Source organism: Contarinia nasturtii, unplaced genomic scaffold, assembly GCF_009176525.2.
Source record: "Contarinia nasturtii isolate CC-2019 unplaced genomic scaffold, AAFC_CNas_1.1 Cnas_scaffold_533, whole genome shotgun sequence".
Lineage (NCBI taxonomy): Eukaryota > Metazoa > Arthropoda > Insecta > Diptera > Cecidomyiidae > Contarinia > Contarinia nasturtii.
In genome coordinates, this window is record NW_022197885.1 from 3,617,172 (window position 1) to 3,689,260 (window position 72,089).

At 34.4% G+C, this 72,089-nt stretch overlaps 4 protein-coding genes across 6 annotated transcripts in view; 1 reads left to right on the forward strand and 3 right to left on the reverse strand.

Annotated features, from left to right (window-relative positions):
* Positions 1-1,266, forward strand: part of LOC116339786 (dimethylaniline monooxygenase [N-oxide-forming] 3-like) — a 1,951-nt gene extending 685 nt beyond the window's left edge. Inside the window, exons 2-5 of one of the 2 annotated variants that reach the window (XM_031765832.1) lie at positions 1-204; positions 285-536; positions 635-798; positions 886-1,266. The exon at positions 1-204 is cut by the window's left edge and continues 158 nt beyond it. In XM_031765832.1, the coding sequence (XP_031621692.1) occupies positions 1-204; positions 285-536; positions 635-798; positions 886-1,203 (938 nt within the window). In that variant the 3' untranslated portion in view covers positions 1,204-1,266. Of the gene's footprint in view, positions 205-275; positions 537-634; positions 799-885 lie in introns of both variants that reach the window. The other variant, XM_031765831.1, reaches the window with a different exon arrangement.
* A 6,515-nt stretch (positions 1,267-7,781) lies between these two features.
* LOC116339446 (SPRY domain-containing protein 7) lies at positions 7,782-9,405 on the reverse strand. Its single transcript, XM_031765322.1, has 4 exons — positions 9,004-9,405; positions 8,713-8,905; positions 8,374-8,633; positions 7,782-8,293 (listed from the first exon to the last, which is right to left on the reverse strand). Exons 1-4 carry the CDS (start codon positions 9,104-9,106, stop codon positions 8,196-8,198), a joined length of 654 nt encoding a protein of 217 aa, XP_031621182.1. The 5' UTR covers positions 9,107-9,405; the 3' UTR covers positions 7,782-8,195.
* Positions 9,406-9,604: 199 nt separating this feature from the next.
* Positions 9,605-10,868, reverse strand: LOC116339715 (odorant receptor 33a-like). Its single transcript, XM_031765747.1, has 4 exons — positions 10,339-10,868; positions 10,176-10,275; positions 9,828-10,091; positions 9,605-9,717 (listed from the first exon to the last, which is right to left on the reverse strand). Exons 1-4 carry the CDS (start codon positions 10,866-10,868, stop codon positions 9,670-9,672), a joined length of 942 nt encoding a protein of 313 aa, XP_031621607.1. The 3' UTR covers positions 9,605-9,669.
* Positions 10,869-13,118: 2,250 nt separating this feature from the next.
* On the reverse strand, positions 13,119-54,248 carry LOC116339811 (protein kinase 4). Of its 2 annotated transcripts, none has more exons than XM_031765867.1 (6): positions 50,536-54,248; positions 15,862-16,330; positions 15,070-15,708; positions 14,682-14,831; positions 13,876-14,464; positions 13,119-13,758 (listed from the first exon to the last, which is right to left on the reverse strand). In XM_031765867.1, the coding sequence occupies exons 2-6, from the start codon at positions 16,066-16,068 to the stop codon at positions 13,544-13,546; spliced, it is 1,800 nt and encodes a 599-aa protein (XP_031621727.1). In that variant the 5' UTR covers positions 16,069-16,330; positions 50,536-54,248; the 3' UTR covers positions 13,119-13,543. The 2 variants fall into 2 exon arrangements, with proteins under 2 accessions (XP_031621727.1, XP_031621728.1); XM_031765868.1 differs by lacking the exon at positions 50,536-54,248 and adding an exon at positions 48,493-48,511.
* Positions 54,249-72,089: the final 17,841 nt, after the last annotated feature.

The window sequence follows — 72,089 nt, forward strand, 5'->3', positions numbered from 1 at the left end:
AAGTTGAGTCAATCAAGGGGGATAAGTGGAAAATCACAGTTACAGATAAGATCAAGAATTATACAAAAACAGATGAATTTGATGCTATTTGTGTTTGCAGCGGTGTTTTTGCCCTACCAATCTATCCTAATATAAGAGATATTGATAGATTCAAGGGAGAAGCTATTCACAGTCGGCACTATCGCAATGCTAAAGCATATGAAGGTAACATTTTACGTAGTTTTTTTTTGGAAAATTATGAATTTTTTTTGTATTTATGTCCAAAATTTGTATAGATAGAATAGATAAAGACGTCCTAATTGTTGGTGCTGGACCAAGTGGGAAAGACATAACAATTCATGTTGCAACATATGCTAATCGAGTTACGTTGAGTCGACACATACCAGATGATGAAAATGAACAAGATTTTCAAAAACTACAAGTAGGTTTCGGGCCAAAAGTCACACTAAGAGGTGAAGTACAGCGTTTAACTGAAAATGGAGCCGAATTTAAAGACGGGACATACCAAACCTTTGACTCAATCATTTTTGCAACGGGTAATTTATTGCTACTTTTTTATGTTCCATATTAACAACGGAAAACGATGCAATGAAATAAAACTGAAGTACATTTTAATCAAACGCTGTTTTTTCAGGCTTTGATTATTCGTATCCATTTTTGGATGAAAGCACTGGCATTCATGTTAAGGACAATTACATTGAACCACTTTATAAGCATATTATTAACATTGAACATCCTACTATGGCCTTTATCGGTGGAGTTGTTAGTGTCGCAGCCATGCCCATCTATGATTTGCAGGTGAATTGGCAAACAGCTTTGGAAGCCACGCTTTTTAATAAATACTTTTCAATAAATGTTTAAATATATTGATTGAAAAAAAAACAGGCACGCTTTGCTCTGCAATTCATCACGAAAGCCAAGAAACTACCACCATATGAAGATATGAAATTAGATATGCAAACTCGAAACGAAGCTCAATGGAATAAAGGAATTCCCAATAGTAAAACTCATAGCATTGGATCTAATATCCAAGACTATGCTAACCAACTTGCAGAAACTGCCGGCATTCCAAATATCCCAACTGTTATCTCAGACATCTTTATTGATTCACGAAAAATATACAAAATAACCGACCCATTTGGTTTTCGCTCAAATGTGTACACGATAAAAAGTGATGCTGAATTTAAGAGAGAAAGACTTTGATAAATCAACTATTAACTTAAATTTTAATGTTGTTGACTTTATTTATTATATTCATTTTTTCAAATATAAAAATGCAAATTGAAAAAAATTGCATTTTCATCTTATTTGTTTTGACTGATTTGGCCTTTTTTTTATAATCGAATAGTTCTTTGACCCAAGCGTTCGGCCGAATGGTTTGGCGAGCATTTTTAGTCAGAAGGACTGCACTGTCAACTTCAACAAGAACTGCTACATAATAGTTTGTAGCATTTTTCCGAGAAAATAATTCAAGAGGATTGTTAACCTTATCTCTTTTTCATTGTTCATCATGCAAAATATTCTTCACATGTTTTTGATTAAAATGAAACTTGAGTTTCATACTTTTATTCTAAAAATAAGTAGATTTGCCTTGAAGAGACAACAAAAAATCTTATATCATCAAAAGTGATACCAAGAAAACAAGGAATTGTTTTTATTTTTTTACGGCGCTTCAGTATGGTTTGTTCCTCACTCAATTATTTTAGTAGAAAAAATCAATTATTGCGGAAATGAATGAACAACATGGCATAAAATTAAATTTAAATAACTTAATTGTTTATTCAGGATTTCTGTTTTGTATGCCATTTAACGTAGGCAATTTTCACGTTTGTGAAAATGAATGGTGACACGCTTTGTTTTTGATTGTACACCTTTGCCCTTTTGATCTTTATGTTGGCAAACATTTACCTCATCGTATGTCACTGTGCCATATGCTTCACGTGTCGTATGTATTAAGCATGTATGTTCAACGAATGTGAATTCGGTTTTCCGATTTTATTCAAAGGCGCCTTCTTGATTTTGAAAGATTTATGATAGATTATATCGAAATTCGTGCGTAAATTGTCTCGTGTTATTTATCGTTCTATGTTATTTTATTTGTTTATTTCAACGGCACACCTCGATGTTGATTTTGTCTTAGCCAATCAAGTCCAATTTTGCTCACGTATCTTTATGCATTGGGAATTCCATATTTCCAATCGGAGTGATTTATCTGTTGCGGTTCGAAAATGAAAGTCTTTTATGTTTATTGTTTTCTTGCCTATACAAATGATACCGCCAAAATTAAGCACCGTCTGTTCGATTCATTCAGTGGGAAATTCATTCATTTCTATTCAAACAAGTTTAAATAACGCTGCTGAATCCGTTTTTTGTGTTGTTCCTCAAAATAAAGTACAATGAATGGTATATTAAGACTGAGACTATCGATTCAGAAGTCGATTTGTCTGCGGATTAATTCGGGAGTGTCGATTATAGAACCATTCACATTATAAAATATACCAAAAGTTATCGATTTACCGCCGTTTAAATCTCGAATACTTTTAATTTTCAGTCATTGACTTTTTCTTTGCTTTGCAAACTACAAATATTCTTTACCTTTTAAAATATTTTCTTCTTTTTCAACTTGTTCACATAATTGAATTTGAAAAAGCCCACACGTGTCTTTCGTTGCTCTTGGGTTTCTTTTCAGCAATCGTTACCGTAATTTAAATGTGGTTTTGAAAAGTTTCAACTCTCGTTAAATATTGCTAAACAACAGCTGCAGCTTTATTTTCAGGAGTATTTTGATGACGGAGGGGTTGTAGTTAATTGTGTTATTTTGTACATGCGCAAATGCGAAACATATCATTTTGAGCCAACGCCGCCAATTCATTCCAATATTTCCAAGTGGGGAATGAAAGTAAAAGCCTCATAGATAAGCTTTCACACTCGAAACACGAAAAGGGGAAATTTATAAGAGATTATTTTGTTTTGACTTAAAATTGTGTCTCCTCACACTTTGAAGACATTTCAAACAGTATTATTATTACGCACAATCGTTGAAAGACTGTGGACAAATAAAAGATAAAAAATATCACGGAGGACGGAAGTCCCCAAGTGACGCAATACCAACATACATATGAAATATGTAAGGGAAGACCGTGTAAAGTGGGCACCCGTGTAAAGTGAGCACTCACATTTTTTTCTGTATATTGCGTTGGAATAACAAGCGCTTATACGTGAAATGTTTGTCTCATCCATGCCTCACTTTTCATAAAATACCGAAGCGAAAACATGAATTTCTCGTTTCTCTACCAAACATCACGTTGAGAAATTATGGAGAAAAAAAATCTTGATTTTTTGAAATCTGCATAAAGTCATCAATTTTCAACGCATTTTCAAGCTTAATATATTCAATGAATTGTATTTTTCATGAATTTTGATATGCAGACTGAATCCGAACATTTTACATGAAATGTGAAAAACTAGATCTAAACCAAAAAAATGGTGTCATCCGTGTAAAGTGAGCAGCTCGATACCGTGTAAAGTGAGCAATTCATAATTTTGTTTCACAATATTTTATAACATTCTATGGACTCATTTGGATGGTTATTCGCTCAAAATCTAATGATTTCTATTCCTCGAGACCCCCAATCGTCCCGTGAAGTCAGATTTTAAATAACTTTTTTGAGGGTTGATATAATCAACGTACAACGTACGACGTGGAACAGACCACCAACAACCATGCTTATAACGTCCTGATTCGGGTTCTCTGACCTCAGAAACGTCCAGAAAACATGTTTTTGAGATGTCGTAAATTTTGACCCATTGCAATACTTCCCCGTTACACACTAGGTGTGTGCGGAAAAACTCAAAAAAAATCATCAAATCCCAAAATGTTCCATAATTTTCTTAAATATTCAAAATTATTCATCTAAATGAATCTATAGAAAAATATAGAAAGTTCTAGAATATTCTGGAACAAATCAAAATTTCTAGAACAATTCTATAGAAATTCATGGAACATTCTGAAATATTCTGGAATTTGCCATAGTAACAGAAATACATTAAACTGGAACATTATAAAAATGTCTAGAAATATTTGTCGAAACCTTACAGAATGTTCTCTCCCCACCACTTGCACCCGTGGGTGGGTATAATCGGCGAATTTTGTGCACTTGACTCAGTCTGATTTTGAATAAGTTCAAGTTTACATCAAAACTAGTAGAACACAGAAAAGTTTAAACTGACAAGCAGACAATATATTTAGCTGCCGTCATCTGGATATTTCAGCTCATCTGGATGCCGTCAGCAGATGATACGAATTGAAAACAATAGAAGTGATTGTTATGGTAATACCAGTATATAACAAGCTTATATACCTATAACAATTACTTCTATTGTTTTCACTTCGTATCATCTGCTGACGATATCCAGATAAGCTGTAATATCCAGATGACTATTCATATTCTTCAATATTTTTATATTTGAAAATTTTTTGGCCAAAAAACAAAACTATGCCCACTTTACACGGTCTTCCCTTATATTTTGCGTCACTCTATATATACGTTACAGAAATGAAAATCGATACCGCTGATTTTTGAATAGGGGTTTTTGCATATTTTTGTAGTGCTCGGGTATCAAATTAGGAGTCCGCAATTTTACTTTTCCGCACACACTTAGTGTGTAAGGGGAAAGTATTGCAATGGGTCAAAATTTACGAAACCTCAAAAACATGTTTTCTGGACGTTTCTGAGGTCAGAGAACCCGAATCTGGCCGTTTTGAGCATGGTTGTTGTGGGTCGCTTCCACGTCGTACGTTGTCCGCCGTACGCAAAATTTGTTCATCGATTATCTCACCCCCCAGAAAAGTTATTTAAAATCTGACTTCACGGGATGATTGGGGGTCCCGAGGAATAAAAATCATTAGCTTTTGAGCGACTTTGGTTGATGGAAAAAAAAATTCATGCCTGGAGTGATACCTTTGAAAAAGACTCCAATTTTCGTCCAAAAGTCATACTTAATATAGACTTAAACACTCAAAAATATGTATTGGAGGGTTTTTTGGCACTAGAAAACCGAATCCGAGGTTAAGTTTGAGATACAATCAATTTTTGATACAGTTTCCTTGAAAAAATCACAAAAAATTGAATTTATGTATGGGAGCCATGCCTGTATGCTAAATATTCAATCAAAATTAGGGGTACCTCCCATACAAAATTTTCAATTTTTGGCTCAAAAACGAATATTTTGTATGGGAGGTACTCTTAATTTTGTTTGAAATTTCTCCAAACCCTCTGAATGTTATTTTTTTGTGAAAAAATAACCTGTGCAAAGTTTGACGCCATTAATATAGCATACAGACATGGCTCCCATACAAAGATCCAAATTTTTTGTGACTTTAGTTATGGAAAGTGTTTCAAAAATAATTTTTATGGCAAAATTAACGTCAGACATATTTTTTATAGTATTTTGTTAGAAAATAGAATACTTTCAAATGTCGTACAAATGGGTTCATCATGAAAGTGTGAAAAACCTTTTCTCGGGTACTTCTGCTATTAAATTAAAGAATATTTTGTTGCCAAAGTTGAAACATATTTTTTGGCCTCAAACTTTACGCCGCTTGAAAGGCTTGAAAAATCGAAAAAATATTATTTTGAACTTTCTGGAACTTTCTTAATAAAATACGCAACTACCACCGTGCGGAAAAGTTCGTCTTACTCCCGTAAGACTCTTTATTTTTTTCAGGATTATTATTCAAAAATAAAAATCTCGATTCTCGATTCTGATTTTTCCGCATGGAACCGACATTTTTGGAATAAACTGAAATTATGGTCTATTTATGGTTGCAGTAACTTAAATCACCGTGAAAACTTGTGAATAATATTATCCTAATCACACCAAGTTTAACGAAATTTCAATAAAAAAAATAGCCTGTTCAAAGTTTCACATCATTACGGTACCACAAGGGCATGTCTTTCATACAAAAATGAAAATTTTTGTGGATTTTTGAATGAAAAGTCTGTTAAAAATTGATTGCATCTTAAAACTAACATCAGATTCGGGTTTCTCGTGCCAAAAAACCCTCCACTAGACATTCTTTCAGCGTTCAAATTGAAAGAATATCATTTTAAGGCATTTTTCTCATAAGTGCCTCTTCAGAGTCTAAGTTTTACACCGATCAATCAATGACGTTGAAAATTTGACCAGATCTATTCCTCGTAGTGCCCAATCATCCCGTAAAGTCAGATTTTGAATTTCATGTCTGAGCATGAAACCATCGTGTCACCAAAATGGTTGAAAAATGATCAAAAAATGTATGGATATGGGAACTCGAATGGATCCTAGGGGCTTAATTCAAAATTTTCAACAAATGAATTCTACACACAAATCATAACTAACCTCAATATGAACAAAAATTGACATAAAACTGAATTTATCCGAAGTCTCAACCGTTTTTGGGATAAATTTTAGTTCAGATTTTTTCCGCTCAAATATTTAAGTGCTTAACATATATCCCTTTGGCATTTGAGCGGAAAAAATGCATACTAAAATTTATCCCAAAACGGTTGAGACTTCGGATAAATTGAGTTTTATGTCAATTTTTGTTCATATTGAGGTTAGTTATCATTTGTGTGTATAATAATATCCAAATTAACTGAATTTTTCAGCAAACGAATAAATTCCGGTGAATTCTACGGCGAGTTCATTCAAATATGTGAGATAGTGGTGAATAGTTTCTGTTGGCAATTACTGCCATATTTATATTTTGTGTAACAAAATTGCAAATGTTTTTTATATTCTTTTAAATGAAAATTAATTTTATTTTCAATTTTGAGCGATTTTCTATCGAAAACAATCGGAAATATTGAAAAAATAATAAATTAAAAAATATTGCGGTTATCATAACCTCACTTTATTACTTTGACACATTTCATTCTATTCACACGAATTCACCGAACTCATCAATAACCACTCGATTCAAAAGTGTGAATTTACGTGAATTCCTGTGAATTTTTTTGCCGTATTAAGCCCCTAGAGTGGATCCATTCGGACCAAAAAAAATTACACCGGTCAACGGATATTGCTCAAAAACTAATCAGCACGTCTCCTAGTAGTCCCAAATCATCCTGCAAAAACAGAATTTGAATTGAGTTTTTGGAAGAAGACTTATCGCGGTAACAAAAAAAGGAGCCACAGGACACAGGACACATCACACACAGCGACGCATGAATTATGCATAGAAAACATGTTTTGGGGTGACTTTAATTTTTTGGCCTAATACAATACCTTTCCTACACTAGGTGTCCGGAAAAGTAAAATTGGGCAAACGTGGCTTAATTTTAAATCTCATCGCGAAAATAATAGGATTACAAATTATTACTTACTAGATTTAGCATCCGTAAATAGTATGCAAGTAAATTACAAAAAAAGTCCAGGTTGTGTTGGGTGAGCCAATCTTCGAATCGACTCTGTCTTGGAAAACAAAATACTATTTTGAAAATAATCAAAATATTAGGTAAAATTCATTTTTTTGCCTTTTTATCACCTTCTTAGGAGACTAGAGCCTTGATTAAGTGGAAAAGTGATGAAAAATAAACAAAATGCAAATAAATGACAATGCCCGCAGGTTCAATGTATCACATTTATTAGACGTTTAAATGATTGTAAAATGCTCCATTGTTTCCAGAGATATTTCAATATTTTCGAATTACAATAATTAGATTTTTTTTTTTTTTATGTTGTAATATTATTATGTTAAATAGTTTGTTTATTTAAAAAAAAAAACCACGTGAGCTTGATCTGCTTAGATAGATGTTTTTTTATTGAAAAAAGCGTTCAAAATGTCAAAGATTTGAGATTAAGGAAAGAATAACGAAGATCAATTTCTTTACACATTAAAATAAATATTTTTCATTTACATTTTATACATATATGCTAGATTTGCGAAAAAATATAGATAATTAACCATTCAATAAAACTTCATGATTCTTCATATTTGTTTGTTTGTTTGTATACACGAGTTTGGTTTGAGTAAGACATCTGGTAGTGTTCATGTAAATTTTAGTTCATAGACACTTAAAAACATTTATTATCCTATAAATACGGAATGAATGCAATGATATATAATAGCCAGATTGCAATAGCATTCAGTCGGGTTATTTGTTCATGTTTGTTCGTTAAATTGTTTTGAGATTTAATCTACAAATAAGTAATCATAGTAGTGATTGTTCAAGCATAATTTTATCGAATCCAGGCGGTGGTCCGTAGTTGAAATCGTCCAGAATGATATCCAATATGGCACCATCGTCAACTATTAATCAAAATATAAATCATCGAATCATTCCAATCAAATAAATTCACAGTTGAGTGTCGTGTCAATATTTTTCTTACCAAATAGCGCAGGATAAACCGTTCCTTTGATATTCAACACAGGAATATCGAGTTTTTTTCCATTTAGATAGAAATTCATTTCGACATGGTCGTATGCAACTCCGATTGTGTCACCTTCAGCTGGAATTCCCGTTTCGTTATTTGTACCCGGTAAAACGTCGTTAATATTATCTAATGAGCTATTTATATCGGCAGGTTGAAGTGAAAGTTTATGGATTTCAATATTGTTATGTATTACAATATTATCGGAATTTAAGCACCTGAAACGTAAAATAAACAATTGATTTAATTAACAAATGTCTTTTTTTATATGAGAAATGGAATTGAATGTAATTTTACCATGATTCTGTGTCGGTGCCACCTTTTGTTTTATTCAGATCTGTTTTACGTGTTGCAAGCCCGATTGACCATTGTCCAGTTTGTTGAAGTTTCACTTCGAAATACGATTTTGATTGGACTAATGGCGCTGTACTCAAAACCCCACCCGAACCACAAATGCGTGTGCCATTCTTAAGAATAACCACTTCATGACCTGTTGACAAGCAAATCATTCATTCATTAATCATTCACACATTCTACACTCAAATACAATTGCATTCTCAAGTTCCATATTGTAATTTAATGCGTTACCCATATTCGTTGTATCCAGCTGTATATTGTTTTGGTGCATTTTCATGGCAACATTCGCACTGGTACTCGTTCCACCATACAGAAATTTTAAACAACACAACATCTTTCACGCAAAATCAACCTTTGAATAATCGATAATTTTACAATTTCTCTACGAAATATCGGCTGCAACTCGTTTATTTTCAGTTATTGATAAAACAAATCACGAATTCGGTGTAATAAATATAATTATCAGACTATTGGTTCTGTGTATAATCTCTTCAGGTTTTGTTTGACATTTAGGAGTTTCACTTCACTTCTTTTTCCAACATATGTTTGTGTCCAATAAACACCACCTTTTGCATGTGTTGGTAAACAGATGTCAAAATTATGGTAGTGCCAGAGAAAGGATTCGTTTGCGCTGAACAAATATTCGATCTTTTTTTAATGATTTCAACTGGGTAAATGACAAATTTAAATTGATAAAAACATACCAAAACGGGTCATTTTATTCATTAGGGAAATAATTTTATTTGATTTTGCATTGAAAACATTCACAACGGTATACGTGAATATACTCACGCGAACGAATTTAAAACTTTGACAAGAAACGTCAAATGTTGCCATAATAGACAGATTCAATGTTGACAAAAGTGCGTCCAATTGATTGTTTTGAACCGATAAACTTTAAACATTTTTCAATAGAGCAAACAATGAATATGCAGTTTTTAAAATCTGAAATGGAAAACGATCTCAATTTTATTTTGACGAAAATAATTTAGAATCGGTGAAATAAATATGTTCAAGAGTCTCTCTCTTAAAAAATAAACGATGACATAAATCACCCTTAAAAATGTGGTCAAATCCAAATACAGCACTTTGTACACAGTTAGATGAATTGGCTTGATAGTTCTACTGGTAAATATAAGAAAAGCCTGCTTATACTTTTGATTCTGATCAATCCAATTTGAACTATATATTTTCCAACGAATTTGTTGACTCTTTTCTAAAGCAACGGAACCAAAGAAACAAGGCACAAATATTTCGGTCATCATACACATGAAGTACATAACTATGAAAGAGAGCTTGGATATTTCGTCGGATGAAATCTTGATTTCAAAAGAAAGTAGGAATGTTTTTAATTTTAAATTTAAAAAATTCAATGTGAAAATTAAAAATTCTCTTTATTTTACCATGGTCAGTTGATAAGCACTTGTGCAAAGAACAACACCGCTCACACAGAATTGAGCGAATAAAGCCAGTCCCAAAATTGATTCCAATAATTGTTCACAACTTGTAGAAATAAATATTTGATTATTATTTTCAATACTTATCAGTAAAAAATGGTCTTCAAACCTTAAAATGTTTTCGTATATCTTGCAGCAATAGATCAACTTATTGAAATTCTTTTCATGTCTGAGTGTCCCCAATATTTCCAATCGTTCGTGTAAAATCTTAATATGTGTTGATAAAATTTGAATCAAAATCACGCCATAAGTATCTGCCGCAACTGCAAAGATTACGCTGCAAGTGTTTGCGAATCCTTGAATAAATAGACCGCTTGTATAGATTTGATGTTGTTGAGCCCATTCGAATGGAAAGGAATAGGTGCTTTGCCACATTCTGTTCACTGGTGATGAGAATATGGTTTGAAACACTAATAGCACACAGGTCGATACATATGGACCTAGGTACCAGAAATACAACTGATGGCCCAATTTAATGGTGGCGTTCATTTTGAAGATATGCGACTCATCGTGGATTTCAGCGTCCAGTCCTTTGATAACCATTAAAAATTCATTCAACCCACTTCGAGTTGCATATAAATTCAATGCTTTCACAACATTGGTTATAATCGAACTCGTTATAACTGAGCGATCTACCATTTCCATGATTGATTCAGCGAAAAATATATTTAAAATTTGGCTCAACGAAAATAAAATGCCAAAAATGAAAAACACAAAAATTGTCCAAATATGATAAAAATACGATGATGAAATGCTCGGCAAAAATCCAGCCAATCGAAATGTTTTTAAATGAAACTTCAATGCCTTCGATGAATCCATGGTCAAGACTTTTATGAACGAAATCGAAAACTAAAACTGTCTTTTATACAATTTTTCATTTTTTTTGGAATATAATTAAAATAAGTTTAGATGACGATCGACTCGATTGTAGTAATTAAAAAATATTTTATTTTCACGGCATAGTCAATCAGACGACTTAATAATACCTTACCGAAAACGGTTCATTTTTATTAATTACAGTTGCGGAGAATAGATTTTTCTACTGCTACTTGATTTTCGATACTTACTTTGAGAAAAATGGATAAAGTTCAAAGTTGAGTACTGTCTCTCTCACCGTACCTACCATTTAAGCATCAAATTAAAATATCAAAAAAAAAAAAAATTCATCCTGAAAAAAGGTTTAAATGAAACATATAAACAATATCGATTTTTATTCAAATGAGTTGTTGCTCTTTAATAAATGTTCGTTTTCTGAATTCAACTTACATCAGAAAGAAAAAAAAATTGAAACATTACATAAAATATAAATTCATTCGATAACTCTATTGATATGGAAATATTCTTGAATGCTTACAATCTAAGTAATCATTGTTTTTCTTTTCAAAAAAACGTTAAATTATAGAAAATTATGTATGCGTTATAAAAACTGTATAATAGTAATAAAAGTAAAAAAAAAGAAGTTGTAGTGAACGGAGAGAAAAAAAGTTACGCACATGAATCTTAGTTTGAAATCGAACTTACAATATGAATATAAATAAATCAATAAATATGTTGATTTTGCTTATGTATAAATTGTATAAAAAAAATTGTGAAAAATTCAACTAAGTAGCGTGAGGACTTGCTTTTACGCTGATATGAGCGAAAGCAGAATGAATGTGTCCCGCATGCTTGAAATTAGAAGAAACATTTTCACTGCACGAAATAAAAATGATTTAATAAAAAAAGAGAGATATCGTGTAAATGCGTATGGTGATTCTTTTCATTTAAAAGGTAAGTGTTTGTGATGAAATCGGTTAAAGAGACTATCTTCTAAATGTTTAATATTAACGTACATAATATAAATCATTTTTAAGTGATTCAACGGAATTGGCAACTGTACCATGAATTAACGAATTTTTCGTATGCTCTTTTTTCTTGCTATGCAAAACTGAATTCAAGTGGCGTGATGTGTTTTGAAGTGTGTGAATTCCTATGCACGACGACAAGATATTAAAGAGTATTTTGCACAAATAAGATTGATTTTTGTTTTTGTTATCCGATTCCGATCCATTCAATATGATCGATATACCTTATCAAAATCGCCGAAAAAAACTCATCCATTTCACATTCTTTTTTATCTCATTTTGAGGAAAGTCTCAAAATTCTGAAAATGGCAAGAAATAGTTTGAGATTGATTTAAAAAAAGATGCGATTCATTTATATTTTCCATCAGCAATCGCACTTCGCATTCATTTTAGTTCGCTATTCGACCTTGTAATCGTGTAATGAGTAAGTGTGTATTGATCACAGCATGTTACCGTTCCATTTGTATGATTTTGTGTGTGTGTGTGTTCAAAACAAAGTTAATTTCTAAATTTTAAAAGATAAATTTATACACAAGAAAAATAAAATGAAATTCCACCAAAAAAAAATGTGTTTTCATAAATCTCTTTTTAGATCAAAAATATGAAAATGTTCCTGTTTCACTCCAATTGCAAGCAATTTCTCTTTGAGTTGCTTCCTATTTACAACATTAACAAAAGTGTTACATACAATCTAAACACGGACATAGACGAAAGAAAAACAAACAAACGAATTAACATGACATCTAATCAAATGGTAGAACTTCTCCATCTGGTCATATATGAATAGCATTCAACGATATTTGTTCGTTTTATATATAGTTATGAGCATTACGAAAAACAAACAAATGAAAGTATAAAATGAATTATAGTTTGTTTAATTACAATTACAATGCTTAAAATCTAATATGTTTAGCATGGAATATTGCCAAAAAAAATTATCGAGTTTATAACTCAAGTACAACACATTGAAATTGTATTTAAAAAAAGATTCATAAATGGTAACTAAGGAACCTATTCTTTTTTTTAGAAAAAAAGGAGTAATAATCTACAACTACATTTCGATACATCTGAACGCTTTTTCTCTCACACATGCATACAAATCTAATCAAATTGAGTATTTCATTTCATGAGGCCTGGTTCGATAACGTTACGGTAATCTCAAAGAAGAAAATATATGTATATAAACAAAACAAACAAAAATAACCATTTTTAAATGTAAATAAATTAATTTAAACGAGACACACAAAAAATAAAGGTTTTCTTTTTTCCTCTCTCTCTATAAAAACATGATGAAAATCAAACGAAAAAAAAAAGTAAGAAAAAAAACGAATCTTATACAAAAATTTAGTCTTTTATCACTCAGGCAAAATCAAAAAAGGAATTTTTTTAAAAAGAAAACTGTAAATAAATTCTTAAAACAAATAGTAGGCAAATGAGCGATACGAATATATAAAATGGAAGGCAATTGATTTATCTGATAATGTTGGTGCCGTTTGTGAGTACGGCTGTCGGCACAGTTGTTTGAGCTGGATGCGGCTGTTGATGTTGTTGTTGTTGTTGTTGCGCTTTCGATCCTTTTGTGGTGATTGCGCTTTTTTGTGCCAAATGCGTTTGGTAATGCTTGGCCAAGTGAGCTTTTTGCCGAAAACTCTTTCCGCATAACGAACACGAAAATGGTTTCTCTCCTAAAATTGAATTGTAATTGAAATAAATTATTATTTGAAATATTGAATATCGTAAGATTTGAGTTTTGTTCAAAAATTGAATTAAAAAAAAAAAACAGAAAAAAACAAGTGATGTACCTGTGTGGGTCCTGTGATGTACATTCACTGAGTATTTATCCTTAAAACCTTTTGAGCAAATGGAACAATAGTGCAAAGAGCGTTCTTTGCGTTGTCCATTGATGGCTGTATTGAGATTCATATTACCGTTGCTGTTTGTCAAATTGTTGTTGTTCACATTGATGTTGTTGTTGTTATGGTTCGGTGATCGTTTATATTTTTTTGTCGCTTTATTTTGTTTGGCTGTAGTTGTGCTGGGCCTGCTATTAATCAATGCACTATTCGATGTGGTGACAATGTCCTGTTGCGACATAGCCGTTGTGCTTACAATTGATGCGGCATTTGATGGAATGGCAACTTCAGTTATCATCTCTGAAAAATCATCGGTAATACAAAATTGTTGAACATCGGATGCGATACGTTTGATTTTCTCAAAATCGTCGGTAAACGATGAGTCCAATGTTAAAAACATGTCATCGACCATAACACCATTTTCGGTGCCATCCGATTGATTCGATGTTGGCAGTGAAGAATTTGTCGATTGCACACCCGAATGATTCTCATCGAATAGCGGGTTATTTAGCGTTGAATCAGCAAATGTTAAAGTTGTCTATATAAAAACAACAACAAAAATAAAAAAACACAAAATTTTAATTACTCAATTAGCATTTTCGGATAGATGTTCACATTTATTCTCGTTTTGCATGATTATTTTCATTGATGTGATTTTCATAAATTTACATAATTTTATAGACATGAATGCGATGTATTTAATGTGTGTTGATGAGAAGAGAAGCGAAAAAGATAAAAAAGAGAAATAGTCTTACTTGAGCATCATTGGAGAAGATGGCTCGCCTCAGAGTGGCATCAGTTTTGATGCTATTTATGGATGGAATGACAGTTAGCGTATTTTGTTGCATGCCTTTTGAATAGCCTTTACCCTGAAGTGCACTGCGCAACAGTGATTCTGGTGTTTCCTATTGTGCGTAATGAGAAATTGACACGAAAATTAAAAACATTCTCATTAAAATTCAATTAAACGCAATGTATCCAAAGTTCGGTCGGTAAGCATCAATGCAAAATTCATTTCAAGGCGAATTATGCAAAAAAAAACTTTATTACACAGCACAAATGTTGAATCTTTTGTGTGTGGATGTGTATATTTTGGCAAAAGTTGTTCAGTCAGTGTGAATAAGCAGAAAAAGAAACACTTACATTGCCATCCTCGACGATGATATTATGATCAGCCATTTGCCAATCATTGTTGTTATTATTGTGAAATGCGGCATTTAGTGTGCTATTTAAATTCGTGCTATTGGTAACCGGAATCTGCTGCTGTTGATTATGTTGATTTTGCTGAAGTGCCGATTGATGTGTTTGCTGCTGTTGTTGCTGCTGCTGCTGAGGCTGTTGTTGTGGCGGTTGCTGTTGCTGTTGTTGTTGTTGCTGCTGCTGAACATTTGATATAGACGATGCATTTGACACGGACGAAGACGATGAATGAATGAGAATATCGTCTTTGTTGTCAGTTGAAAAGCCACTGTCATCATAGGAGTACTCGGTTTTAATGTAACCGGGAAATGTATTTAACAAACTGTCAAAATCAAGTGCTGGTGCTGGCGTCTCTTCGGCTGTATCACAAACTTTGCGCTGTACCATGATCGGTTCTTGTTGTTGACTCAACAGCCATGGCTCGTTTCCATTTAATACTGTCAACGTATAAATTTGACCATCTGTGTTACACACCTGACTACCCAACTCACCAGAGTTATTTTGTTGTGTCCAACAATAGCGATTTAAATCTTCGAATATCGTTGATTCAAAGCGGTTTACATCCTTTTCAGCACCCCAAAACTGTTTATTGCAAAATAAATTAAAATGTTTAGACATTCGTGTTTGATGAGATTTGATTAAGCGTAGATTATATTTATAAATCAGAAGAAAAAAAATTCCGTAATAAAGAGAAGCAAACAGATAGATGTAGCACAATAGTTGTGAATAGTTTACCTGATCGAAACCCTGTAGCGGTGCATCTAAATTGTTGCCATTTGTATCAGATGTGACGCGATCGTTGATGCCAATACCGATCGTATCGGGTGCGGTAACAAAGTCAAAGAAATCGGTTTTTGTAATATCGTCAGTGCGAAATGTCTCGGTGATATCCATGCTGCCAGCCGACATAGTTTCTTGTAAAGCCTTCAACTGAATAACCATAGAGCTAATTAAGTTGTAAATTTTATGTTTACGATCTGATTTATATGTGTATCTCTCGTTGTTGTTGTCTTTGCCAAATCAACACTTTTTGATCGGCCGTTGATTTGTGTAAAACGTTTGAAAATCTAGATCTTGGTTTGTATGTTACGTCTTATATGTTTTTATTTTACTTAGCCCAGTTTATCAAAGGTAAAACAAGTGAATATTATTTTGTAATAATATCTGGCATCAATTCCATACACAAATTGTTCGAATTGTAAATCTGTAATGATATCGAAAGAAAAAGAAAAGAGAAAATTATTTCCTAATTATTATTGCCGTTACAAAATGTAATGTTTCGAATTTTATGCTTCTTAATTAAATTTTATGATCGCGAAAAACTTCGATTCAATGAGAGAGAGAAAAAAAAAGAGTCGTACATTAAATGTGTGTATTTAAGTTGCAGTCATTTTTTTTTTCTCTACTTTATTGCAATGTTGTAAAGTGAGACTTGTGGAAATCACGATTTCATGTCCATTTCGAATTTTCGAGATATTTTCGCAAAACTCTTTTCCACCGTAAAGCGCTGAAGGAATGTCAAACCAAAGCAGCGCGAGCAGAAGAACAACGGCAAAAAGACAAAATATAACGAACTACCCGCGATCTGAACCATTTACAATGGGAACATAAATATTAGCGACAATTTTAATTCGATGAAATAAATCTGCTGCAATTGGTATCATAAAACATTTGCAAGCACACTAAATCGACGACTCGTTATATGCACCGGAATAAATTCACAAAGGAGCTACCACTGCGTGAGTGCACACACACACACACATTGCTGATAACGCACATGAGCAAAACCAAAGAAAAAAAAAATTAACCAAAAATATTTTAAATGAGGGAAAAGTATTTTTTGGATGTTTTATTTGCGTTGTTTTCCTCTTTCTTCTCGTGCGTGATTTTAACTGTTAATAAGGAATCGATTTCGTTTTATTGTTGTAATACGACTGAATTCGAGCGGAGAAGAGTTTGCACATTGACGAAACGAAAAAGAAAATAAGTACGAATAAAAATATGTCAACTTGAATAAAAGTCCACATGTAAGGTCCGCCTCGGAATGAGGGATATACTTGAAAAGAAAATAACAGCAACCGAAATGAGCAGCAACAGTAATGGCAAAAAAAAATTGTCAAGATGAAAAATATGCGATCGAGTGAGAGAATTACCAGAACAAAGCAAAAGTAGCCAATTTATATAGCATTACAATTTGGCAAAAGCCGAATCGCATTTTTTCGTGTTGTTTTTTTTTCTTCTTTAAATGCTGCTGTCGTCAGTCGCATACATATAACAATAATCACCATTATTATTCGCTTATATGGTATTAATTATTTTTATATAAAAATGTTCATTCAAGAGCCAATTAGGCTACGCGCAATGTATATCGAATGGAGCCGGGGTTGGACAATAGTTGTAGTGTTTTTGTTTTTGTTGCTGAATTTCATTTATTTGTGTGAATTCTTTGATGAAATTAATGTGTTTTCAGTGCAAAGTGTATCTCCAAAACAGTGGACAAAAAAAATTGTCACCGCGAAACATGAAAAAGACGAAGAAAAAAACGACTACAAGTAACAAAAACAACAAAGGAACACAATTTGCATTGACCAATAACGTTGTCGATTGCAAACCAAAAGCATAATCGATTCAGATACATATTTTTCATTCTTTCTTTCTGTCCCTTTTTTTCTCATACGTTCGCCACGTCGTTTGCTACTGTTTGCGTACGTCCGCATATTTTGCAATAACTCATTGTCATTCGAGAGCCGACATGATCAATGCTCGGTGTCGATTTGTATGTTGAAAGATGTTGAACAACATAAATAAGCATTAATTAATTATATATATTTTTGTTTGTTTCACTCAAGTTATTCCTTTTGGTGACGATGAATCACAAGTAGCTCAATTTCAGATGTTCAGCTTAACGTACCGCAAAGAATTCCATTGTTTCTCGGTGTGTTTTTTTTCTCTCGTTAGCTTTCGTCGTTATTGCGTTTGTGTCGTCGTTTTCAACATTTTTTTTTTGCAATAATAATAATGTGTTCGAATTGAGCATTTTATGTTATGTTTTGTTGAAATCAATGTGCGACCTCCAATCACAAAACGACCATTACAATTCACATTAAATTATTTATTTTATAATAAAATTGTCGCCTGATTTTCTTTTCATTCTTTTCACTGTTCGGTCGGTCATCATGTTGAATTTATTATCTGATTTCATTCGGTCGTTTTTCTGAATCTGAATTCAGACCGATGCTGTTGCAATTTGGCGTCGCTTTCAATGCATCGCTTCATACATATTATTGCTCCACATATATGTGACTAAGTCAAGTTTACTTACATACAACAAACCAAGAAATATGGTAATATAATGACAATTATTATCCGCCTAATTAATAAATTCCTGGAGCTTTGTTTGTATATATGTTCATGCGTTGTTGCTTGATGTCTGCACGAGATACGTCATTGCAACATTTTGTTTTTGAACATGCGTTTTCTGCGTATCTGAACTGATTTAATAACAAACAAACAAAAAAATACAATTGTGCCATGTTTATGTTTAATTTTGTCTTATGTTTGTGTTTTTGTTCCTTTGTCGATCTAAAAAAAAAGAAGAAACGAAAAAAAAACGGTTCGTGCCTTGTTTCAGTAAAAACAAACCTGATGTTACTTTTTTAACATTGGTATTGTGTTACTTGGTTTGTGTATTGTTTTGGTCATAATATGCGCGCTCGCATCCATAATCGATGGCGTTGAATCACATGTGACTCCAAATTTGGTGGCGTAAATTCAGCAACGCGCATGCAGAGTGAAATTGCTTCTATCGCACGAGAAAAATTCACGTGCACACACTCATCGAAAATGCGAACATTTAATGAAATTATCCGGATCACTTTCACACATAATATTCACCTCTGTTTTTTTCATCGTCCTCATTCTTATCCGTTGATCTAAAAAGCTATAACTCAATTATGTATTCGAATCGCAAATTTGATAAATTTCATTTCGATTTGCTTGGTTGTCCGGTTATGGAAAAGGCCACGCATATTTTCATGCCATTTAAATTTTTTCGGCCGAATGCCGATTTTTCGAATATAATAGCATTTTTCTCAATTGTGCATATAAATCTTTCAATAAGAATTATTATTATGGTCAGATAATGTGTGCAAAATGTGTTCGCTTCGTTTTGTGTGACTTTTTGGGGAATTGTGCTTTGTGAAATCGATTTTCATACAAACGAAAATAAAATAAAACAACATTTACGCCCCCTTTGATTCGCGCGCACATTTGTGAACGGTTTTTCATTCTTTATATAATGACGATCGTAACACGTTTTCGGTGGAATATTTGCCGTTGGTTGCCAACGTCAGGAAGATTTTGTTTTACCATTCATTTGTCTTTCGAATGAAAACAAAATACCCGGTTTTTATTTGGATATCTTCATTTGTAAAGCGTTTTTTTTTTCTGTAAAAACCTTATAATTTCTTCATTTCGGGAGATTGTTATTAATGAACACGATTTTCTCTTTTGGAGCATAAAGTTCGCTGGTGAGATTGGCAATTGACGTTCATTTTTCGAATGTGGTCACACAAACGCATCAATCATGAGACGATAAAATTACATCCTTCAATTCGGTTTTGTGTGTACGAGTCACGCGAAAGGTGTGATAACAGATCAATGGCTTCAAAGGCATACATGGTAACGAGGCAATCAACCGCTTTCCGCATACACCTTGTAATAAAGCTGTTTGCACACAAAAAAAAATATGATTAAACGATTAAATGTTCTTTTCAGGCAAAACATCGAATCAGAGGGAAAAAATTAAGAGATCAACGATCGTTCGAAGTCGACGAAAAAAAGCCATTATATTACGTCTTTTTATCTCTTTTCGTATGTTTTAACTAGTATTTCCATAAAACATCCAAAAATGCTCAAACACAATTAATTACATCGTTGATTAAGATAGCCAAGCGAAGTGTGTGCCTGTTCGATGGTGTCGATGTTACTCATGTTCGAAACATGAACGACCAAAAAATATATGAAATTAATCAATTTCGGTGCTGGGTATGATATTTTTTTCCTCTCATCTTATGCTGTTTCATTTTCTTTCCCTGTTGCAACCAATATGAATTGGCGATCAGGTTGCACACTTCGTACGTGCATATTCAAAATCCTTGTTGCGTTTGCAATTATTAACACATTATAAATGTGAATACGATCATTTGTTCAATCTTCGTCCCATGTAATCAAATAATTTATTTTAACGGACAAGCGGATGGCATTAAAATATTGCTGTTGGCCAACAAATTCAATGTTATTTTGCATCGTTTTATTCGATCGCTCTGTGTTATGATCGATGTTATTCTGGTTCGAAAAATTGCATTTCGGCGTACAAGAGCGGACACAACAGATGATAAATCGGTTTTAAATTGCCTTGACCCGATTCCGTGCCGTATTTTCTCCGGTGGTTGTGCGCACGACGAGGACGTCACACAATCACACTATGTTGACAATGGTTTTTCTGTTAGCGTGAGAACAGCCTATACAGTAGCCAAACCGATCAATGATTTTGTGCAATTCTAACGCGGTGTAAATGATACAGCCATCTCATTGCTTGAATTTAGTCACCGAATAGATCCCATGCATCTTGACCCATATTCACAATTTTTTTACGTAATTGACACAATGACATCGACGACGATTCCAAAAAAAATTGAACGAGTAACAATCCTTAAATGAAGTGCACACAAGAAAATGTATGATCATCGAAGAGCGAGAAAAAAAGTGCCGCCGTTGAAGAAAAACCAAAGTAAAACAATACAACGATGGTATATGGCATTGATCAAAAACTGCACAACAATTACGCAGACGAAACAATTTCCGTTTGTCATCGCATTTCGCGACGCTCTTTACGTGTCGTCTTTTTTTCGGCTCTTCTTATTCAATAAGTGACGTTAATTTTCTTTTTTCCGTTTTGTTTGTTCATCGTTATTTGTTTCTTTTGTCTTGAGGTACTTGTGCGCGTGAGCGCGCTGACTCGCATGAATGTCATTTTCAAATTGAAGCAAATACAAAACAAGCCGATATATATATAATGTTTGAAGAAAAAAAATCGCGATTCAAAACGCGTTCAAAGGTGGAATGAGCTATAATGCCAATTACAGTTTTCGGTATGTGTGTGTGTGTGTGTCTGTATCGAAAGAATTAAAAAAACGACTTGGAATTGAAACCACACTCGCGTTTCACACACATATCGAAATAAGAAGAGGGAAAAAAGCAACTGTACTCTGTGAGTCAGATTAAGATCAAGCAGTGGGCCAAATTAAAGCGGTAGCAAAGCATCACGAAAACGTCGAATGAAACGCAACCAACAAAACAAACCATGTGAAAGTTAAACAAAACGAGAGTAAAAAGAACAACACAAAACATAAAACGATCATTAAAAAAATAAATCGTATACTTAACAAAAGCTAAGAATCGAAACGGAGACGGAGATGGCGAGAGAAGATGAAAACGGGGAAGAAAGAGAGAGAATACGAAACACTATATGCACATGACTCTTATTTTGAGATGGGCTTTTGGCTGTTGGCTCTCTGAGACACTTAGAGCACTTAAGACTTTATCTTTGTGCCGTGATTCAGCTGCAAATGACTCAAAGACGAATATAATAAACAGTAAAACAAAGCGGATTTTATTCTCTTTCTCTCTTTTCTTCGGTAACTGTATCTGTATTCTTGTGGGGGACCGATATTATAGATTTTGTATTTCAGTTGCTGTGCAGCAAACCACAAACGGTGTCGGTTGCGCGGCGAGTGGGTTTGTGTGTTTCATCGTCCGGCCCAGAAAAAAAAAACAACTGTTTCGCCGATACAGAGGAGATACAGAAAAAAAATCGAACCGATATCCTGATTGTGTCCTATATTTTATGCAAAAACAATACAAATTTTCTTTTCTTTCTTATTCGTCATCCCCGGTGAAACTGAGATCTTTAACAAGAGCACTTGTTACATTTGGCTTCATAGCCTCGACCAACGACGTCATCGCGGTTACAAGCTTAAAAAACTCTGACCAAGCAAACTAATTTAAAACCAAAATTCCGTCCAACAATGAATGAAACATTAACATAAGCGCATACGATTGTTTCTGCTCTGCTTATTTTGTGGCATTTTTTTTTTATTTCATTTAAAAATAAAAGTTTCATATTAAGTGATTTCATCGTTAGCCATCGTTGTGGTTTTGTTCATCTGTGCGATAATATTATTTGACTGCTCATTAAGATGCAATTTAATTCTTTGTCTAGAAAACTGATGGAAGCATAGTTTCGCACACTTTTTGACCGAAACAAAAACAAAATGAATTTCCGCAAGCGCACCAAAGATAGATAAGCTAAAATACGTTGGGTTTTTTGTCTTCATCGACTGTAGCAAATTAAATCATCAAACTTATGAAGGAAAGAAAGAAAAAAATGAATGGAATTCATGTTTTGTTTGTTTGGTTCATTGCATTTTTAAATTGTTAGACATACACACACACAAAAAATCGAAACACATGCTGAAATTGCTTCCGACAGATTAAATGGGAACGAGCATTGCCCATAATTTACGTTCGCACATTTCAATGAAATTAAGCACGACGGTTGTTGAGTCATTAAAAATAGCCATAGATCGTAAATATTTTTCCAATATTTAGAATAGGCAATAAAAGCGATTCATTTAATTTTTGCAAATTATGATATGCGATCTCTAATGGACATGTTATTAAAAGTTCAATTGAACCGCAGCGCCTTCCCGTTGCCATCACAATACAGATAGATATGTTTATCGTTTGTTTCGATTTGGTTCCACATGTATATGCAAGCCTTTGTCTCTTTCTCTCCGTCTCTTATTCACTAGGTTCGGGAGTGGTAATTAATTACTGTTTAATTGTGATTTTATGCGCATGCAAGCAGCATGAGTATCAGCAAAATCATACGCTACAGCTTTTATTCAGTCAATTGCAAGGAACAAAAACCAGTTTACAAAAAATAAAGAGAAAAAAACACGAAACACCTTTTTACAATTTTTGTGCGCTAGTAAATTGTAATTATGATTTTATATGAATTTGGATTTTTTTTGAGCAATAAATTAACAATTGCAAATGAAAAAAAGCCTGGCCATAGCAATTTCGGCCGATTCATGTGCACCAAAAATGCGTTTACAAAGGAATTTTATATTGAATTTTGCACCTCCAATAAATCCATCTAACCAATAATAATAATTTTTCTTTTTTCTTTTGTAATGTACACATACACACACACTGGCTATGCCAAAGAATTGCATTTCAATTGAAATATTTGTGCATCATAAAAAACATGAACAAAAAAACAACGAAATATTCACGGTGCACAAAAAACATGGTGCAGTGAGTGCGCTGCGATTTTTCGATTTATTGCCGGTACTTGTTGGTTGGTTTCTAATTATTTTCGTCACGATTTGTTGACACTGCAAAGCAATTGGCATCGCCAATACGATTGCGCTGAGTCTTGAGTGATTTTTGTGTGGCCTCCCCAATAGAGGCAAATGGAAACGAAATATTTCTTCTTTTTTTCGTTTGTTTATGTGTTTTCAACGCAAAAATACACATCCCATTATCGCACAAAACTATGTATTATGGGAAATGTAGTCAACTTTGAGCATTGCCATGGCAAAAATAATGAAACCGAACACAAGGCACGGCCAAGAAGAATTGACGACCGAATAAAAACAAAAACACAAAAACAAAATATAGACACTGAAATATGCAAAAGAAGCGAAGGTAATTTTGTTATGTGCACACTGTGTACACGCCGATTTTAAGTAGCTCTATAATTTGCTATCGTGTCATTTAAACATAACATTTTCGTTGTCGAGCAATTTCCATTTTGTTTTAAACACGTTTGTTCATTGTGTTCTTTCTTCTCTGAGTGCTTCTGGTTTGCACGGCATAATCAAGAAGTGAGAAAACAACAGCCTAGCCAGTCAGTCAGTCATCAGCACAAATTTTAAACAAAAGACGATGCCAACTGCAAAATTACAGAATAAAAGAAGAAGAAGAAAAACCACAACAACAACAAGTCAACCAATTTAGAGGCGATGTAGTTGAAAATGACATTAATTGCATACTTTGCGTATTATTTTGTACCGTTTTTTTCACCACTTTTTCTCCGACAACAACAACGATGATGACGACGACAACGATCAACAGTTCATTTGTGTGTAATTTTCGTTAATTTTATGTCACAATTGTAAATTAAATATCGACAATACGACATATTTTTGATACGTGTGTAAATTCATCGTCCCATGTTTTTGTTTTCTTGCCACCACTTTCGCGTTAGCCGCGAATTTGACGGATAGCAGAAAATGTTGTTGTTTCAATAAATCGTCATTGCACACCACATTTTTGCTGTGAAGAACATGATGGCGTGACGTAAAGCCCACTCACAGCAGCACATCTCTCACAGGAGCTCTATGGCTTAGCAAATTTTATGTTCGAATCGAAAGGCATCAAATGCAAAAATGCAGAAGTAGAAAAAGCGTTTTTATGATTCCAACAAAAAAAGCATTTAAAAAAAACATTTTTACATTTCAGACAGATCGCCGTCTGCTCGTTCACCGAAGACGTCCACACAAATCTTAAACAAGCAATTTCGCATGGATGAATTAAAAAAACATGCTCTTGCACACAGAGAGATGGAGATGAAGAAAAACGTTCGTTTCGATGGGAAGAGCAGAAATGGTTGGAACAATTTATGAGAAGTGTTTCTTTTTGTGGTGTTTGCATTTGGTAAAATTGCATGCTGTGACTTGAATTGATTCGTAAATTTGTGTGCGCTCACATGCACACAAATATTGAATTCCAACATTGTTCCACTTGTCGTTGGTTTTTTTCTTTTTTTTCTCTCTCTTTATCGCTCCCTCACTCACTCTATGTTCAGCAATTCAATTCCTGCAAATGTCTTGATTGTATTTGTTATTGCGTTTTTACATTGAAATAATAACGTTTAACCGAATTGATAGATAAATAAATTTTATTTGCTGTAGCAATCGAAGTGTGTGGAATTGTCGATTAGATCCATAAAATTCGACTATACAACGTTGTATTGCAATCTATGCAAGTGGTTCTTTTTCAATGTGTCTTTCTTGCTCGCTCACTCGCTTGCACTCATTCACTCACTCGGTTGTTGTTGTTATTCTATGATGGCCATTAAGCGTGCTATAAATGCATTTTTAATGCCAACAACACATGCACACATGTGCCGTAATGCGCAGCCTGATCACTTCATATAAACCGCGAATAAATGTGCGAATGAAAACGTGTTAACATTTTTACAAAATGCAGTGCACGTCAATGAATGAACAAAAAGAAAATTACATGCACGGTGCACGGAGATAGAGAGAGAGCGAGAAAAAACGCCATAGAAACAACAAATAAAATCCAAATGCACACCATACCGTATATTTCGCGGCTTGAAGAGCAACAAAATTCATTTGAACGAAATAAAAAAACCACCGAAATAAAAACAAATACAGAAGAAAAAAGTAACAACAACAGAAGCTGGCTCAGAAATCGCAGGTAAAATACGATTTTTATTATTATAGTTGGTATTGCGCAAACTGATAAATCGTTTTAGTATTCGGTTCGGCTGGTATTTTCATTATTATGATTACCGTGTAGTGCATTTCTTTCGGCTTCGTGGAGAAGAAGAAAAAAAACAAACGTTAAAACTGTCTTTATTTAATAACGAATGGTTCGTTTGCAATGAAAACGACAATAAAATCAAATAAATTAACAAACCGCATCTGACTGCTGCACGTTGTTAAGCGATTGACAACTGGCGACGTGCATAAACCTGCACGCGTACACACTCACACACTCACACACTCACACTCACAGTACGGTTCAACAAATTCTATGGTTTCTGGCTACTGTTTGTTATTTTTCTTCTTTTTTTTGCAATTGCACTTTTTGAGCGAGTTTTTCATGCAGAAAACAACAATGAAAACGAATCGAAATGAAACGAAAAAAAAATCAAAAGTTTCCATTTTGATTAAATTAAGTAAATCGCCGACCAAAAGTTGATCGCAAATAAATCGTCCGATTCTTTTTTACTGTTCACTTCGGTCGCTATCTCTATCGCCCCGAAAAAAAAATTGCTAAGAGAGAGCTTGAAAATGTCCAGATTATCAAATTAGAACATCGATCAATCAACCAATTCATGTCGTATAAGTTGATTTATTTAAGGCCCGTATTTAATTCTAATCGAAATGGTAAGCACGCGCATGTCGTGCACTTTCCGTTCGGAAATTGCAAGGCGAACAAAATGAGCCATTTCAACGAGGAAGATAGAGATGGAGAGAGCAAAATCAACGAGCATCGAAGACAACAAAACAACCGTTAGACAAAGAAATGTTAGTCGAAAAATGGCAAAAAACCCACACGTCTCTCTATATATATGTGTGTGTGTGTTGCCAGAAGAGCTCTCAAACACACATATTCGATGCGATCGGCAATGAAAAAAAAAACACTACCGCGATGGAATTCATCGGTTCTGGTTGAAAGCAACCATCATGTCTATAAATGAAATTTCATCGGATACAAATAGCACAGAGCTAAGAGAGCACCAGCACCAAATTTCCATATATGAATCGAATAAACAATGATTATTATTTTCGATAGATATAATACGCAGGTAGGCGGATTGGATCTTTTTCTTCTATTTCATTTTGTTTTCTATCTTTCTCTCTTGCTCGCTTCTTCAATTCCATTGAGCCGAAAGAAAGAAAGAAAATAAACAAAAATCTAATATATTATAAATGTACACACAAATCAAGTGCATTGTAATGCTTATAATGGTATATTTATCGACTCGATTCTGGGTTTTTAAAGCGATTTTTCTTGGATTTTGCCTTTGTCAGGGTCTTTATTTCATGTTTTTTAGCAAATTCATTTCGAATTGTAGCTGTTGTTTGGTTTTATGTGCGATCGCGTTTTTTTTTTGTTGGTTTCGAGCCATTTTTCAATTTAATTCATGGATTTGTACTATTTGATTCAGGCGGATGGACGAGAAGAAAGCTTTTCTAATAAGACAGATTGAACAACCTGAACCTTACACAAAGAGCACCAACCGCTGTAAAAGGTGAAAAAATAATATACAACCAAATAAACAAACGAGCTACATGAAGAGTTGTAGAGAGAGAGAGAGAGAGAAAAAAACAACTCGAATGATTTAGTTTCTCAGCTAATGTCTATTTTGGTTTTCTGTTTTCATTTCTCGGTTCGCTCTTTTTCATGTGCAATATTTCAATCGGGTGTACACAAAACTTTGTGGTTGGCAATGAATTAGCGTTTTTTTTCAACGATTTATTGAATAAAAATGTTTTGCGATGTTAGTTAAAACAGAAATCGCGTATATGCATACTAAAATTGCGTGTGTGATCTCACTCGCTCACACAAATGCTATTTTCTGAGTTTGGTGCAAGTGCCTTGATTTACTATTTCTCCAATTGTCAATGGCATGGATATTTTTTTAGTTAAATGCGTGCAGTTCCCTCTCTTCGTGTCTTTCTTTCTTATTCACCTGATTTAGAGGGTATTTGATCTTTGTATGCGATGATTTATGCAAATGAAACAGTTTTACAACAAATCAAAATGGCCATAAATTAAGATGCACAAGATTCATGCGATTTCCGATCTGATTGCTTTTTTATTGGTTGGACGAAACAGCATTGAAGGATGAAACTCTAAGCATAGCAACACCAACACCGATCATCATTGTCTTTATCGTCGATAGCCATTTCGGTGCTATAGATAAGCTGAACTAGAAACAAAAAAGTTGTTACAACGTCAAAAACCAGTTTGTGGTTTTAAAGCATAACATTTATGAGCATTTGCCTATTGATATACACACACTTTGCGGTTCTGTTTCTATATATTATATGCTCAAAACGAGCATTTGATGTTGCAAATTGATTTGGATAAAGGTTTGCTCCATTGACGCATATATCGAAATAAATAAACGTTAGAAGAAAATAACCATACTCGTTTACTGATTTGTTTATTGAATATCAAATGTTTGTGGACGAGTATGCAAATGTTATTGCTTTCTTACAAACCGGCCGCTGTCCACTCGCACCCAATTTTCGCTGAACATATTGAATTATTCAAATTGAATAGCTGCATATGCGACACCGAAATATGTGTCAGATGTGATGGTATCACATATGGCCGGCTAAACAGGAAGACATAAAGATTACCAAGTTCAAAACGAAGTTGAACAGAATCTAAAAGTCAATTATGCGCACGGCTTTGCATCGAAATTATTTTGCATTTATTTTTGAAATCAGATTATCCATGATGATGGTTGCCTCACACTCATGGTGCCATGACATCTGTCAATAAATAATTTATTCAAATTCAGGCTAACGATTCCGAACGATTTCATCGGATAAAAGAGCATTTTGGTGACGTTGTAAGTGTATTTGTTATACCGTTTCATTTGATTTCATCGTTCAGTTGATAATCATGCTAATGAATCTCCAACATACCATCGATTCGATCCGATTGAATTGAAAGACGTTTCAAAAAAAGACCTTTTGACAACTGCAAGCAACCTTTTGTGAACACATTTAAAGATGAATAAGAAAGAAAAGAAACACCGGGGCAAATGAGAAATCATGAATTGATTACTCATGAATAGATAGAGAGAAAGAATAATGTAACATGTTTGCGGTCATCAGCGCAAATTGAGATTTGTGAAAGAAAGAATGATAGAGAGATGGAAAAATCAAAGAAATTGATGACGACCCAACACAGAACACACAGCACATCGAGATCATCAACAACAATAACAAGCTATCTTGATGTCGTCGACGTCTTTTTTTATATTTTGGCCGTCTTGACATTAATGAGGCGAACTCAGTGACACAAAATAGTAATTTTTCTTTTGTCATTTTTTATTGCTACTTAAAATGTAAAACCGTCTTCATTCTATGCCAATATAAATGGATATATTTTTTTGCATGTTTCCAATTTTTCTTCATCGATCTCGATTTATTCGTATTACTTATATTTATGGGATGTAACTAAAAATAAAATTAAATATGCTTGACTCATTAAAGCATGTTTCTAGTGAATGATCTACGATCTACGTTGATATTGTGATTTTTCTACCACGTTTCTTTGGCTTTTTTTAATCATATATTCACTCACAAATAGTACTTTATGTTCATCGATTTCAAGAATTGTGTCGTTTGTTGAAATACTATGGAATCGATAGACACAAAGAATAATCGTAATCACAATAGCAGCAGCAGCAGCAACGAAAAAAAATAATAGACAAAAAATGCAAATTATATTATAATTTGAACGAAATATGCTTGAATTTTGTCGTTTCTTTGGAAATGCGAAGCACATACCAGAGACATGAGAAAGAGAGAAAAAAAGAACATACTGTGGCTTTTTTTGCATGTAATCGTGTTAGTCAAATCACAGGGGGACACGTTGAGACCTTTTTCATTTGCAACATAGAAATAGCAACAACAAAAAAAACCTACATCGATTCCATGGTGAACATATCATCTGCTGCTATATTGCAGCAAGAACCAGCTTTGCGATCGAATGATGTGAATAAATTGAGTGAGCGAAAAGAAGAAAAAAAAACATCGATACGCGATTAAACTCATGTACGTGTCATATTTTTCTATGTAAAATTGTGCATAATTTTTTCGTTTCGTTCATTTGAATGTTTTTTTTTGTTGTGAATGATATTTCCTCTGATATGCATGGGAGTTTGAGCTGGCACGCTCATACAAACACAAGTGCATATTTATGTTTTAGATATTATTGAAACATATATCGACAGAAAGGCGCACATGTGATTTTTCATCATTATGCTGCTTGCTGCTGCTGCTGCTGATGGCATAGAAATTACTCATACAATGATGTTCATTATCTTCGGCCAACCGAAGTTGATCGTCGCTCGGAGAGTACTAAGTAGACCAACTGTGTCACTGTGTGTGCGCGCACCATCGAGTGCACCTCGTAATGAAATTTATCGGTTTTATAGTCGATACAAGTCACGATTTTCTTGAACGAGTATGCGCTGGTGCGCGCGGGCCTTTGTCTAACTCACCAGCTCAAAATCAATGACGAACAATCGAGACACACTAACGAAATTTATTTGGAATGTTTTGTATCGCGGTTTCCTTTTGCCTCTATTGCTTCGGCAACACACAATATATATATGTAATTCTTAATTCCGATGCGATATGTGGCAATAGGTAAAATACTTGAGCTGCATGGCTGCAGCTATATACCGATAGATTTTCAATGGACGATTTCGAATGATTGTTAGTTTAATATTGTCGTTGTCGTCGTTTGACTTGTGCAAACTCATATTTTTGCCGGATTCCAAGATTTGCATCAGAATATCACACTGACAAAATACTTGTTTCACTTTGCACACAATATCATGTGCATTGCAATGTGATTTTTTTTTTTTTTAATGTTTTGACTCTATCTCGGTTTCGCGTGCGCTCATTTGTTATGTTTTCCTGTTCGCATCCATTTGGCTATTTTATTTCGTTTGTAGTTCATAAAGTATTTTTTAAGCGAGCAATTTTTAGCGTGCGCTTGGGCGCACACCAATGCACTGCAGATAGATACCAAACTGTGAGCCAACTGAACAAAACATCGATGATCGCGCTTAGGTGATCACGTAACACACAATATGGAAAACCATTAGATGCCTGTGACTGTGGCATTCGATGTTGCTCGTTTATCACGAGAAGTGAGGAAAAAAAGCACACGTCAACTTCGGTTTTTGTTGTTGCGCGTTTTTTTTTTGTTTGTGCTCTCAGGTGTCGCACTTTTCGTATTTAACTTCTTCGGCTTATTGCTTGGGCTTCCACGGTGTGCCCGTTGGAAAACAAATGAGCAAAGGTACACACACACACACTCACATAATAAAATAAAGCAACAAAAGTACAGGAATTTTGTCGTAAAGATCAGATAAAACAACAGCCAAAGTCATAAAATGCCCTGTACACAATCGCATTCAATGCTGAACCATAAACAAAAGAAATATATATCCAAATAACACATACGAAACGACACACGAAAAAAAAATTGGGTTCTCATAACTAAGTGCACTGTTTAGGCCAAGTCATATATCAAATTATTTTATAGATACAACTGAAAATTTGCAAACGAAACGACATGACTGAAACACAAAAAAAACGATTTTTTTCCTTGCAAAAACGCCGCACATTATCACATTACAAGCGCGCAGGCGAACACACGCAGCCTCAAAAAGCGCTGAAATTTTAGCCTTAGATGTAATGCGGCCCGGTGTTGTTGGTTTTTTTTTCGCTCTGACTCTGTGTTTTTTTTCGTGATCATGATTTTACACTGGGTCTCACCGTACATTTTATGCATTATATTATCGACTGATCTCATATTGCCTGGCTAATTTAAATTTTATTATTACTATTATTATGAGCATTATTGTTTCACATTATTATTGTTGCGATCATTACCATTGCACACATTTCTTGCTCTCTTCAAAAAATGGTGCTGTTTCGCTTTTTCTTCCTCTTCACAACGCTACAAACAGCCAATTTTCATATAATTATTTATCCCATTGTCATTAAAATTTGGCTTGAAATCGAATCTCATTTTGTTGTGTATTTGACATTCGGGGTCGGCAATGTGCCATATATTTTCTTTGAATAAAACGCGTAATTTTTTCTCTCTCTCTCTTCTCCTCAACGTTTACATTGTGCAACAAAATCGAATTTAAAATATTTGTGTGTATCTGTTTGCGATATTATCAGCGACCGTTGTCGTTTCACAAGACAATAAAATAATTTGGCCAACAAAATGAATCAAACTAAATCATAGATTTTAAATCGATAATAGCGTACGGTAAAATTGCCGTAAGATCTTTTTGGCGGTTCTTTTGTTAATGAAAAACTGCGAATTCGATCGCTATGATCCGATAGCATTAGTTGATCATATATATATTTTTATGTGATTCATTGCCTTTTGAATTTTTACGTATAAAAAGAAAGATATATGATCTATGGATTATCGATAGAGAAACAAAGCTTAAATTTTCAAATTAGATTGCGTCTATAAATGTATTTTATATGTAGATTGGAATCTATTTATGGAACATGCCCTTTCAATGCAATGCGCCGAATAAAAAGATGAAGGAGACATGAAAAAAAAAACGTTACATTTTATTTAATTAACTGTTTGAGAAAGCGGAACTTTTGGCAATGATCACAATTTGAATAAATTTTTTAATGAAGTAATAAAAAACCATTTAAAAAAAAAAAACAGATATGAGATTTTTTGCAGCAGAAGAACATGGAAAAAACTAGCCGAATATATAGTTCATTCGCTTTATGAAAGAGAAACTGAGTTTCTCTAATTCGATGGAAACTGTATGCGAGTGTAAATGTTGCTGTTTTAATCGTGGTAGGTCTTGTTGCCTTTTTGTGTTGTCAATGCGTTTTATAATTTACAGTGTTTGCGGTTTGGTCACTTGTTAGCAAATTCAAAGAATGAAGACAAGCGTGAAACAGAGACGAAACAAAGAAAAAGAAAAAAAAAACAACGCGACCAGTGTAACTGTCAGATGGTTGCTACTGGCATCGTTTGCAAGATAATTGAAAAGACAGAGAGAAAGAGAGAGGCAGTTGTTGCATCCGAAAAATGTCATTGTTTCTTGCACGATTCAAGGGAAAACTGGTTCAATGCAAACAACATAATGCAACGAAAAACCTTAGTTCAGTGGTTGTCGATGTGAAGACTCGACTTTTTTGTTACATTTTACGTTTTAGTTGGTGCATGAGCTCGTATGAACATTTGCATTTCGCAACCAAATCAAATCAACCGAAAGAATAACTGTGGAAAAGAAAATAGCTCGATAATACGGCAAGCACTGCACTTGACTCTCTATCTAGCGTTCGTGCATTTCAATTCACTCTCTTTGGCTTGTACTTTTCTTGGCGGTGATAAATCACACTCACACACTCCCATCGAATGCCGATCATAGACAAAGGAGCAGAGCGGCGAAGAAGAGGAAGACGACAGGAAATTGAATCAGTTGAATGGTACAGCATTTGCGAAATTGGGTCAAATGACGATGGAACGTGTTGTAACGAGGATCTGATCGAGGCTCATTCAAACCCCGCGATTTTATTTCTCTTTTCTCTCTCTCTTATTTTCAATTCTTTATTTTTGCACTTCAATCATGCTTTTTATTTATGTTTCATCGATTTAAACGGAGAAATAGAAAAAAATACATATAAAAGAGTAAAACGGTTTATAATTTATAACATTGTTAATGTAGCCAAAGTGATCTGAGTCTTTCGCTTGGGTTTGGTGAGGTGGCTTTCTGTTTCTTTTTTTTCTCTCTCTCTATCCCTTCCGCTCATTGGTATTATTTCCTTTATTTAATGCCATCTTTCTTTGTTGCGCCCCGCAAAATAAATTCCACGAACATATAAATCGTCGCACACAAAACTCGCATTGAATCGAACGAGTTGATTCTTCTTGTCTTTTTGTTGTTATTGTTGTTATTGCATGGTTTGGTTTTTTGTTTGCAGGCCATTTTTCTTTCTATCGCTCATTTCATGTGTAACAAATATGACGTACACGATTTGTTTTTCCATCCAAGTGCATAATTATCATTTAAATTCAACGTTTTTGTGAATATAACTATGCACATAAGTACCACAGATTTGACTTGAAACGAAAAGGAAACGAACGAGTTAAACATTTCGAGCGAATCCACTAAAAAAAAGACGAAGAAGAAGAAGAAAAAAGAGAGGAAACATGTAGATGTTGCCTACATTATTGAAACCGGGGTATTGCGATAATCACGAATTATCATCGAACAAAAACGATATAGTCAATGGATTTGTGTGTGTTTGATCATCGTTTAGGTTTGGTTTTTTGTTTGTTATTCTCATATCTGTTGTCGCTTTTGCTCATAATAATTGTTTTTGCATCAATGGAACTTTATCCATTGTACACCGTGCAGAGCGCGCGCGCGCATGTTTGTTCAATAGACAAAATCTTCAAGCGACATTAATATTGAATGCACGAAATATGCATTATTCCCATTGCCAATATTGTATCGGGTGATGGTTGATCATCATATATACTTCATCGATTTATTACACGATGATTTCTAATTGGATTTTATGGGACGGCGTTCGTAAATTGTGGTTCATTTGAAAATTCAATTTTCTCATTGCCGTCAGGTAGTTCGCAGACATTATAGGCGCGCGCATGGTGATTGGATTGCATAAAATCGTCGGCAAAGAAGGAAGCAGCAACAACACCAAAAACCATTTAAATTAAACGAATCGATTTCGCGAAATCTATAACTGTATGTTTGTGAATTCACTGGAATCGTGTCAGATCTCTCAACATCGCGATGAATATGCCATTTGAAGTGCCGAAATAAATAGACAAAAAATTCGGCCCAAATTGAATTCCAATTTTTTTTTGTGGTTGATGATCTCTTGAAATGATTGTCGACCTTCTCTTGCATCTGAATTAACTAGTCAGTATTTTGTGTTTCTTCTCAATATCGTGCATGATCTAGACTTCAAATCGCGAATCAAATAATAATGAATGATCATTACAGTAAAAATTCAATTTATGCTTGTTATAATCCTTTTTGCGGCAGCCATCAGCCCAACACACAAAATGTATACTACTTTAACAGATCTTGAAATCGAGATATTGAGCAACCGATCGCAAAATCGAATCAAAATTGATGTTTGCATTGCACTCATGATTCCAAATCGAAAAATTTACATTGTAAACACAATATTTGTTTGGGTAAGACTTTGGAAAACACTAGCTGTACACGTTTTGTGTATTTCAGCTCTTTTTTTGCTAATCCGTGCTCAATGCGCACCGAGAGAAGAATGATAGAGAGAAAAAAAAGAGCGCCCGAATCAATTGGTAACGGTATATTTTCTTGATATTTTGCGCAAATAAAGCCAAGTAATGATAATCATAATCTTTTATATTCTAACAAATACGCGAACTCGTAACATGTCTAGATATAATAATATCTAAAATATGCTCGGTGGGTACACTTGAACGCGTGCAAAAAAAATTATATTAAAAATATTTTCTGCCGTATTTTTTCCCGCTCTATCCGAATGCTCTTTTTCATTTTGACTCGTTTTCAAGTGGAAAATGTGAATAAAAGAGCGGCAGCGCAATATGTATGAAATGATCATTAATTAACAATGGTGAGCGCGCGCACGCTCATGAAGAACAAGGGTTTCCATTCAATGAATGCGGTAAGATTGTGTTGAAGTCAAAATGCCTATATATACACATTTTTCAATCGAATTCCATTGATTGAGTAGACAATTTCTGCGATGAATTTCATAAATTTCTAAATGTGAAGAATTTTTATTTTCATTTCAGTAAACCTCATAATTGCTTATAAAGCCGTATTTCTTTTTAATATCCATTTGATGGAAAGAAAAATTACACACATTGAAAAGCATACGTGTTGAAATATATGATGAAAAGCAACCCGAAAATAGAGCCAACCACAACAATTATCGATATATTATAGAGTAAGATGACAAAGAAACCAAACAATTTCGGTGTCTAATGAAAACGTGGATAATTTTGCATTGACTCACATGCATACATATTCCGACCGAACTGTAAACCAGCGCTGTGCTGCGATGGAGTGTGAATACAAAGCACTTGTACTTGTGCGCGTGCGCTCATACAGACCAGAGTATTTGCGCGAGCACGTTTTATGCTTCGTTTTGATTTGCCTTTGTTCGAGTCTAATGAAAAGAATTTGATTGCTGATTGTATGTTGTGTTTGGTAACGATTTGGCTGTGCCCAAGAAAATTGCCGAGACCACATGATTTTATTTTTCTTCGGTTGTGTTTGGCAGCTCTTGAAGCTCTTGGAACTCGTTGGAAACGCGATATCCATGCAAACGACGCATGTTAATAACACTCAACTAAATTGGTATTTTCGTTTCACCTATTATGATTCTGAAGCTCTTCGCATTGTATCGATCCACACTTTTTTTTCCCAATCGGAACACCGCAACCATGAATAATAAGAAGAAGTACTTGTGCGCTTAACGAAATACAACCAACTTTATTAGAATTCGTAAATGTTATTATCTAATACCAAAGCAAAACTATAACTCGTTCAGCCAGTTTCTTTTTCTTCTTCTTCTTTGGTTTTTGCATTGATGTTTTCCAATTCGAGACGCGTGTTACAATTTGATGCATTCAATTTTGAAGAGCATACCACATTTTATAGTTTGAGGCTTTTATCGTAGTTTATTCTTTGTTCCCGTTTATTTTTCGCTTGGGCTAATTCCAAATTGACGGGAAATTCTCTGCTCATCGAATACATTAAAGATTTTATTACAATATAATTACAAAACACGTGCACATTTGTCAATGATTTTTGATTTTTGCTGAAGAAACATTTGCATGCATTCTTTTATTCCGATTTTATTTGATTTGCTCAAGTACACTCAGACCTTCGTCCGCACGCTCGTGGTGACCATTGCTTAAGATTTTTAATCGAAAATTTTACCTTACTACCGAAAATATTCTTTCTTTTTCGAATTAATTTGATTTATTTCGTTTAGTTTTTTATTGATATTCACCATATTTATTTCTGTTTATTGGCGTCGAAATTGGAACTGTGGCATTGAAAAAGCCGATGTATATTTTTCATATCATCGTATTGAATACACGCCAAAATGTGATCGCAAAGACCTTTTGCATTTTGGTTCACATGATTCTGAAGATGATTTAAAATGTTATTGGTATAAGGGCACACGATCAGATTTAGAACTGCCGATAATAAAACAGAACAACAACAACAACAATAACAAAATGAATCAGAAATGAAGACGAACCGAAAAAAATAATATACAAAAGAACAAATGCGAAAAAGTAGTCGACGAAGAAGAAGAAGAGGACGCTCACTGATTTAAATATTTTAAAGGTCAGTTGTCAGAACGGTTTTATGCTCGGTGTGATGCGCTGCGAGTGTTCTTCGAGAGAGCCACGCGAGCGTGAACCGTTTTACGTGCAAAAAATATGTGTGTGTGATTCTGTATAAATGCAAAGTTTGTAAAATGCGCATTATAACTGGCATGCAAATGAATATTTTTGCCAATTTTTTTCTGGTTTGTTTGTTTGTTCGTTCGCGTTTTTTTTTTGTTGTTGTTCTATTTCTGTGTGTGGCGCAAGGCACGCGAATGAGAAATCGTCTTGCGCTTTGGCAGAATGTGGCTCGGCCAGCGAAATGGATTAGATCGAAGAAATGAAACAAAGGCCAATTCGCTATGGTGGATAATTTTCATCTATTGCAAAATAATAATTGAAAGCGGATTGTGTGTATGCTATTCAGCAGATGCGATTGTTCACATTCCATTGAAGCCGTGCTATGGGTCGATGCCGAAGAAAATAAACAAAAAGTAATTATTTGCTCGTTTTTTTCGTTGTTGTTGTTTTCGCAGTCTTTTGTGCAAAATAAATGTGGAAAACAATGCAAAGGTTGAACTGTTACAAATAATAATTACACCTACTCAATTGAAAGATGGTCGTTTTCTCATTTGTATGGCATGCCGCATGCCACATCGAGTAAAATACCAAAGAGATCAACGACGATGATGATGATGAAGAAGAAGAAGAAGAAGTAGATGATGATGATCTAGCGAGAATCCCATGCAAAATGACAACTTATTAATTTATGCTTATCGAGAAAAGATGTGTTTGTTTATTATAGATCGGAGCGCGATAGAAATGAATGAATAAGAGATAAAAAATTATATACTATAAATGGATGCACAAAAAGTGACTAAACTTTGCAAACAATTGTAATGTGATCTACGAATAAACGAAATAAAAATATGCGCTTATTTTTTTTCCTTATAAACTAAAGCCATGTAAGTCGGGTTTTTTTTTTCTCTCGCAAAGCCGTATGTGGAATGCGTGCACGGTTATGGCACAGTGTGGCTGCATCGATTTTTCTATGGTTTCGATTCAAATATCAATGTTGAATGGTTCACGCGCATCAAGCGACCGATGAAAACTTATGTGCTGTTTTCAAAGATATTCGATATTGTGTCTTTTACCATCCAAGAGAAAAAAATCGATACAATGCTGGGTCGGTATATTGGGTCGGCGGCATGGATGCGAATGGCATGCCGTTTTCTGAAACTGAAGACTATACCAACAATGGAATCAAAAGTACACGATAGGTACGGAGAGAGACGAAGTATGAAGGAATGAGATAGAGAAAGAGCGTGAGCCAAATGAGTAACACGACTTCAAAATTTCAAACGGTACCCGCTGCTTGATACCTGTGAAATCTATGCATCGTGATGATCTCTTGTGCGACGAAGAAAGATGGTTGTGTGTATGCATTGCGTAGACTGAAGTGTGTTTTAACACATTTCGTAGTCAAACTATTTCCATTGTTGATGTGCGCTCCAATGTGGAATTCATTGCTGCTGCTGCGCATCTTTTTATTCTCAGCTCGTCTTGTGTTTTAGAGATATGTATCTCTCGTTGACTTGACTTTTGTGGAATATTTTTTTTTCTCATTTAAGTTCTTTTTCTTTTATTTTGGTTATTTTCTTAATTTCTTCTTTCTTATTTTGCTTCTTTCTGATTGTAATTTGTGTGTTCGATTTGCGTCTTTCTCCGTTTGCGTTTGTATATCGTTCGACGAATTAGGTATTTTTTTCGTCGTTTTCTTCTTCATTTTATGAGTCTATTTCATCGCATCCATTGTAATTTTGCACACCGAGCCCATCGAAAAGAGTTAGTATAGCGAAAAGTAGAGCACAATTTCATTTGGTTTCGGTGGTTTTTCTCTTTCATTCTCACCATCCATTTCTCTCTCTCTCTCTCTCCCTCATTTTCTCTTTCGATTATTTTCGTTTCATCTGCGAACCACGGAATTCCAGTTTAACCATTTTATATTGTTAGTTCTTATGGTATTTTTCTTCTTTAACATCACTGTCATTCACAATAGACGGCGATTTGGTCATTGTGCGATAGTAATGCTCTATTGCTCTGGCAATATACATAAAACCCACGAAAGAAATGAAATAAGAAGAGAGCGAAAAAAAAAAAGAAATAATTAGCGATTTCGAATTTTTTTTTTCTTTCAAAAAATGAGTGTATGTGTTCAAGCTCTGATTTCGTCTATTTCGCTACTCTGCTACATCTGAATCGAAATTTTTCCATTGCATAGTGGTTCACGTTTTACTTTTGTTTGGGTCAGTTTTTAGTTTTTTTTCTGTTTTCTTTGCCATGCATGTCCGAAGAGAGAAAAAAAGTGAAACAAAAACTTATAGATATAGTTATATTTATACACACATTAAATGAATTCACTGAGCTGTGGCGCCTTGGGGTTATAAAATAATTACGACATTTCTTGTTGTATTAGATTACTGTCTATCTCTCTTTCATTCTCTCCCTCTCAGTACGTGTTCATTTCAATTGCGTTTAAGAACATATTTTGAAATTTATTACACATTTACAAAAATATAAATCCAGAGCGCGCAACTTTTTGGGGGGGCATACAAACAATTTTTTTTTTTTGATCCAAATATAACATTAATGCACATTAGACAAGACATCGCCATCAATGTAACAGCAGTTGGCCGAATTTCGCCACCGGCAAAATCGGCAATTAAGAAATTTTCTGCTTTGTATTTTATTAATTGCATGCCCAAACGCCCGCAACATATGCTTGTAAATCGCCTAAAAATGTGGACACAGCACATGACATTCGGACAAACGCTTTCGGAACTACGTCAAACGACCGGCACGACTGCATGTCAGCCACATGTCTATTTTGTTGGTTTTTAAACTTGTACACCGATTTTAGATATACATTTTTTTTGTTCACCTGAAGCTACACAATCAAAATCAACTATTTCTCGTCCGTGCCAATGCCAATTCTATACATTTTTGCTAGATGGTTATCAATTGTTGATGATTTGTGTTGTTTTTAAGTTGGCTTCTTGATTATGTGAAACTACTGAAAAATCAAACACAATGATCGCATGCAAATTGGCAATATTCCTTGTGGTCACTTTTGCGATCGATGGTAGCTCATTCGATTCAATAAATTACCTGTTGAAATGGCAAAAAATTAATAACATCTGGTGTGAGCGCAAACAATTCACAAGCCAGCCTATTCAAACTCTCTGATTAAAATATAAATATTGACCAAGCAATTTTTCATCGGCCGTTGTCATTGTTTATTTACACCTCATTGGTGTTGATGTGTTGATTTTCACGCAATTACCGACAAATGAATAAATAAAAGAGAGAAAAAAAAAACATGACAAGAAGACAAATATTTGTGAACGAACAACAATGCATGCAACAGCAACAATAAACAAATAAAAAAAAATTAATAATTATGATGATGAATAAATAGTGGTGCATCGATTGGCTGAACAGCAAAGCTTGTAAGGAAGCAAAGAACGTCGGTCTGGGAAAAGATGTAAAAGGCCATCGCGAGAGAAAAATTAACAGGTAAAAACGAGGCGTTAAAGGTAAATATTGAAAACAAATAGCTGCCGCGACAAGAGATTGAGATGAACCAAAACTAAAAGGAAGCAACGAAAAAAAAATTCCGCGCATTTTCGAACCAAAGGCTCAACTGTGCAGTGGAATGGGCAAACGAACCAGAAACAAACACACAAAAAATATGATTATTATTTATGAAAGTCCATTCGTTGTGCTCACAGATGACAGATACCACTTAAATGGTTAAATTTATTGAATCGTCTTCTTTGGTGTTCACAGATTGCAGATAATGTTTTGTGCCTTTTTATATGTGCGCTGTGGATTTTTTTTTTGTTGTTGTTGTTGCCACTTGTCTTCTTTATGAATGCTAAGCGATAAAGATGCAAACAAATTGCGGATCCAGTAGATTTGCTAGTGGATTTAAAGACGTAAAAATGGTTTGTTGTTGAATGTTTTGACTTGTTGAGGGAAAAGTAAGAAGCACACTGGAAACCAAACAAATTCAATGCTTTGATAAAAATCATGTTGGTTTTTTCTTTCGCTGCATTTATGTGCAATATGTGATTTTTCAAGCGACCATTTTTTTCCTTCTTCGGACCAATGATAAAAAGCGAAGGCTGTTAATTTAGCATTCCATAAATTTAATTAAAAAGAAATCGTCTTGTGCAACTTTTTTTTTCGTGGTTGCAACAAATGAGCGAAATGTAGTTTTCACCTGTGCATCACATGAAAAGAACTCGTTTGCAATTCGACTTGTGAATTTCAAAGAAGAAAAACATTTTAAGTTGATATCGCTGGTAAATCATCGATTATACGGTTGACAATTGAGATTTAGATCGTGAAATTTGTGTTAATTGAAAATCGACAAATATTTGCATACATTTGGCAAAATATGGTTATGGGAGCACGACTAAAGCAATAGCGATAATTGAAAAACCACCTCCGAACCAACCAAGGAAAATAAATAAAGTTTTCAGTTTGAACCTTTCTTTCGACAACAAAATGAAAAATATCCTAAATACTTATTATATGCAAGTCATTTGAAATGCATAAGCAAATTGTTTCCGCATTTGATTTGCATACGATGCGATGAGCTTTTCAAAATGAAAAGATGTGAGACACCTTCGTACCGTTTATACCGAGCATATGTATGAGCAAATGAAAAGTGTCTAAAACTCAACACTCTCGGTACGGTTCTTAAACCCGATTTATTTTATTAGCGATTTAGCTACATTTGCGTAAAGACACATTTGTTATCATTAGAAAATCCGTGGATGCTATTTCGTGTTGTCGTCTTCGCTTTGATTTCGTGAATCAGAGAGTGAGAAAATGAGATTTGAAGAGAAGAAATACCACAAATGAAAAAAAACCGATACACAGTTATACGATGAGTTTATTGCTCATAAAATTTATTATTTCTCTTGTCGATTTGCGCGTTTCTCTTTCGAACAGTTTAGCTACAGTTCGTTACGTATTTGCTTTTATTGTTGAAATCGTAACCAGTAGTTGTTTGTATCAATGTGCAATGCAAAAAACGAAGCTTTAGATCGCATTCAATGCGAACAGTCCGAACGCATAAACGAATTTCATAAATTCAATATTTACTTTCACACATTCATTCAACAATTCTTCATGTAAACAAGCATCTTACAAACTCATTAGTTCGGTTGTCGTGTGTGTGTGTGCTTGTGTTTCGGTAGGCTTTTCTTAATTGTCATTGAGTTACGTTTTTCTATCAGGCCGGGTATCTACGAACATCAAACGTAACTCAATCCAAATGCAATTCGTAACCATTTCAAGCATCCACAAGTGAGTGCGAGTGTCTCAGTAACGCTTTTAAAATAGTTGCTTAAAAAATTAATATTTGATTTTCGTGTAGCTTACTTAAGACCACTTTATTTATCTACAATATTATTCTTTGCGTTTCCTATTCGATTTGGTGCAGGTTTACGAATCGTGTTATGTTTCTGTTGGTTCCCAACATAATTTTTGTCACGAATAACAATTTTAATGAGGGTTTTTTTTTTGTAAAAAAAAACAGTACATGGCTCATCGATATTGTTGAGAGTATGTCAAAAGCCTGAATGACGTGCCGAATATGTAGACATGAAATAGGAATTCATATTGATCGATCCCGTACGTAATGACAACAAAACGCAATATACAGAAGAGTTGGTAAGATACAATTTTCTAGCACATCATCTCGCATAATTTGATAATTATTATTAATAGCGTACATGGAGACAACGAGACAGGCAACTAAAAAACGTGAATTGTCTATGGCATGCGAACGATTTCTTTCATCCAATCGCACATAAATAACGGTTCATTTAGTTCCAATAATAATAATTAGACATCATTGGAAATGAGATATGTGTGTGCTTGTTTGTGCACATGCGAACATCTTCAACAACAACGCCATCGAAGACGACGGCAGCGACGCACAAAAATCCATTTTCAAAAACTACACACCGAATGGAATGTCGTGACTATTTTGTGCCATCATTCGGCATTTTTCCATCGATGGAACATCGTCGTGTCAAATAGACTACGTCTCATGTTATTTTTGTTTAATTCGTCGATGGATGCATGCGTGACATGGGAATTGATTACTTGTTTCTTCTTTAGATTGGCTGAATTTCGTGTTTTCTCTCTTTCACATAATTGTCATCATCGTTGACTCAATTTTACCATTAGCTTTGTCTTGTAACTCTTTGGGCCGGGTTTCTTGAAATATTTTCGAATCGTACAACGGATTCCATTTTCACAGCGAAATCACCGTTGCTGATGTTTTTTCTCTCTCTCCATAGGTGTGCGCGTGCGCTCATGTTCGTGTCCTTGAATACCGTTTCACCAACCCAGAAACAACAATGATCGTTAGGCCAGCGAAAAAAAAAACAACAAGCAACATGAATGATTTGAAATGGCATACGAATCGAAGAGATTAAAGCCATAATAATAAACTAAAAGCCCCGATTGAATGCATATTGAAAACGTATTGCATATAATTTTTGCATTGTTGTGCACAAGCTGCTCGATTGGGTGTGAGGGATTCCATTAGGTATCGGCCAAGAAGTCCAATTAGAAATATCTTTTCAATTATAATGCATTTCCTGCATTTTGGTTTGATATGCCCCGAATCGCATACAAATTAATTTTAATTTATCCACAAACACATTGAATCGATTGATAATCAGTGGCGCTGTGTGGTGCGATAAATTTTTTTACGGAACTTAGTTGTGCACAACAACTTGCCGTTTTTTCCCCGCAATACTGTTGTTTCGTCGATTAATTTACAAAGAATAAAAAAAAATGGTTAAAATATGTGTTACTTGTAATGAGTATGCAATGCATCGAAATGTGTAATTATATTATTAGCAAAAGCGCTTTTTGTGTGTTCCTTTATTGAATTCGTGTTTTTTTCTTCTCTTCGCCATTGTGGTTCGTATTTGAATACAGTGGAGTATTTGAGATCTTCGAGTTTTTTTCTTCTTCTCCGGCAAACTTGCGAAAATGGGAGCGAAGACAAGGAACGTTCAGTGAAATATACAGCAAAAAATGGAAATGAATCGAGCAATTTTCAACGGCAAAATAAAAATAAGAAAGAGACACGGGGCACACCTATCTATTCTAAAACTGTACCATTTATTAATCGTAGCAGCTCTTAACATGCCTCATGCACGTTAAACATGCAGTGCATTAAAACAAGTTCGAAGTGAACAAAACGAACGAATGACGAAAAAAAAAATTGAACGCGATTTATATATAAAACATATTTTTTTTTCTCTTGTTCGACTTAATTTCGTGTACAGTGTATAAATTAAATTTAATGTCTTTTTCTATCGCTGCCGCAATGCCGTTGCCAATCGTACGTGAGCACCTATGCACGATATCGAATGCGGATTTTGGTGCAACGCTGTTACATTTTTTTCTTCAACACACCAATCTATGTGCATGTACTCAAGCCAAGAATTTCAACGCGTTCTGCATCTTGCAAATATGGAGTGCAGCATGGTGATTTTTTTTCACTTGGTCTCCCTGCTGAAATTTATTAATTGAATATGCTGTAACAAATCTCTTTGTTGATAGTTATTGTTTTTTTGCGCTTTTTTTTCATTTTAGTCTTCGGTCGTTACGTGTAATAGAAGTGGTCGCGTTTTGTGTTTGAAATCGGCTTCGATATCGCCACCGATAACAAAATAATTCATTACATTGAACATTATTTTTTGTCTCCACCGAAGATAAAATGCGGCACTGAATGATTACATTCCATTGAAAAATGATCACAAATCGAATCTCATTCGCGCGGCACGTAATTTATTGCAGTGTCCATGAATGTTTTTCTTTCTTTCCTCAATTTTATGTATTCATTCTCAGTGTGTCCATTTATATGTTTGCTTTTTTGGGTTCAAAATTTTGTTGCGCAAAATAAAATTCCGATTCCAAGGAATTGCAGAAATAAAAAAAGTGCGATTTTATCGTTTTCAGCAAAAATAGAAAAATCAATTGGATTATTATTGTTCTAACGTCATTCGCGAAAAAAAAAGATATAGTTCATGACGCCAAATCCTAATTTCATTACAACATTACGTGGGCAAAATGTACACTCCAATTCCAATTCCATTTGTGCATATATTTGAAAATGATTCTGGTGCTGCATTAAAAATAATTCTGAATTTCCAATTGACATGTGTTTAATGCTGGATTTTTTTTCCAATTAAGCCAAAGCATTTGGGATGGAAACACAAGGCACATAATGAAATATTACCCGGGTCTCAATCGATCTAATGAACAAAGCACACATACACTCGAATAAAAAAACAACAACAACTACAACACTGTTGCACACGAAATAGAAGAGAGGAAAAAAAATCCAATTTGTGAGTGTGTCGAAACTCGCTAATGGCTTCGTATTCAATTTTGTACCGTACTCAATTTCAGTTCAGATTGCTTCGAAAGTGTTTTTTTTCTTCAATTTTTTTAAACGCTATTGACAGTGGTAACGATATGGCATTTTCTAAGCAAATGCGATCTCTTATAAAATGTGTCGTTATTTTTACTCTTCGCGTGTGTGCAAATCAGCATCCAAAACGCGAAATACCGACACACTGAATTAGTTTTTGTGTCATTTGATTTATGATCTATTAGGAGGTATATCTGTGTGCCGTTTTGTTGTAAGTTAGTTTTTTTTTTATTTTATTTTCTTTGCGAAACGGATGAAAATCAAATCGAATGAAACAAAATACGTTGAACAAAACCATAGCGCAATTTTTGACCGTGTGATTTTTTTCGCCACGAAAATGTCAATGTGCCGTCCAATGTGCGGAATAAATTTAAGGCGAATTTTTGTTGTTTCGGCATGCCCGCCACCGCACCTCATTTATTGTCAATTCTTTTGCTGGATTCCTTTTGTTTACCATACTATTCCATACGGCATAACTCGATGTTCTCCATTCGATTCATTATTGCTTTGCAAACAAAAGACTCTCAATCGAATGCCAACAGCGTGCTTTGCATTGAGTAAAACAACGAAAATCACAGAAACAACAAAAAAAATTATTAAGAGACATTTACTCCTCAGCACAAAATCTAATGCACACAAATAATAATTACAACAAAGAGAAGAAAGGAATGAAAAAAAACCCTCCGTTCATTACTTTAATTTTCAGGTGATTATTCATTTTAAGTGTACACGATTAATTTGCACATATAAATGCAAGTAACGACAAACGAGCGCGAATGAGCTTGAGCGCGATCACACACACATGCATGGTCGCAAACAAATTTGTGTGGAGAAAAAAGACAACGAGAAATAGAATTTGCAGCGAAATAAGACACGACAACGACAACCAGATACCATTCGTATGCTCATGCAAAGAGCATAATTTTTCTTTTCTCGCGCGATCATAAAATCCATTAGCGCAAAGCATATGAGCAGTAAAGCAATGAACACCGAGCTGCACGATTCCATTTGAAGAGTGAACACAGCAATAATACACCACCATCCAGATAGATAGAGACATAATAACGCGAAATCCCAAACGAACCGAACAAAACAAAAATCAACTCATTTAACTATTCATGCAATTTTTTTTAAGTAATTCATTAACGTCAAACTAACAACAATAAAATTAAAAATTATTCTTCGTTTTTTTTGCGTCGTCTCTTTCTCTCTCATTCACCGCCCCGAATCGAGTATGTGTGTCGATGTTATTTGTGTCTTTGCGCGGTTTTTGATGCAACTGAAAATGAAATAAAAATTTTCTAAAGAAATAACAAACGTTACATATGCGCGCGCAATCATAAAAACAAAACAAAAACGTGAAAAGAGTTAAGTGGAGAAAACAACAATAGCAAGTTGCTATTAGCAACAACGAAAAAAAAAGAAATTATGCTTACACTTTAATAACTTATTTTTCACAAAAATTTGCGCGCAATGTGCTGAATTTGTTTGTTTGTTTTTTTTATTATTGCGTTTGCTTCTTTTCTTCAATTCGCACATCGATACAACTACACAGCTGTGGCAATTTCAATGGAGAAGAATAATGATAAAGAAATTGCTGTGCTGCGAAAGCCACGGCTATAAACATAGAAAATATATTAGCCGTGTTGTTTGTCAGATGCCAGAATTACAGCTGAATATTGCAATGAATGATAACTTAATTTGCTGTGATAAAATTCACTTTTTCTTTTCACATTTTCTAAGTTCTGGTTTTGTTTTTTGTTTCACTCTTCTCTAGCGCTCTCTCTCTCTCTCTCGTTGTTGTTCAATTCAAATCTTGACTGGCTGTTTGATCCATTTTTGCTCTTTCGTGTGATGTCAATCAATGCTATGTATGGTGTGTCTTTTTTCTTTCTTTCTAGCACAGCACAACGCCAGAAAAAAAACACGATTAATGATGTACGTTGTGCAATTGCAGTGTGCGGCTATAAAATGTTAAGAAGCATGCGACACGTATTTTGTCATCATCGGATCGTGATCCAATTGAAAAAGTGCGATTAAATTTTTCACAGAAAATTAATGTTATTTTTTTCTCGCTCAAAAATCGATCTAATCGAGGGTAACATTGTGAAGAGTCTTGGTGTTACACTGATTGATTTTGTTTTTCGTTTAAAATATGTACTCGAATGAATTTGCCGTAAACGAATCGATTAGCTGCACATTGCCGACGGATTGTACAAAAGATTTCAATCGTTCATAATAAACGACGAACTGTCAATTAGTGCAGCGCATAGCATTTTTCAGCGTTGCTTAATGTTTTGCTCTCTCGTCACAGCAAACGAGAAAAGAATATCAACGAGCATACACTAGGCTATTATTGAAATGCCAGTGCACTTAAAACCACAAAAACATGTGTTTTTTTTTCATCATCTTCATCATCATCTCTTTGTGTCTGTCTCTCTATTGGCGCAAAATGTCGTCGCTAATTCAAAGTCTGTGATGCTCTTAAAACACTTAAGCTGCAGTCAAACGACAAAACTGCTCAGTGTTAAGTTAGAATAATGATGTTTTTTTTTATGCAAGAGGAGTGACGCGAATACGCAATCGTCATTTATAATCGATTAAACCGAAAAAAAAGCACGACACAAAATGCAATCAACAATGAAATCGAAACATTACCTGAGCGTTCGCATGAACAACGAAGACGGAACAACAATACAATAAGCAAGCAAACTAATAAAGTACATGGCAAAAGATTGCGATGAATATATATGTACATGTTGGGGAGCATGGATTCCGAGTACAATGAACGTAAAATATAAAAAAACGATGCATACCATTCAATTCATTGATGTTAAAGTCGTTGAATCTTGTGGTCGATGATTTGTTGTCGTTGCTGTTGCACCGGGAAAATGACGGTTTGTCGATATTGTCATAAAAGTCATTATAAATAAATTATGATTAAATGGAAGTTACGTTACACTCCAAAGACAGTCAATTCACAATTATCGTTTAGTTTTATTTACTGCTTAAAATCCAATTCACCACCAATTTTTCCACCGTTTATGCACAGCGAAAAAAAAGGAAACATATTGCTCGCGGAGTATATTCAGACATTTCTTGTTTTTATTTTACCTTGTCGTCATCGTCTTACATGTGGTTGCACACTGACCTAAGATGAATTCCAATGTAAATGACTCACGATGATTGATGGCTTGATTATTGCAATCTCATCAATGTTATAGAAGAGAGCATAGAATTGACTGAATTTGGTATGGTGCGAAAATCGGCTACACTTGCATTCTAACACCACATCAAATTATTAACTTTTTTTGGCAACTTGAACACCTTGTTTTTATACACCAATATAGAAAACAATAAATTATTCTCAATGGATTGCGGACGAGAGCTAATTTGGCGTCGAAAATGAACACAGAATTCGATAAAATAAAATAAAAAACGAAAATCCATTAAGAAAACTGAAAATAATTTCGGAATTTGCCACACATGCCAAATAACAATGCCAATTACGATATAACAACAATAAATTGATGCATTTTTTGTGTGGAGTTTTATTTCGTTATTGCATTCAACCGAACCGGGTTCAAACTGACCATAAACACACCATGAAAACGAAAAACACATTTACACGCACACAAAAACCAACAACGATCAAGTCAAAGTCTCCAAACAGCTGGCCCCGCAATCGATTCGCAATAGATAATTACAATTATTCGTAATTAGTTTTATGTAGACATGTATGTGTTTGCTTATGTTTTTGTATTGCAATGTATGTTGGTTTGGTTTCGGTGTACGGCATCGAAACCGATAACACACACACACACACTTACATGCAGCGAACTCTTCATGCGAAAATATATAATAACAGTAATGAGTGGCGGCGAAGCGCATAAGCCAAATGGTTTTGTTTTTTTTTCATTCGCTGTACAAATATAATAATAATGAAAGAAAAAACGCATTTGTTTTGCATCGGCCAACCGATCCGAAGAACAAAAAATGAAACCATGCAGTCAGAGAGAGACGGAGAGAAAAAATTATGCTCAAGTGTGCAAGCCGATTGCAACATACCAGCAAATATAATTGTTTAATAATACAGCCAAGTTGATTGATAGAAGAACTGAACGAAGAAAAAAGTTGTAAGTATTTTTGTGTGGCTTTTTTTCGAGTTCTTTTTATTTGATTTCGTTTTATTCGTTCGGAAATTATTATAAATTATTTATTTATTTTTTTTCCTCGATAGAACTTCGTTTGGTGTTTTTTCGAAATTCACTTGTACGCATGCTTTGAAGTGACAAATGTTTTGGAATTTAACGGTTTCATTTCTAGTTTTGTGCATCTAATTTGTGTTGAATCAAAGGAGGTCTGTTGTCTTTTTTCTTCTTCTTCTTTTTCAAATCATTTCGGTCAACCATACAAACGCTCAAGTCTTCAGATAAGAGAATTGGCATTTAAAAAAAATTAGTGAAATAAATGGGAGCTGCCCTCCATTAAATTAGATCTAATGGCAAACGATTAATCAAATGATGAGATCTGCAACGTCGTCGACGAACGATACAAGAACGTAACTAAAATCTACCGTTAATCAAATTAATCTCTTCGATAAAAAAAAACCGAAATGGACATGGAATGCATCGCTTGAAAGCATGTTTTATTCATGACGATGGAATTTTTTGGTTTCTTTTGAATTTTTATTTTCATCAAAATAATGTAAAATCGTCATCAATTTATGATCTTTTATCTTATGGTAATAGAGTTCAACGAAAACAGATAATAAAATATTGGAATTAAACAATATAAGTGTGTATTTTCAAGAGAAAGACAAGAGAATGAAAAATTGACCGAAAAATCCGGTGACTTACCAATGAATGAAATTGGTTGTGCTGAATCGGCAAATTGTCATTGTCATTTATGGGCGTACGTTCAATGGTTAAATGTCATTTCAAATGAACGTGTGCAACGTATTGATCATATCAGATAAACTACACTTTGAACTTGGACTTTTTTTCTATTTCACTGTCTATCTCTTTATTGAGCTCGGTGTATTTTCTTTTGTTCGTCGTTTGCTTTTCGATTTCGTTCGATCCAATGTATATGCAAAAAAAATGTTTGTATTGTCTATGAAAATGATTTCTCGTGATAATATTTTATAAACGATGTGTACACGAGTTGCTAAGGCCTGAGTGATTTGAATGCAGTATAAAAATAAATTCGGGTTTTTTTTCGGTAGTATATGCGTTTGCCTCTTTTTTGTGATCGCAAGGAGTTTTTGTGTGTTGGTGATTTTATGGCGACTTGGTTACGATGCGGTTGATTTTCTCAATGCGCATGCATAATAAAATCAAAACGGTGCTGATTTCATCTCTTTTTTCTCTCTGCGTTGTCTTTTTTTCACTTTGTTGATTACTTCACAGTGTTCGGCGAAGATATGCTAATCAATTTTACTTCGTATTTTTAGTGAAATTATAGCGAAAATTGGACGTTTGTTGCTCGCAACAAGTCAAATCTATTCAGGCAGTCAGTAGAAATTCTTGTTTCTTTTTCACCTAGCTGGGGCGCGCTTGCGTTTTTCAATGCTATAATTCACACTCGCTTGATTATTATAATGATAATTATATGCAGCGATATTCTTGAGCGTGAGTTTCGTTGTTGCTTCTCCTTCTTCTTTATTTTATTGTATTGTAGTTTTTTTTTAAGGTTTTTCTATCTTTCTCTGTCTTTCTCTTTGTAACGCTTTCACATAATTAATTAAGATACAGAATTGGATTTTTGTACGAGTTTGTTGAATGAATGAGACTGCATTACTTTGTTGGCTGTTCAAAAATTCGGTTTTTTTTTGTCTGGCTTATTCTTCTTTTTCGGCGTTAATTTTCCAAACAAATTCGTTTAGTCAAACTGAGTACCGTTTCGGCGCGATGTGCATGTGAGCAAAAGTGTTTGTGCATACGATTTTAATGTGCGGAAAAAAATTAATTTGCCTTTGCTTTTTCTGTTCTGCGCATTCGTCGATATGGGTTCGGAGGCGTGTAGAGCACCAAAACACTTAGCTTAATTCCGTTTTTTTATCAAGTGTGTGCACACCAACCAAAAAACCGCTGCTTTTTTTCTGTTTTATTCGCAACTGAAACAGAAAATCCGATAATTTTTGTAGTTTTATTGCTCTGCAGCAAATGGTGATTATATGCACAGATTGGAACGCGTTGTTAAATTATTTGTGAATGTTTTGCAGTTGCTATTGTCTGTTGAGGGCTGATTTTCCATTCGTCAATTTGTGATAAGCGTTGATTTTTATTTACCGTCGACGATGATAATAATGCAGAAAAGAAACGACAAAACTTAAAATTCACTTGGTTGTGCTGTGCATCCGGTTGTGATGACGACAATTTTTGTTTATTGATTGCAAAATTTCTTGAAACAAACAGAAAACGAATTTGCACACTAATTGTTACACTGCTTTGATTTTTACATGTAGAAATTCAATTGACGATTTCTAAATTTGTCTCTTACACATTTTGGAGTATTTAAAAAAAAATCCTAATTACTCGTCCTACTCGAAAAATGGTGGATAAAAAAAAATTTCTCGACTTCAATCAATACCACACAGTCACAAAACAAAATTATACTGTCTCTCTGTTTTTACTACTTTTCGGTCGCTCTCACTACTAGATTGAATTACTTGCTTTTTTGTCGCTTGACGTCATTTGTTCAAATTGGCAAAAAAGTCGCGAATTTTTTTTTCTACGCTAGGTGCATGGGCGGACTCACAATTCACAAGTAAACATAAGTGTCTCTTTTTTCTTCTTCCACCGATATTTTCTCTGTCACTTTCAGTTATTGTTTCTTTTTTTTTTCTCGCTCAATTTTAATTAAATAAAATGTCTAATGAAACACACTGCACACAGTTATTCAGTGTTTTTCTTCACAACGGTCGAAGTGTAATTTCGTGTGATTATGCTCAAGTGCAAATTGGAAATTGGTCAACAAAAAAAATAACGCACATATAGTAGCAACGATGGTGGCGGCGCTGATAATTTCCTTGCGGATTTTATGACTTTGTCTTTTTTTTGTTTATCAGAAATAATCACCCAAATGACACTGGTTTAAAAATAGTGACTCACTATGCAGACGAAAATGTGAAGAGAAAAAAAAAATTCTCAAAATGTCTCTTTATTATCAATAATAATGATGATCATTAAGACGGCGGTAATCTCAAGTGGATGTTGATCTTTTACAGTATGTGGGTTTATGTTGGTGGCTTTTATTACTGAAAAGGTCAGCAATTCTTCTTTGCGCAGCTTGTTTTCAACATGTGTAGAAAAAAAGTCACCGCTGTAATTTGTCATCGATTTTTATGCGTGCTTAAGAGTCACACCATCGAAATTCGCATTTATTCAATTAAAGTTTTTTTTTCTCTTCTTTCTTTCGTTCATTTAATGGTCGGCGTTTACCTTTTTTTTCGCTTAGACACATGCACAGACACAAACACAGTTAGCTGACGATGAACTTGCACCATCTGAGCATAACAATGAAATTGCAATTTCTGTTTATGGTTTATTATCAATTTCTGCGAAAATCACTATTTATTTTCACATTGAATTGCATATATTTAATGTTCAATTTTGTTGTTGCTGTTGTTTTGCACAATATACACGCACACAATAAAATATAATCATAAACCTTTTTAAAAATATATATATTCGCTGTTTATTCGCAAGGCGTCGGCAATTCTTCAATTACATGCAACGATGGAAAAAAAAAGCTCCGAACAACCAACAGATAAATCGATTGCAATTTAAGATGAAAATATGTTGTTTGCTTTATACAATGCCGTCGTGGTCAAAATCGTTGAGAAGATTTCTTTGGGTCGCAACTAGAAAAAGAACGCAGCTGATGTGTCCAATGAAAAAAAAAACCAACGAAGCTAGAATGGATTTACTAAACTCGAGAGCGCGCGCATAAACACACCACGTTACAACGTTACAGAATAGGCAGTGCGACGATGAAAATGGGTTAGCACAGCGATGACCTATATCGGAACGACTCGTTCAACTCTTCAGATAGATCAAGTTTTCAATACACGTTTTCCGCGCTTTTGTGATCGCGTCTATGATGGACTACTGTGCCATGTAATGCTGTTGAATTTGTTGCTTGTGTACAATCACGTTGGTATTCAATTGAATTTACCAACTTGTTCTTTCCACAAAAAAATGTTTTTTTTTGCTTTTAATTCGTGCTATTTATTCCATAGACGTACACCTTTCAGGCACACTGTTTTTATATATTACTTGTTTCAGCGTGTCTTTTTTTTTGTTCAAATTCAAGTTAATTTTCAGGTTCAATTTCAATGGTCCGGCGTATTTTTTCCGTTGAATTATTTAAGATTTCAATAACAAAAAAAAAAATTCTTCACGATAAAATTTCCAATAAAATATTTTAAAAAAATGGAATGTTTAGAACAAACGAACAAATATAAAATGCGAAGAAAAATAAAAATAAAAACTTCAACGAAATGAAAACAGAACAAAAATTTGTGTTGCTTGAGGTATGGATCGCGCGTGAATTATGCCACCAAACAAACAAAAAACACTAACGTTACTGTTAGCGTGTACCTCTAGACTGAGTGACCGAATAAAATCGCATTTTCATCATCATCAACAACATTCATCCAAACAACAGCGTACGATCGAACGAACCGTACGCCGCATATGGTGTTTATGACATACACATGCCTGCCGTGTGCGCTCGATCGATTCTTGTATGTTTTTATAGTGATCCGTTTGTTGTCGGTGTACAAACGCGTGCACCTATGCTGACATGCCAAGTCTTCAGAAACGAACGCAATGCCTTTAAATACAGCGGAGCGTCAGTGCTCAGTTTGTCTTTTACTCGACCAATGTGTTCAACATTGCTTTTTACCACTTTTTCTTTCTCTGTTTTACACCATTTCGCATGCATTATCGTCATGTGTTGAATTTGATTTGTGAAGCGAAATTCACATCTTACAACTAAAACGATTGAAGTAACGCATGCATTACCCGTGCAAAGCACATACAACACTTAACGATTCAGAACTTGTTTTATACCCGACCGTAGTCGCTAGCTACTCTTCGAATCGCTTTTGCTCTCTCGAGAGGTATTGCACATTTATTTATTTTTTCTCTCGTTCAAATTAAATATTCTTGTCGTAGTCATTTGGATTTGGTTTATGTTCACAATTGCAGGATTTATTGTCCTTGTTTTAATTGAAAAAAAAAAATTAATGTGTTTCTCTTCCTATTCGCCGAAAGAGACGGAAGTTTCAGGCAACCGATAAAATTCATTAGACTTTATTGAGTGCACAAATTGTTCGGAATGTCGTTTGGGCGTCTCGATTTAATTATAATTATTTTCATAAATTTCCTTCTTTCATGAATTATTTGTCCTCATTCGTTCAAAGAGAGTTGCGCGGGAAAAAAAAACAATCAGACCGCGTTCCAATGTTATATTCACATTGAAACAATGGCACAATCATTACTTTTCACCGATAATAATACTGAAGGTATTGAACCAATTTTCATTTGACTTTTGAAAATATATTTCAAAATTACCAAAACAGCACACCAAACAATAGCATTTGACTGTTCAATGTAGATCGATCGCGCATAAAATAAAAACCATGCAAATGAAACTTAAAACCACAACATATTTTATGCTTATGATGAACCAATACCACTAACACCGTCAACAATTCAAAAGAATTTTTTTTTTCATTCAGGGGCGCAAGTTACATTATATTTATTCACACAATGTAACATTTAAGTATGATTTGCCATGGATTATAATTAATTTATAATTACTGGTTTCTTGTATTCGTCTAATCGAATCACAATCTGGTTGTGTTTCGTGGCTGCAAAGCAAGCAAAAGCAATCTAAAACTGAACAGCAACAAAACGCGCTCTACTTTATTATATCAGGTTCGTTGACAGCAAAAACAACAAATATGTATCAAATTTTGTGCATAACGAAACGAAAGACTTGTGCTCAGCGCACATTCAATCGTTTCTACCACACAAACGACTTATATTATATTCTTCCATGGCATTTAATCTTGATTTTATCGGTTTTGATAGCTACGAGTTTTCAAAATATTTTGAACATAAATTCGTCGACTTTTCACAAGGGTTCAATCGCTGGTTGCGTTTTCTTCATCTTCTTCTTATCCGATTTGTTGGCATTTAGTAGGTGCGCTGTGCACTCATTTGTTTCAGATTATGTGGCAGTGCACAATTTTATTTTTGGTTGTTTTAAGTGCTCTATTTTTGTTTGTGTTTCGTCGGTTTACATTCCGGTTTTGGATAATTTATTCATCTTGGTTGAAGTTTGATTTTAATGCTAACGGTATTATTTTTAATCAAGCAAGTAATTTAATCCACCTGTGTATTGAGCGTGTGTTGTGTGTATAATGCTTGTTAAAAATGAAGGAGAAAAAAACCACCCAAAAGAGATATAGATTTGATAAAATTGTAATGATTTTTTTTGCATTGACTTTTTTTTTCATTACGCTCTATGGGGGCACACATATTATGGTTACAACGTATTATCATAATGAATTTATCTCGCGAGAGAACACAAAATTAAATATGGTGGCAACAAAACTAATTAGCAATTATTCGAATATTGATATGGCTTGAATATTGAGCTTTAGCTCATAATAAAAGTCAAAGAGCTGGGTTTGGTGTGTGTGTGTGTGTACGACAGTCATGTGTGTCGATGGATATTTGCCATGTGCATTTTGCCGAAGTGAGAAAACATCGAAACAAATTCAAGCGAGAAAAAAACGGTAACATTGCAAAATCGGATTAGTCACTTTTGTTTACAACTCTCATTTTCCGCTGCATTTTTGCTGCACAAATGTTTTAGCGCGCACTTAAATATGAATATATATATATGTATACAATGTAATGGCAGTGTCCAAGCATTGCATCAAATGTATGCGTGTGTATCGTGTTGTGGTCAATATGTTGCAGCTTACTAATCATACACACAATATATTTTATTTCTTCTTACTTCATTCCAACATTAAATGCTATAACTCCAGCAGCGGTGCTTGCGAGTTAAGCCAGCAAAAAAATGTTAATTGAAATGTTTATTAGCGCTGCAGCTAGTTCGACCAATAAATCGAGCAACAACGGTAGTAGCGGTGGCGGTGTGGCGGCGGTCAGCAGTGTCTATACATAAGAAACACACAGACACATCAAGTTACACATTTTATTTTGACGTTTTACGAATTGTTACCCGCCAGCTAACAACAGCCAGATTGAAACAGGTAGAGGAAGGTATCTATATCATTATTGTGCTTACTAAAGCATTAACTTAATATAGCTAGAGCTTTCTGATGGAAAGAGAGAAAAAAAATACAGGAAAATGAAATATGTGCGTATCATGTATTAACTTGTTTTGAAGTTAAATTAACGAAATTGAATAAAAAAAATAGAAGAAAGAAGTGAAAAAAACGCCGAGCAACAAAGAAGTGTGCATTGCGCACGAGCGTATGTGTACAACACTTCAAAATATATAGGACAGAATGGCAGCGTAACGTTATATCTTTTCAAGCATTAAAATGGTTCACATCTTTTATGGAAGCGCCTAGCACAAAAACCAACTGTATCTGTCTCTTTGGTTCTTTTGCTATCGCAGTCGAAACATCTCTTCAACGTAGAAGCTCGTTTATTATGTCATTACAATATCAAATCATGATGATGAACAATAATGAATGTATGATTCCTTCCTCGTTTTCGATTGCCCTGAATTCGTAAATTTAACGTCCAAATTGAATTTGTTAGTTCCCATGCTTATTAGCCGCAAAGTATTTCCGTTGCCACAGTAGCTTGGTTGAAAACATGAAACTCGATCGTAACACACATGATCATGATTCATGATTATAATCGAAATTTATTTATGTACAAAATGTTTATCATTTGGTTGTTCGAAGTCAAAAAATACAGTAATTTATTGAATAATATTTTATAATTAATTCACAAACGAATATAAAACACATATTTTGAAGAATGACGGTATTTTCCATACACACTTCCGAGTTTTGACTGTGTGATCGTCTTTTTTTCTGCACATACGAATAGCTCTAACGGTAATGTGGCATTGATGACGGCACACAATTCAATCGATTGTTGATCAAAATAGAAATGGAAATCAACAAAAAAAGAGAGAAGAAATTCACTTGATATCTCTCCCTCTCCAATCAGAAGAATATTATCTGGTCACAGCGAAATTTCAATTCAGCACCATATCATTAGCTTTTTGTTCGTATGTTGATATCAATTTTGGCAATTAAGATTGATCGAGAGAATGAAGACAAACGAAGACAAAGAAAAAACAACAGTAACGAACGACTGGAGATGAGAAAAAAATTATCATTATATGGATGGCACACAAATGCGAGTCATTGAACAAAAAAAAACGCAAAAAATAATGGCGATACTGAAACAAAATGGTCAAACGCGTGTGTAATTTGACGATTTCATTTGAGCAACAGAAAATCGTTTATTAATTTTAAAAGGTTTTTTATGTTATTTACTCGTAATGAGTGGAATGTGTTGAGAAGAGCATATTCGATGGAAATGTGAGCAAGAGAGAAAGAAAGAGAGAAAAAGAGATCAAGAGAGAGAGAGTAAAAAAAGAAGCAAAAAGATAAAACTTCGTAATCGTTCTGAGAAAAAAATAGTATGTTCGACGTTGATTCAAGAAAAAAAAAACAAAGCAAAAATTGGCCTTTTATGATCAACAGGTTAAAAAGAGTTCATTCCATGACATCGACAGAAAAGTCAAAGCGCGATCTCAATCGCACAAATGCAACATTATTTTATTAACAGAAAAGACGGTGAAATGAAGCAAAAGGAATAAAAAAAATTCCAATTGCACTGCGATCTAAAAAAAAACTGTATATACAAAGTTGCTAGCTTTCTCAAGGTACAATATACACAGCGAGCTGTTTTCGTTTCCACTCCGTCAACTCCTATATCATCTATAAGCAGCGCATTATTATTGCCATTTCATCAAAGTAGAGATAAACAAAAAAAGGTACACAGAGCACACCGATAGATCGATACTGAGCGAGTCTAGAGTTGCAGCAGTCAATTGTTATGTGTATATGCGCTTTGTGCGACGAAAACGCGCATACCTATCGCGTTCGAATTGACTATTTATTTACAAAAGAAAAACACTCATTCCGCTTGAAACCAATGCAAAAATCCATTCGGGAGAGGAAAAAAACGGTTCTTGTCGTAAACGACCAAATGCTAGTCATGCGACCGGTTTATTTGTGACTTTTAATGTATATTATATGAATAGCTCTTTGTTTTAAACGTGTACGTGTTCTTGTTTTGTGTGCGCTAGTACAATTTTGTTATTCGTTGCATTGTTTTCACATATAAATGCCTAAGTCTCTCTTCGTGTGTGTGTGTGTGTGTGCAAGCGCACTTTTTGTCTTATTCCACGTAAGCCAAAGAGAAATCATTATCAGGTGCCTGTACCACCTGTAGATTCTCTCACGCAAATCATAATTTCTAAATAGAAAGAAATAAGATTTTAAATACATTTCCCCGCATGATCAATCCACAGGAACCGTCGTGTTGTATGCGCGCGCATTACAAAAATGCAGGCTAACTTCATCCGTGTGTGAAAAATGGCTAAATGTTTATGTGTCGCAATCGAAAATTCATTTCCCTTCAATTTAACCCAATCGCAATTTTGCATTTGATCACGTATGCGCTTAAAGTGTTCCTGAAAATTAAATGTGGTGATTTCATTGATTTTTTTCTTCTGTCGTTGATCGTGCGGTACATAAAAAAAACTTTTCTACTATAAGGTTCTTTACTTTTTGCCATATCGACGTGCAAAATATTTAACGTTTATAGTTGTAATTTCGACCATGTTTTATGTTCAACAACAAAAAAAAAAGGCACACACACATATGAGAGCGAAGGCGATAAAATTGTCTTTTGTGCCGAGAATATTTTATCGGATTTTCATTTAGTGTGGACGATGTAGTATTTTTTTTCCGGCACACTCGACTTTTAATCGGCATGAATATGCAAAAGATTAAAAAAAACACAGAATGAACCAACTCGAAATATAAAAACACCATTTTAAACGTTCTTTATGTCTTTTTTTCGTATTTTTATTGTTGTTTCATTCGCATCGATATTTTATAGAAATTAAATTGAATATACGTATTTTTCATGTTGTTTTGTGTCGGATCGATCAACAAAATAATGACAGATCAACACTCGTAAATAGCGCAAATAGACTTGAAATTGAACCGCGCTACGAACACACTCGTTTGAAAATCGTTTTGCTGAATGGAAGGGTTTTTTCTTCTTTGATGAATGTAGAAATCGCAAGACAAGACAAAGAATTAAAATGTTCTCCAATTTTACGATCTCTCTTCACATTTATTTTTATTTTTTTCATTATGAATTCATAATTACATTTGGTTTTATACAATATAAATTTTCCATGTGAAATTCGCTAGAATTGAACATTTTTATAAGCGAATGATATTTGATGCTGGGCGAATATTCATGGATGATGTGTAAAATGCTAGCTGGTTTGAACGTCAGCAATGCGACATGTACATGTGATGCAGAATATGGTAGATATTGCAAATTCTATTGGAGTCAATGGAGTTTTTGAGTTGAGCATGAGCACATTGTCTAATTTTCAATTCCAATTCCACGTTCTTCACGCGCTTGCTCGTTGTATGTGCTCTTGCCCCGTTTCGATTGGGAAATTCTTGTGCACCAAACTGGGTATGAATAGAAAAACCGCAAACGTGAATGATATTTGAATTGGTTTGATGCCAATTTTTGTTGTTATTCAAGCGATTTGTGAAGACATTTTATTCATAACTTTTATATCATAGCATTTGGTGCTGGTGCATTTTTTTTGTTCGTACAATCGTGCAAGCTTCATTGTGATTACGAGTCATGGTGTTGCGGTGTTTAGATGGAATCGCATTTCATTTGCAAGCCGATCAATGTGCTCGGTGGTGGAGCGCAGTACAGCACCATTGATATGACTCGACGATGTCGTTACTGGTTGTTTTTTTTTTGTGTATGCTTCTTTAAGCCCATTTCATGGCACCGATACGGCTGTATATATTTCATTTGACTGTTCAACCAATTTGTGATATTGAATGGGCTTACACGCATATTACTGTTTCCACATTTAATTCTCGTGAATATATGGTTGGATTTGAAACGAAGCAGCACGTAAGAAGACACACAAAACAACAATGAATTTTATATTGTTTCGATTCTTGTTCTCCAAAAACTGGTTAAGTGAGTATTAGACGAAGTAGTTCTTACCTAAATATCATCATTATCGTCTTCTTCATCATTATTGAATGAAATTCATACAAATTCCATAAATTTTACATGACACAATCCGTTAGACGGCAGCACAGTGAAGTCATGTAGAGATAGCGAATTCGCAGGCGAGATTTCCCTTTTGGATTTTATTTTAAACAGTTTTATACTCACTTATCAACGATCTAAACCTTGCACTTCAATGCATGCTAGTTACAAAAGTTTTGTCCAAAACACCTTCATCTTGTCCAACATTTCGTTGCTTTTCGTAATCATTTCCTGTTCATTACCGATTGTTTTGTAACACCAAAGCAATTAGGAGTTACATGCATGCTGGAAATTGATGCAAATCAATAAAAAAAAACCAACATAATCCAAATACACATGAAACGGTTTCTTTTCACACACCGTTGCATCGAACGAGTATGGCACAACGAAAATCATTTGCAATCAGCAATCAGTGCGATTTTAATCAGATAACGATTAAGTTTGCCTTTTGTGTAAATCTCATCTGAATTGCTTTACCGCACGTCAACGAATATGAAATTAAAATCGTCGCTAAAACGATCCAATGGCATACGAATGAAAAAGTAAACCACCCGATCGATGCGAATATTTCTTATCTAAGTGTTGTTGACCGATTTCGTATGTTGTATATTTACTGTTATATGGTTACGGCACTTTAGCCAAAATTTATGTATCATTTCGGTGAAACTGAAATTTTCCGCCGGTAAACAAAGACCCAAATTTTGATATTCAACCGACAAAAAGTTGAAAGCAAAAAAAAACATTTGCACACATCATCGAATCACGCGATAGCCAACCAGAAACATACGCAAAAAAATGAAAATGAAGCGGCGAAAAAGAGTCAACCATTTCTCACAAATGCGCGAAATCTTGAAGAGAAAAAGCTAATTAAGAGGATCATTAATATTAAGAGTCGTTTATAACTCGATAATATAATAATGAAGTTAAGTTGGGGCTGGTAGTTCGCTGATAGCGCTAACAAATGGCCAATGGTTGACTGCTACTACTGCTGCTGCTACTTGATGCGCACCGTGTGTGTGATTCTGTAATAATTTGTGTATTTGCTCGTGAATCGCGAGTGAAAGAGAGAGAAAGAGAGAAAAAAGAAAGTGCTTGAGATTTTTTTACGCTTTTTTCTTCATTCGCTGGTTTTTTTCTGTATATTTTAATTCGATTTTCACAGAAGCACAGCAGAGACAATAGCTGCAAATGCTTGTTTGCATCGATGAGATAAAATTGAAGAAATGAGAGAAAAGTGATGATGCGATTTTTTCTCTTTCGCTTCGCTTATTCGCGCGCATCGATGATGACGACGACGAAAACAAGCACACAGTGACAATGTATTAAGCAAATTAATGAAGCTGACAAATGTTCAACGTGTTACTGTCTTTATTTGACCTAGCTATTCAGGTATGCTGATATCGCGCAGTGCAGTCGCTAAGTGTGTGTGTTATTTTTCTTCTTTGTTGTTTTTCCTTGATGAGCATTTTCTGCAATGTCGCAATCATCACATCTCAACGTTGATTTTTTTTCGCTGATTTTTCCCTCGGAATTCTTATTTTTTTCGTCTTTTGCCTGCTTATTTTATCGTCTCTTTTTTTCAGGTTGTTATCGATGTGGCGGTGCTTTTGCATTTTTACCTGGTGGTGCTAATATGGTTGGTTTGTGGTCGTTGTATTCCACCATAAATTACCTTTTTCCAACTTTTTATCAATTAAATGTAAGCAACAAAGTGAATTTATGTGCTTTTAAGTATGCAAAATGCAAATTTTTACGAACATAGTGTGCATGTATGCATATACCAACGCCTTGATGCTTCGAAGGAAGTAAAATATCACTCTGAATTAACTCTGCAACGCAACGCTTAATTTACATTATATTCAAAATGTTGAATAAATTTCTGAAAGAAAATGCACATCGAACATCGGTGATCTTTTTGGTAATATATTTGTACAGTTTTGTGTGTATATATGCCAAGTTTGCAATGCCAAAATGAAAAGCAAAAAAAAAGTGAATAAGTGACTGAAGCTTTTCGATGACTTTTTGAAATTGAATTTAAGCACTGTTAATTGCAATTCAAAATGAAAACGATTCCGAAAATAATTGGCGATTCGTTTTGAAATGGAATCAAGGTTACATAAAGGTGTAACGTCCTGACTTCTCTTTTTCCCTCTTTTTCTTTGCGTATTCTTGTCGCTTTTTGTTTCCATTTCAATGAAGCGACTCTTTTCAAGTGAAATCAGAAAAAAAGTGTACCACCAAATTGATGAAAAGATCAAATTAAATTTGGTTAAATTGAATTAACTCGCAAAGATTTTCCTTTCAAAGTTGTTGTTTTAGTTCAAGTGAATGCAAGCTAAAACAATAATTCGTTTTCTTTCTATATCAAGAAGAAGAAGAATAAACCATTTGTTTTCTGTCGATTGGATATTTATGTTTTCCAGAGTTCAAATGCTCAGAAAACAAACTTGATTTTCGCCAAACTATCGAAAAGCCAAAGTACAACAAGCATACATGTTTCTTCGACACCATTCTTCTGTTCATTTGTATGTTTTTTTTTCTCGTGAGGTTCTTTTGTTTCTACATTTGAACTATTTTGTCTGCACCATAGGCATTTACCCCCCATGAAGCGCATTGTTGTAATTTTCATTTCTATATTCATATTTTTTTATTTTTTTTCCCTCGTTCAACGTTGATTTGCGCTCGCTAAATCTATCAAAAGATGTGAATTGTGGCATGGGCCATTTTTGCAGTCAAACAACAACATGTTTTGTGTTTGGATGTTTGTGTGTGTGTGTTTGTTTGTTTGTGCCGAGTTCATGACTGAAATTCGGAGAAAAACATATATTCAATATGCGTGTTTATAGGCATTAAACAGTTATCCGAAAATAGCCAAAGATCGGCTACATACACCGCGGCATACACATCGTTTGTGTCTCGCTCGGTTAAGAGGTATTTCGCACTAGGCGCATAAATCAATCTTATTATTAATTTTACAGCTACAACTTTCCGATTTGTTATTTTTCCATCTTCTTCTCGCGACGAGATTGATCATTGCTCTCGATTGTTTCGTTCGCGCACATGTTCAGAAGTGCGCTTGCGCGCGTTGAAGCGGTTGAAAACCTGTCAATTAGAAAAAAAGTGGCAATAAATTTTCGAGGCCCAGGCAATAAAAGATAACCATTTTTTCTCATTCTTGATTTAAATATTTTCCAGCCTATTTTCGGTTTTGTTTCTTGTTTCTTCGGGGTTCAATTCGATTACATTTTGAATTGGAATTGAATGAATTTATGAATTATGGAGTATCTTATTGTTGCGATTTTTTTTCCTGTCTTTTACAGAAATCTTTGAAAATTAGCCGATGGCAAAATGCTATGATGCGCACGACAATGACGGCAGACATAAAAATGCGCATGAAAAATGCGTCGCATTACAAAAATTTCAAAAGAAAATGAAATAGAAATTGGCCTGTAAGTGTAAGTGCGCCGACGGAAGATGACAACGATGACAACGATATGAACGGAAGGGAAAAAATAATAATAAATGTGTTCGAGATGGTAGTCGGTGCTAATCACTGTACAGCAAACGACACATCACTTACAAAGTGTATAGCGTCAATCATCAGATGTCAAAGATCTTGAAAATGAGCCGTCGTCGCCACTTTGAAATTGGATTTGCAAAGCATCACTTTTTTCACCTATTTTCCTTTGGCTATTGGTTTCAATGTGGTTTCAATGCATGTGCCGTTGAGCACTCTTCGCGGTACTCTTCTTTCCCTGAATTCGATTTTTTTTTTTCATTTACCGTTTGAACACGGAGAGAACATGAATAGCATTTTATGTGTTTTGTTGCTGCCGCGATGTTGTTGTTGCTTGTTGTTGTTTGCCTTCTGTTCAGGCCGGATTTGTTTTGTATCTTCTTTTTCACTTTATCGTCCGTCCTGCTTCTGTGTATGATTAAATTGCGCTCTCGTATAATTTCGTTGATTGGATTTAAATGGTGTATCTCAAAAGAACAATATTTTTTTTTTCACTTGGCTTCTTTATTTTTTCTTCTTTGTGGATGTTCATTTGCCATTGCCATGTTCGCACCATTCATACACAAGCCAAATAATTATTAAACAAATCTCATGCCGTAGTTGTGTGTCTCTGTGTTATGTTGTTTTGTTGCTGATGTTTGATTGTGGCACACAGAATACGAATAGATTTATTACGTTGACGCTGAATATGCTGGCGCGGATGGATGGATGGATAGTGTTTGAAATTGAATCTCACGTTTTCTTCCCACCATTTAAATTGTGCACAAATTCAAAGTAAAATGGTTTTCGGGTTTTGTCTCTCGAAATCGTAATGGCAATTGCTAACTGAATTGTATGCTAGTAGGTAGACATTCAAATCTTTTTTTATAATGCGCAAGCACTCACCCGAACAATCAAACAACCAAATAGCTCAAGAAACTAACGAAAAAAAACAACAACCAAATAGCAAAAATGCCACACGATGCTGCTCTCGCAAGCGCACATACTGTGCCACGGCATGTTTTATTTCTCCGTTCAACTGAACTTGATCAATTAATCATAACTGGTTTTCAATGTTCAAAGTTAGATCTCTAGCGCATGCAAATGCAAACAGACTCGGTTCTCGTGTATCGCACCACAATCACACCGACAATAAACATTTTAATTAATTATTTTCGATGTTTGGTTTGTTTCTCTCTCTCGCTCTCTTTTATTTCTGTTACAATGTCTGATCGTTTTGGGCTTGTAAATGTCTTCATGGATTATGCGTACGTGAATGAAAATTTAAAAAAACGTCTCGAATCGTGAAGTTGAAGAATTTTTTTTTATGATTATTGCCTCCTCGACAAATACAATTGATGAATTACCTGTGCCACTGCAATAGTCAGATAAATCATCGATTTATCAGATAATTTTGTCGATGTTTGCAGAAAAACAAGAGAATAAAAAATCAACAAACACGAAAATCGTTTAGTCGGTGTGGAAAAAACTGAATCATTTCAGAATCAGATCTTTTGTCATTGTCAGTGGTTTTTTCCCTTCCAGTTTGTGACCGATTAAATGTGCCAATAGGGTCTGTTGACGAAATGATAAATGAATTGAATGATGGCAATAAAAATTTGCACGGCCAAGCACATTACTGAAAAATTCGTGAATGCCAACCTCGATAATCGTTTGTAATGGAACGCAAAGTGAAAACGGGATTTTTGTGTTTTTTCTCTCTTCGGGTTTATCTTTTTTATCCATTCATTCATTCACTCTTTCGACAAACACATTTTATATCTCTTAAATTGTATCCATTGCCATTCCATAGATAGATTCATTTTCTCAGCCATTTCATTCTGATCATTTGTAATCATTTCATGTGAAATCACATTGCGTTGTGTATGCCTTGGTTACAGTGTGTATGTTTTTTTATAATTTCATCGTCTTGGGGCCGGTATTTGAATTTCTCTTGTTCATTTCGCGCACTCATCACGTCACCAAAGTTGTGGATCAACTCTTCAAATAAATTCTTCCAGCCGAAAGATTCCAGCAGTTGTTTTTTTTTTCTTCATTTTTTTTTTCACTCACAGAAATTACATTTCGCTGAAACAACGTTATATATCCATTTTATGGACGCGCAGAGTCCACGCATGCAAAACAACATCTCACCCGATGATAATAATAATTTATCCGATTTCGTCGTGTGACTCGCATCACACACACACAATTTATACGAATAGTATGCATAGTTTATTTGCTCGTAAAAATCTATACGGTTCACGGTAAAATTTATATGCACACAACACACTTTGGAAGTACGCTTTGTACGCAATCATTTTGATGACTTCGCATCGTATCAAATCAAATGATTTTAATGGAGGTTTTTTTATCGCTGATTGTCGTGTTTCTGTTTTTTTTCTCGCATGAGCTTCCTTGGTTTTTGAGTCAACGGTTGAGCGTGCGCGTTCGCGATTTGAAATCAATAAATTACGAAAGAGAGTATATACATAGAAAAAACAAAGACTTTAAGCAATCTCAATGGGAAAAAGCATTGGAGAAGATAGCGGACAACGAGCAGCCATCAACTTCATTATCATCACAGCCATCATCCAGCCGTCAGCCCGCACCAATATAATTATTTTTGTGATGAACAGATCAAGTTTTCGTGTTGTTGTTTTTTTCTTCTTCTTCTTCTTTATATCAATCTCGTATTCATTCTTCTATCGAAATATAATGCGTTTTTTTCCTCCTCACTAACGAAATGCTGATACTTTTTTTATGCTGTGTATTGCACAAGTTAATAGCAAAATATTTGGGTTAGATAGAATTTAGAGAAAATAAATTACGGCCACTAAATAGTTAGCGCAGCAGACGCGATAGGAACCGAAGCTATTTTTTTATATTTAAACGCTGTTTGCATACTTTTTTTTCGAAACACTCATACTGGTTTTAACGTTCATTTCAACTAGCTTTCTGGAATTGATATGGGCAAGAATTTTCCAGTGTGAAGACTGATTTTATCCTATCCTATCTTTTGTTATTCACATCAAAACACTAGACCCATGCGATTATGCCCGCAGCTCATTAAATTTCGACACGGAAAAAAATGTTACGGCCGAAAAAGTTGTCTTATTAATCGGTGGAATGAATTAACATAAATGTTTTCTTCCTAATCAATGTAAAAAAGGTAATATTTCGTCTTCAAAAGCAGCGTGCTATTGTTCATTTGATTGTTAATAAGCTCTCAATTGAATGAAAAAATCGCATCGAGCCAACTCAAATAGATAGAGATTTTCTTATCAAAAACTGTTCGCAACTAATTTGATTAAATATATACGCTTTGTTGTTGATAATTATTTTGGCATATTATTTCAAATGACACAAAATGCATTTCTATCTAAAAAAATCACAATATGTGCAACATGAATTGACGTATTAAAACTAAAAAAATGTGATTTTTCGATCAAATATCGATTCAATAAAACGCTTCGATTTATTTGAATAAGGGAAACGGAAAAACGATGGTATTTCATTAAAATGCTTTCATTGCAAAAACATTCATTTTAAATACCAAGGAAAGACAGTTTATATTCTCAATCGTAATCTTTAATCGATATTCCACTCGATATGACATCCTCCGTTTTTTTTTCTCAAATTATTGTGAATAAATATTTAAAATATAAACATTCATTTCCAAAAAACGCAAAAAGATAGCGTAATTCCGTTCATACTTCCTTTCGTCATTCAAAGATATACGCAAAATACATACGTTGAGAAATACAGAAATTTACAATAAATTAGTTTAATTTAATGTTCATATTGTGTTACGAAACCATGTTTTCTCAATCTCAAGAATGGGAATCTCGACAAAATTCTATTGTCGATTTTATGGCTGCAATATTATACATGTGATGCTTCAGCGATTGTAATGAGATGGTCTTTGATTCACCGTTATGTTTATTCTATAATATTTTTGGTATGTTTTCGACAGTGGTATCCGGTTAAATACTATATCTTGAACGATCTTTTAATTAATTTGAAGACCCTTTTTCCAATTCACCTGGTATGAGTTTTAGTATCGTCGAATTGGCTTTACGTTAATTATTTTTGTGCTCTAATATTTCTTAAAACAAAATAAACATCTAAATTTGAATTCTGAATTGAAAATGAGTACAGAGTTATACCACAGTGAAATAGTGAAAACTGTGTGCACAATATCATGGTTGGTAGTTAAATTGTTGTGTCCATCATACAAAGTAAGAAGAAGAAAAATTTTCTCTCTAATATTTGTTGAAAATAAAATGGCATCGTTTAGAAGACATAGACAATGTGTGTATTGTTTTATTGTTCGGGCGTGCGAGAGCGTGTGTGTTTGGTATTACTCACAATATTTTATTCACCGTTTTTAATAACAGTAATATTTTAAAGATATGCACAATGAAGTGCTAGACAAAAGCCATTCAAACTGACCCGATAACAAAGTTAAATGTTCGCCTTATATGTGGAAAAACCATCGTCGAACACAATGAGACAAACACAAACACATACATTGTGCCTCAACTAATTTTGTGGATGGTCGGCAGCGATGCGATGTGATGGCGTGAAATGAAGCGATGCTGAGCATCCAAATGAATTTTCTTGCATTGAAATTAATCCAACATGGATGAAAACATTTGAAAATGTAAAACACACATAATGGCCAAGAAAAACCTGTTCCACAGCGTACACACATGCCAAAAAGTGAAAAAAAAATAATATGAAGAAGAACCATGCGTTGGCAGCTCTTTCTCACGCACAAACTCTAAGCGAGAGAGAACCATAGCTTAAATCTTAAAATTATTAGTAGTTTGTCTACAAAATGATAAACTCCTTAAGTATTAATATAAATGATAGCCATTTACATCGCTCAACGTATATCACTATCACAACATAACGAAAATAGATAAAGAGAGGAAAAAAACAGTGTGTGTTCATCGCATCAAAATTGAACATTATCAAGTCTATCATTAAATAACAAACTATTGTTTTGCATTTGTAAAATAAATGACTTTTATCATCGAATACAATCTTAAGCTCACATAAATTGTTTCTTATGACGTGTGATGTGTTTTGCACAGTGTGGTGCGCGTCTCAATCCACTGGACCGAGCACATCAATTGAAATATACATAATCTGGTCCACAACACAAACCGAAATGTATAATATATACATATATCTCACGGGACAGTTGTGTTTCGGTGCCGTTGAGTCTCTCTCATTAAACGGAAATGAGCGAAAATTTATTCCATTTCCAGTTATTATTACCGCGAAAAGCGTTGTTTTCTTTTTTTCTTCTGTTACTTTGGATTTGGCTTGAATTCTATTGGGGTTATCCAATAGCAACGGTACTTTGTTTGATTTATTTTCGCAAACCCAATAAAACATCTTCATACGTCTTCTTGGTCGATTGTACTCAATTGTGCTGATGTGTTTGGTATAAAAAAAATGCGTGTGTGTTCTCTTCTTTGTGATATGGTGTAGTGCAAACGATCGTGGCAATTTGCGAAATGCACCGATGTTGGCCAAACTGAGCAACGACCAAGATGTCGAAAAAAAGAGAACCGTACCGACGCCACAAAGAAAGATATAAAAGATTGACAGTATGGTGCTACATTTTCACACTCTATGTCAAATTCACCGATTTTAATTGGATTTCTTTTTGTTCTGTTGTTTTTCGTGTTTATAATTGTTTCTTTTTTTCAGTTGTGCGATTTTTTTCGCCTCTCCATTTATTTCTTTGTTTTGTTTGAACTGTCGGTCGTCTGACACATTATCCAGCCTTCGGTAAATTAAATTTCGCATTTTTCATTTGTTTGTGTGTGTGTGTGTGTGCTTTTCTCTCTCTTCATTTTGGCCTCGCATGTACATTTGTTGCTCGTCCTACGCAGACAGAGTGCCTCACAAAAACCGACCGATACCCATGATGATATCAAAGACACTTTCGTGTGCGAGGCGTAAAATGCGTTCGCATTAAATAATTCGTAAGTGTCGAATGCCCGGTTTTTTTAGTGCATGTGTGTGTGTGTGTTCAGTTTACTCCTCGTCTCGATTTTCGAATTTATTACGATTAGCACTTTGGTAATTTTTCTGTCTCTTAAGAGTCGTAATTTTTTATGTAAATTTATATTTCGGCATACAGGTGAAGCCAAACGCAAGTGAGAAATGCATGCATATTTATTTAGAGCTCGTCTCTTTCCGACACCGATGTGATCCAATAATAATAGGTTTCGGTGGAGCGTTTAATGTGGTTTTTCTCATTCAACATTGGCTGTTTATTTTCATTGAAATTACAAGAAAAGAAAATGAAATGAAAGACACACACACACACAGCAGTGACGATTGTATTCGGATTTCTCGGTCCGTTTGTTAATTCAGTTCATTTGCGGACGGTGTTTTTTTGCTTTGTTTTCGGTTTTTTGGTGCATTGTAGTCAATTATTTTGCGCCCGTGTGACTTTAATTTAATTTTCGTGAGGTATGAATTGATTGACAGCAATATGCGTTCCGCATGGAATGTGATATGTATCTTTTGTGCGAGTGCCAATAAAAGAAGCTAAAAAGAGTGGGGGGCGAGTAGAGAGAAAAAAAAGAGTCACCATTTAAATAATTGCAATCACACACCGCTTCGAAATCATACACCAAACGCAACATTTACTCTTTTACGTAAATAAATTAAGAGAAAATTGGACCGTTTAAAAGCGATATGATGTCGAGTGAAATTATTACCGTGATATCGATAATATTGCATGCAATACACATCTACATGCATACACACACACGCCATTTATGTGCAAACACGCACGACAAAGAGAGAGAAAGAGAGATAGAGATAAATCAGCATAATTCTTTAATTTTTTTCACGGAACCGCCAATGTGCACAACATCGTCGAGCAGATCGCGAGATCGACACAAGCTCAAATACAAAGAGAAACTAAGAGTGATTCGAATGCTATATTATATGGAATGCATATTATTGAATAAAACAACATATAAAATGACGATAACGCATATGCAAATTAAAGAGTAAATAGGTGCAAAACAGTAAAAAAAATTATGGAATATGTGTTACACATTAAAACCTACTCAAGTCGTCAGTTGGTTAATTATTATTACGAGCATTCTTTTGAACAAATGAATTTTCCAATCTTTTTTATTTCTTTCTACCTCTCTCTCTCTCTCTCTCTCTCTCTCTCTCTTCGTTGAATGCACTGAAGTACGCCCGCAATTCTTTCTCTCATTCTTTCTCCTCTTGTTTTTGTCTCTATCTTCTGCGGTGCAGTGGAGTGTGCAACAATGTGAAACTAAAAAATAAATAATCAATGACGAAGTAGAATCAGCGACGCGGCGACATACAGAGAGCTACCGTTTTGGCCGTTTCAATTAAAATGCGCGACTTAAATGACCCAAACAACTATCTGTAATTGGTTGTGACGCGACTCATAAAACCGGGCAAAAACTATCACCGTCTATGACTAATGCCAACT

Bases quoted from the DNA above. Each gene is read 5' to 3' on its own strand.
- LOC116339446 (XM_031765322.1), bottom strand. From the start codon at position 9,106: ATGTTGTGTTGTTTAAAATTTCTGTATGGTGGAACGAGTACCAGTGCG. The intron at 8,906-9,003 runs GTAACGCATTAA...GCTTGTCAACAG, and splicing joins GCTGGATACAACGAATATGG to GTCATGAAGTGGTTATTCTT. The intron at 8,294-8,373 runs GTAAGAAAAATA...TTTGATTAATAG, and splicing joins GGTTTATCCTGCGCTATTTG to TTGACGATGGTGCCATATTG.
- LOC116339715 (XM_031765747.1), bottom strand. From the start codon at position 10,868: ATGGTAGATCGCTCAGTTATAACGAGTTCGATTATAACCAATGTTGTG. The intron at 10,276-10,338 runs GTTTGAAGACCA...TATTTCTACAAG, and splicing joins ATATACGAAAACATTTTAAG to TTGTGAACAATTATTGGAAT. The intron at 10,092-10,175 runs GTAAAATAAAGA...TTTGAAATCAAG, and splicing joins GTGCTTATCAACTGACCATG to ATTTCATCCGACGAAATATC.
- LOC116339811 (XM_031765867.1), bottom strand. From the start codon at position 16,068: ATGGTTATTCAGTTGAAGGCTTTACAAGAAACTATGTCGGCTGGCAGC. The intron at 15,709-15,861 runs GTAAACTATTCA...TGCAATAAACAG, and splicing joins CGCTACAGGGTTTCGATCAG to TTTTGGGGTGCTGAAAAGGA. The intron at 14,465-14,681 runs GTAAGACTATTT...GTTTTTATATAG, and splicing joins TCTTCTCCAATGATGCTCAA to ACAACTTTAACATTTGCTGA.